The following is a 60,948-nucleotide window of genomic DNA, read 5'->3' as shown; positions in this document are numbered from 1 at the left end:
AGAGAACATTAAGGTGGGAGGAAGTCTGGTTTTGGCTATGGCTTTACCAGTCCAAATGTTGGAAAACCTGAGCTTGCCTTTTCTGGCTTGGTGTTGGATGTGGTGCTTGTAGCTGACAGCAATGGGGTTGGGTGGCCTTGATGGTTAACGGCTGCAAACAAGACAAGACAAGGCAATGTGGGATGAGGCTGGCATGTGCCAGCACTAAGTCTTAGTCACCCTGTTTCACTGATGACTGACTCTGTCTGAATGCAAAAGGACCAGATGTTTGAGTAGCATCTGAAGGCAGCAGCAGCATGGGCTGCTAGGGATCGAGGTGGTAGCGTGTGTGCTCTTGCATGTGTGCAAGAGAGCTGTGCTTATCCGGGCATGGGGGGCTGGATTAGACCCTCTCCGAGATGGGTTTTTGGTGTTATTTAGCTCTGAAATGAGCGTCTGTGTTTAAAGTAGCACAAGGAGGTGACCCATAACACATCCATGTCCTGCAGATACAGAGGACTGCAGCTACTGACCCTCTGGCCACCCTTGCCTTCACCCCAAACCCATGCTGGTGGCATCCCCATTAGCCACAACAGCAGAAAGACCTTGATTTTGCACAGCTGGCAGGTTTGGGAAGTGCTCTGGGCTCTGCCCATACTAACTTCCATGGGTCTTGGCACCTTCACGGGTGCAAACTGTAGCCCCTGGTGGCTTAATGCACAGGTCAGGAGACACAACCATCCTACAAAACACCACAAGCCCCTTCACCCAGCAGTGGGAATGAGATACCCATCGTTTATGTGCCTGAAACTATCCAAACCTGGATGGTAAAAGCACAACATGAAGCAAACGAACGTCACACCTTCAGCCTGAGCCTGGCTCTCTTTCTTTATTGGGAAGTTGGCAGGAGAGCCTGCCCGGGAGTTGGGTGCCTGTCATATCTCCTGTTTACTCAGGCCTGTCTCTAGCAGTTGTTTTAATAGCCTGAGCACTGGGTAAACAGCAAGGCTAGGAAATGTGAACCTTCCCTCTGACCTTACCATTGCCCCAGGCGTCAGCCCAGCAGGTGCAAGTAAGGAAGCACAGACCCACTGATGCAGTACAGAGTTGTACATGGGCATGGTGGGGATGAACACGTGGAGTGAGCCCGTTTCTCCTGGAGTCATTTGTTTGGTTTTCAAGCAGTGAGAAGCAAAACTTGAACCCTATCTGGGGCACTGAATTTGTGCTGGGATTCCTTGATGGCACAAATACCGAGACAGATGCAATGAAAGCGGTTTTCCCCCTTCTCCATCCTATTTAGTGGAGACAGCTCATGGTGAATGGAAACATGTGCTTTCACCAGTACCACCACCACAGAGAATCATAGAATGGTTTGGATTGGAAAGGGCCTTAAGATCATCCAGTTCCAACCCCCTGCCATGGGCAGGGACACCTCACACTAAACCATGGCACCCAAGGCTCTGTCCAACCTGGCCTTGAACACTGCCAGGGATGGAGCATTCACAGCTTCCTTGGACAACCCATTCCGGTGCCTCAGCACCCTCACAGTAAAGAATTTTTCCTTATATCCAATCTAAACTTCCCCTGTTTCAGTTTGAACCCATTACCCCTTGTCCTATCACTACAGTCCCTAATGAAGAGTCCCTCCCCAGCATCTTTGTAGGCCCCCTCCAATACATGGCTCTGGTTCTTAGCTCAAGGAATAGCCATTGTTTTGGGAGGAAAACGGGTCAGTTCCTATCTCTATGAAGCACAGCATCTTCCTTGTGATTCCTATCAAACTGCCAGGGGGATGCAGTTTGCATTCAGTGCTGGTTTGCAGCTGCATGTTAAACTCCAAGGCAGAAATCTAAACTTTAAGGTGAACTTTTTCATATCCTATTTCTTTTCCAACGACTTGTTAGCAACTTGTCACTGTGGGTTGGAAAATCTAAATGCATTGGAGAAAATACATTGGCAGGAAGCTCTCCATATTATTTCATCTTGTCCCGAAATTGCAGAGAGATTTCCCGTTAATATTTTCTCATGTCTGATGGGAAATATCAGTGAACGAAGGAATTCTGGAGATATTTTTGGATAATTTTAGCCTTTTTTTTTTTTTTATTTTTCCCCAGCCAGGTCTCCATGGCATAGAAAAGAGTAAATGAAATGCATGAATTAAAAACATCTGCTAGGAATTAGATAAGTGAAAATCTTTGCCCGATAAGTAGGAAAAGAAATAGGAAAACCCTGATAAGGGAATGTAGTTATTTAACTTCTGCATTCCAACAACCTGTGTGATCTGATTCCAGTGATTTGGCTCCAGAATTGGGAGGGTTGTTAGGAAACCAGATAGCTGAAAGGTTACCTGGGGGAAGCTTTGACTGTAGAGAGCTCCAGCAAAAGAGATGGAAGATCAGAGTATTCTCAATTTAAATCTATTGACCATACACTGACACCCAACGTGGGGCACCCCCTATATTTTCATATTGGAATTGAAGAAGTTGAAACGTGTAACACTGAAGAAAGTGGAGCATGGAGCCGCAGGGATGTTGGCTGGATTCAATCCGGCTGGACCAGGATTGGGAGGTAGATGCCTTGGATTGGAGCCTTGAGCCCAGAAGACACTGCACAGTGCAAATAAGGCGAGCAGCCAATGGGTCTGGAAGAGGATTGGGATGAGTAACCAATCAAGCAAAGAAGAAACGGCCACTCTTAAGCTCTTCCAACATACCCTGTCTGTGAGAGGGATAGAGTATGATGATTATCTGTTAAAAAGACTATTGCTCTGGAGTAAAGAAAAAGACCTGATCCAGGGGTTAATGAAGCTTTTGAGCTTGAGACTTGGGAAAAAATAGGGGCACACCTGTGGGATGGAGTTGCTTGTGAGTCTAAAGAAGCGAAGTCTCTCTCTGCCCCGTGGCAACTGCTGAAAGAGACTCTAACTGTGATGAAGGCTGAAAAACGGGTGGCAAAGTCAGCTTTTACAGCTTTCTCTGACTTGCCTTCACAACAGCAGTGGGCTGACTACTTATGGAGTAGGGTTACGACTAACACAGGCTCTTGAAGCTCCCAGATGGATATTGGTGGCTTTGTGGGGATCGGAAGGCTAAAAAGCAACTGCCAAGAAAATGGACAGGACAGTGTACTATGGGAATGTTAGCTCCTCCGCTAAAACTGTATAATCATAGTGACTTTCATGGCATAGTATGAGGTCTATGAGGATCTAACCAAAAGAAAAGAGGTGTCAACAACCTGCTGTATTAAGACAATAACTGGCTGTATTAAGATTGGATACATATTCAATAGCTTGCTGTATTAGTGGATAAATATCCAATGTAGCACACAGCAAGTAGTATACAATTGGTTAAATTAAGCATATGGGAACCTAGCCTTTAAAACTTGCTAACAGTTCACTATTGTATCTTAGCACATTCCAGTTTCTTCTTATCTTGCTTGCACTGTTACTTTTGCTTCATTATCCATGGCTTTCTTCATCCTCGGTTCATGTCAAGCTCCACATAGGCACTTGCTGACTTGGGAATGTGGCCATTCTTTGTTAAAAATCCATCTACATCTCCCCCTTTTCCTTGTGGCACAAGCAAACACACTTCGTGGCATTTATAACCATGTGTTGGATACATTGAAAAACACACGGCCACAAAACCAAAACTGTTAGAATGACAATAAACACCATTAGTCCACCTTTGACTAAAGAAACCAGCCAGCCTTGCAATCCCCAGTCACCAAGAAGCTTGTCCATCCTGGTACACCATGTGTAGGATATGCTTCCATATTTTGTTCACACTCCGCAACACCTTCCCTGATTGGTCTATATAGCTACAACATGGGCTGTGAAAATGTCTAGAGCTCTTCTATTCTGAAACACTATCTGTTTTAATGAATCTATCTCCTTTTGTATGCCAAAAAGAGCTTCTGCAGTCCAATTTGCAATAAAGTCCATTTCTCCTGATGTTAGCTATTGCTCTTTCCAGTTGTGCTACTCCCAAGGCAGGTATTAAGGCTCTCACAAAACTGTGGCAGACAGTTGTTGTGTATGTATCCAATTATAATACACAAGCTACTGTAAGCAGATGCAGACAACAGTATAAAAAGGATGGATGCTGTGTAATAAATGGCTTTGGTCTGATCACATTGATCTCTGACTGAGTCCATTTTCCTGCGGCAATACACTTTCTCTCTTAGTTGTCTTGAAGCAGTTTCTGCAGGTCTCAGGTTTAAAAGCACATGATAACAGTCATTTAGACCTCACCTCTCAATGCCTTGTGGTTTTCCATCCATTGAATGGAGAGGTGAACCCTTGGGGAGTCTGATTCAAGGAACAGCTCAGCATGAGGAGTGGTGTTGGTCTCAAGAGAGGTTCTTCTTGGCCAGAGCTGAGGTGTGTAGGACTCTGTGGGACAACCATCACCTGCCATTGCCTGTATCATTCCAGACCTGTGAGGAAGCAGGGTTAAGCAGGTTGTTGATATGGCAGATGTGCCTGTGAGGGTGTAGGTGGAAGGATCCTCAGCACGTATGTGGTTTCAAAATGCATCTCCTCACCAAAGCTTTACTCTTCTTCCCTACATGGGACTCTGGGCTGAACAAGGATCTGTGCTTTGTGTCACCTCATGCTGGAGCACACTGAGGTGTGTGTAGGGTGGCTTTGGATGCAGAGAACACTGAGGTCTCCCTTTGTGCTAAAAACATCTCTAGGACACATCTCATCCTGGTTTACAATCAACATCCACAGCAGGGCAAGTGTGTTGCTCTGGGAGTGCTCATTTCTCTCTGCAGATGGTAGAAGACAAAGGTGACCAGTTCCTTGTAAACACCCAAAATGACATGAATCAGGGTGGAGGCAGACACAGCAGGAGCCCTGCAGGCCTGGAACATCTCCTTGCTGCTCAGCATCCCTCGAGAAACATTTCCATTTGAGCCTTCCAAGCAGGTCATATACTCCTATGATGCTGCTTCCTGGGGTGGCATTTCATCACCCCTTGATCAGAAGTCCCTGTATCAGAAGCCAGTATTAGCAGGGAATGACAGCAGGGATAAAAAACTACCCTTTTTCCAAGTCTGATGAATCCAGTACATGCTGCTCCTACAAGCACCTCCTCCTCAACCAACAGGAATACAAACCACCACTTTTCTTCCTAAAAGCTTTCATATTGTAGCTTTCTGCATTACTTTGAAGAGATTCCCCAGCATCTCCTGGGTATCTGGCTTTATGCCATCATTGCCTACATCTCTTTAGAAGCCTCTTGGTTACCATAGTGATGCTGAGGTTGCCACTGGCCTGGGCTTGTTGCATCAGGAGGTGAGTCAGCCACAGCCTTTGCCATTGTTTGATTTAATAACCTGCAACGATGAGATAACGATCCAGGCTGTTAATGAAAGGTGGGTGTTAATAAGACGTTAGGAAATAGTTGAATAGCAAAGTCCATGGGATAATGACAGGATGTGATTTTCAGATGGTGACCATTTTCAGCTCTAACTGAGTTGAATATCTTATCCACAGGGACATTCATATCTGTCCTTGAGGCCCTTCAGGCAAGAGAGCTGCATCCTGAACCTTAGAATCACTGAAAGGTTTGTGTTGGAAGGGACCTTAAAGCTCCTCCAGCTCCAACCCCTGCCACAGGCAGGAACCCCTTCCACTGGAGCAGCTGCTCCAAGCCCCTGTGTCCAACCTGGCCTTGAGCACTGCCAGGGATGGGGCAGCCACAGCTTCTCTGGGCACCCTGTGCTTCTTCCTTATATATAATCTAAATCCACCTTCTGGCAGCTAAAAGCCATTCTCCTCATCCTCTCCCTACAGGCCCTTGTCCCAAGCCCCTCTCCAGCTTTCCTGCAGCCCCTTTAGGCACTGGAGCTGCTCTGGGGTCTCCCCTTCAGGAGCCTTCTCTTGTCCAGGCTGCCCCAGCCCAGCTCTCTCAGCCTGGCTCCAGAGCAGAGCTGCTCCAGCCCTCGCAGCATCTCCATGGCCTCCTCTGCACTCGCTCCAACAGCTCCACATCCCTCTTGTGCTGCTGCCCCAGAGCAACTCCATGGCATTGGTTCCTATAACAATCCATGCTTAGAGGAGGGCTGTGATTTTTAGCTCCTTCCTGCTGGATCTCCAACTTGCTGCATGACTTTGCAGCACTGTGCTAGTTTGGGCTGGGCTAGAGTTAATGTTCTTCACAGTAGCTGGTATGGGGCTGTGTTTTGGATGTGTGCTGTGTGTTTGTGCTGATTTATCTGGAAAAGGCTCTATGGTGATGCATGCCAGGTTTATGCTGGCGGCAGCAGGACAGGTAATATCTGATCTGGCAGCTGGGATAGAGTAACCCTGTAAACACACTTGTTGGATTTCTGTGCTGGATCAGTGCCTTGTCAAAGGTTGTTGTGGCTTCTTAGGGACGAGGTGATCTAAAGTCAAGTAGATTTACACACAGGACAATCAGTTTGGAATTTTGCACCCTTAACATCACAGGGAAAATGGGGAGTGCCATGCACATAATACCTAGGAATAGGAGGTACAACCCAGTGTCAGGCTAATGTGAATATTGGCCACTCAGAGCCACTGACTAAAGCCTGAACTGTGGCTCTCTGATCCTCACACTTTCTTTTGGGATCAAGCCTGAAATCTGGCAGACAGGTTTTATTTCAAGGAGAAGCAGTATCAGATTCCCGAGACTGGAATATCCCAACCTCTTACCATGTAATTACCCTCTAACCACTCTTTAAACCCGCATATTTCATGGAATCCCAGCCTGGTTTGTGTTGGAAGGGACCTCAAAGCTCCTCCAGCTCTAACCCCTGCCACAGGCAGGGACCCCTTCCACTGGAGCAGCTGCTCCAAGCCCCTGTGTCCAACCTGGCCTCGAGCACTGCCAGGGATGGGGCAGCCACAGCTTCTCTGGGCACCCTGTGCCAGCGCCTCAGCACCCTCACAGGGAACAGCTTCTGCCTTACCTCATCTAAATCTCCCGTCTCCACAACCCATGGAGTCAATTATGTTTATGGTTTAGCCCTGTTTATAAACCCTGTTTATGGGGTAAGTTTTGTTTTGCACTCCTTTTGTAAGGTCAGGAACTTTCACAGGAGGTTGCTCAATCCTCTTGGACCTGTTTCTGAGCACATCTGCCAACGTTGGGAAATGTCCCTTCTCCAATGGATGTTGTGGGTTCAAAATGTTATTTCCAAGCTTATTCTTTTATAGAATGCAGTTTTCAGGAATTATAGATGAAATCTCTTCCCTGTGATTTTAAATACCATTGATTTTGGAGGCTCCTTTGGGATCATCAATCCTGGCTACTCAACACCCATTTTACACCTCCCCATCTTTAGCTTCCAGCTTTCCTGGGTGTTTTCCCTGCTCATGACAGGGGGCTGGAACTGGATGATCTTAAGGTCCTTTCCAGCCCAACCCATTCTGTAATTCTATCATTCTGTGATTCTTTGACTCCATGATTCCCAGGGACCTTTCAAACCTGAGCACACCTGGGGACACCCACCTCTCTCTGGGGATAATGGAGGGATCCTTGAGTGATTTTGCTTCTAATTGGATGAATTGAGATTAAATCCAGGCTCTCATCCTTCCTTCTTTTCCATATTCATTATGTCCAGCAATGCATTTGCAACTCTCCCATTTCCTTTCCCATCTACCTTTAGCTCACCCAATTATAACCAAATGCCTTTAGCTAGTGCACGAATATACAGCTCAAAAGAAACAAGGTTTAAATCCTCATCCTCCTGCTTGAAGGGCTCCTAAATGAAAAGGGATTTATAAGAAACAAATTGGTTTTGGTGGTTCTGATGGCAGAGGATGACAAAGGGTTGACTTCAGGCAGAATTTACTGTCCCTAGAAGAGTTTATGTGTTGCACAGATGGTGACAGTGCCAGCATTCAGGGGAGCTCAGAGCAGTGGCAAACAGGTCCTGAGACTTGAATTGGTTGAAAAAGCACTTAAAGAATATAGTGAATATATTCTTATATATCATATATATTATAGAATGTATATATTATAGAATATAAGGAATAGAGCCCCTTTATTGCCAGTGGACAGTGAAACAGTGGGTTTTGTCCTAGCCCATCATTGTAAGCCAGATCACATGCATGAGAGCTGATTCTTGCTTCTTATTGCGGAAGCATTGGGAGCTGCAGCCCCGTATGTTTCTGCAGTCATTCCATGGTTTTTCCTGCCTCTCTTGCCATGAAGGGCAGGATCAGCTCCTGCTGTGGTGTTTGACTGGTGCTGATACAGCAGGGTTGAGCCTCTGTGGGGTTTTCCCTCTCTCGTGCTCAGTTTCCCAGTGTCTGAAACTGAACCCCTGGGAATTTCCCCCTTCTCTGCTTGCAGCTATCTGTAAGCAAAGGCATGTGAGTGGCAGCCCCAAGTGCGTGCTCGGATGGCATCTCAGACCTCGACTGTTAGTTCCTTATAGCTGGGGAAGGAAGGCGTTTGATGAGCACATAAAGTACAGTTAGAGTGTAATAGCTGCAAAACTGGACGGCTTGTCCCCATACAGGGAAATGGGTGCTTGCATCAGTGGGTGAAGGGAGGGATGGCTCAGGGGAGCACACAGTGTGCCTTGCTCTGCTCCCAGTTTCAAGCATGAGAGGTGTCAAACCAAGGCTCTCCTCTGATTTCAGGGTAGGGGACTGCAAGTGTAGGGTATCCCATGATCACTGCAGGAAACCCTGAATTGAAATGATACTGTGAATAAGTTATTTTGCCTGATCATTGTTGCTCTTTGGCCAGCAGTGGTGTCCGTGCTGCAGGTTTGATGTTGTTGAGGAGGAAAAGGAGTGTGAGATTGCAAGGGCAGGGGGGGAAAGGGCAAGAAATGAGGAAGGAAAAATGTCAGGTCAAGAGAATCCCAGACTGGTTTGGGTTGGAAGGGACCTTAAAGCTCACCCAGTTCCAACCCCTGCCATGGGCAGGGACACCTTCCACTGGAGCAGCTGCTCCAAGCCCCTGTGTCCAACCTGGCCTTGAGCACTGCCAGGGATGGGGCAGCCACAGCTTCTCTGGGCACCCTGTGCCAGCGCCTCAGCATCCTCACAGCAAAACCTCTTTTCCATGACAGAAGGGGCTGATGCAGGAGCTCATCATGGTCCCACCAGCAGCAGGCAGAGGGAGAGGGTGGGATGAGGAGTGGGAGCAGTGGTACCTCAGTGATGCAGGTGCAGGTCACACTTCACTCCTCGTTTATGTATTCCTGAAATTGAAATGCTGTGATGAGCAGTGGGGAGGTGCAGACACGAAGGACCAAGATCTCCATCTTCCTGTCCAAGCCCACTTGTACCAGCCTTTGCAAAACCCTCCCCACCCCAAGCCTGACCCTCAACAGCTTTGCAGACTCCAAGTCCATGCAAAGAAGGGCCATTAGCAGCAAAACCAGCTCAGCATCCAGTGGCTAAGAGGGCCAACCACTTGGTTTCTTCCTTGACTCTTTTGAAAGCCCTTGATTCTCCTAATACATTACAGCCAATTTTCTCGGCTTCTCCAGGATCCCACTGATGGGTTTTTGGATGTTTATCAGTTGGTTTCTCTTCCTTTTTCCAAGTAAGTGTATAAATACCCCTCATCAGCCCAGAGGAATGATCTTCTCTGTTGCAGAAGGTGTTGTTGATGCACTAACAAGAATTCGGGCACCTGCTGCCTGACTTTTGCAGCCTTCCTCCTAGGGTAGGGAGAACTGTTTACATCTGTGTAAACTGAGGCTGTCCTGGAAACCACTGCCCTGCAATGGAGTGCATGTATGGCTGCATCTGTATGAGAGTTAAGGCCATACCTCAAATCCTGTGTTCAGTTCTGGGCCCCTCACTGCAAGAGAGACCTTGAGGTGCTGGATGGGGCCAGAGAAGGGCAATGGAGCTGGTGCAGAGCCTGGAGCACAAGAGATGGGGAACGGCTGAGGGACCTGGGGGGTTCAGATGGAGAAGAGAAGGCTCAGGGGGGACCTGATGGCTCCCTCCAAGTGCCTGCAGGAGGATGGAGCCAGGAGGGGCTGGGCTCTGCTCCCAAGGAACAAGGGATGGGACAAGAGGAAACGGCCTCAAGCTGCACCAGGGCAGCTTTAGATGGAGCTGAGGAACAATTCCTGCCCCACAGGGTGCTCAGGCATTGGAACAGGCTGCCCAGGGCAGGGCTGCAGGCACCGGCCCTGCAAGTGTTCACACAGCGTGGAGACGAGGCCTCAGTGCCATGGGTTAGGGGTGGCCTTGGCAGGGCTGGGAATGGTTGGGCTGGATGAGCTTAAAGGGCTTTTCCAACCCAATTGGTTCTATGATGCTCTATGGTGATGTACACATGGCTCCCAGCCAATGCCTCCAAACTGCGCCAGGTGCAGGGCTGGACCACGCAACTCTGATCCCATCAGGAATCACACACCGCTTCCCCAATGTGACACATCCTGAGCAGATGGTTCGTGTCGCACTGAGCGTAGACATGAACGTGACTTCTCCTTTGCTTCCAAGTTTGCTTTAGAAGGGGAAAAAAAATCAAAGAAATAAAAAGGAGGATGAATCACAGCTTAGTCAGAGTTGGGGCTGCCAGAGAATCACTGCTGCTGCCTGGAATTTGGTGCCAAAGGAAGGGTGCTGGGGGAAGTTGGCCCCTTGGTTTTGGTAGGTTCTCCAAAGGGGATGGGGAATTTAGTCTGGGATTGTGATTTTGGGATGCATTCAGAGCCCAGTTCCCCCATTGAGGATGCATTGCTGTTTGGTGGTTGAGCAGCAGGGGAAAAAGAAAGGAATTGAGGGGTTTGGGCTGTGGTGCTTTGGAGAAGTGCACAATCTGCAAACTCCATAAGAAACTCATGTCCCATTCTGACAGAAACAGGGTTTTTCACTGTTTTCTCCCAGACCCCCATCCTTTGTGATGCCTTTCCCTCTGCACCTCACTGCACCTCTGCATCCTTGGGATGCTCAAGGTAATTTTTTTCCCTGTCTACCACCAAGACCCTCAGTTTTCAAGCCCTGGTGTTTAGAGAAGGACATGTTACAGGGGTGTGTAGTGATAGGACAAGGGAGGGGTGTCTTTAAGGTGAAAAATGTAGATTTGGCCCAAATATAAGGCAGAAGCTGTTCCCTGTGAGGGTGCTGAGGCGCTGGCACAGGGTGCCCAGAGAAGCTGTGGCTGCCCCATCCCTGGCAGTGTTCAAGGCCAGGTTGGACACAGGGGCTTGGAGCAGCTGCTCCAGTGGAAGGGATTGGAGCTGGATGAGCTTTAAGGTCCCTTCCAACACAGACCATTCTATGGTTCTATGATGACATTTCTACCTTCATCCCTCTGCATGTATTAAATCCTTGCATGTTCCCGTGATGGGGTAGGTAACCCTCACTCCATGTCTTACCTACTGCTGCCGTGAGCACCACCCTTTTCATCATTACTTATAAATAGTAAGGATGCTCCTTCCAGCTGACCTCGCTTGGAGCAGCTGGGTGTTCGTGCCTTTGAAAACCAGGCCATGTATTTTGGAGTCATAGCTTTCCGCTCCAGTTATCTGGGAGGTTTTTAAGCCAAGCATTACGAGGTGGATCTAATCTGAAGTGACGGTGATCTTCATTCAGGCAGAGTTTTGCTTTCGGGCTCCTTTCCATGTAGTGGGGGTTGTGGTTTCCACAGTGAAATCCTGCAGGGGGAAGGAGGATGCCCAACCTCTGCAGCACTGCATTGGTTTTATTCCTTCTGCTCATGTTTTAGCTGGAACTGATTTCTTGTTGCCCGCCATGGAAAAAATGTATGGGATTTTGGGATAACAAACCCTGTCCTTTCCCAGGCCAGATTGGACAGGCCTTGGAGCAACCTGGTCTAGTGGAAGGTGTCCCTGCCCATGGAAGCAGGCTGGAAATGGGTGAGGTTTAAGGTCCTTTCCAACCCAAACCAGTCTATGATTCCCAAGGATGGATTTTGTCCAGGCAGCACCTCTTTGTGACCCCCCATCCCCACCTCTGCCAGCCAGAGCATCGCTGCTGATCCCCATCTTCCTGCTTCAATCCCAAATCTCTGTCTCCCTCATAGCAGTTAATTCATTATGGTCTTTTTGCCTGTGAATACTCTTTCCCTGCGTAGGAAGGATTGTGCATCTTTTTTACTCCATCCATCTTGGCTCCATGTAAGGAGAAGGCCAAAAATATGTTCTTTCTACAGCTGGTATAAAAATATAAGCCCTATATAATGCAAAAAGGCAACAACGGGAGACTTTAAGGAGCTGAGATGTTACTCATCAAGATTTAAACTTAGAGGCAGGCTTTGCTTTATTAACACTGGTGCTTCAGGTGGTGTCACTGTGGGGCTGACAGTGGCAGCCTGATTTAAGGGGGGAACATGACTGGGGGCAATTTGGCCATGGGAACAGTGATAATTAGGCTAATAAAGTAATGAAAAGAATTAAAAGAAGAATAAAAGTAATAAAGAAGTAAGGGAATAATAAAAGGAATAACTAACAAAATAATACAATAGGAATAAGAACTTAATAAAAATTGTAATTACTAATATATACATAAGATTAAAATAATAAAACAAAGCAATAAGATAATATAAATAGTAAACATCAGAATAACATGTATTTTATTGTTATGTATCATTTTAGAAGTGATAAAAGCAAGAAATAATATAATAGGAAAATATAATAAAAGAAAGAATGATAAATAATAAAAATAGCAAATAAGGTAATAATAAAATGTAAGTAATGAGAGAAATTAATAATTTCATAAAATACAAGTGATTAAATAATAGAAATGGTAATAGTAAAATAATAACACTGTTAAAGGACAAGTAATAAAGTAATCAAAGCATTAAATAGCAAAATAATTAAATGTAGTGAAATCCTATGGATAGTAGGTAATAAAATAATAAAAATAAGAGACAGGCAATAAAATTCTGAAAATAATAACTATTAATAGTAGATAATGTAATAGAAATAAAAAATAATTAAAATAAATATCAAGATAACAAGATGTATTTAAATATAATAATGATAGTAATAAATATAACAGAATAACACAATATAATTAATAAGGCAATAACCCAATAACACCATTATTAAGGAGACCCCAGCGCAGCCAATAACCAGTAGACCCCGTTCATTGACCCGCCTGGGGGGGCGGGGCCAGGCGAGCAGGGGGCGGGGCCTGTGGAACCGCGACGTGAGCGACGTGCGGCGCGCGGAGACCAGGGCGCTGCGGCGTGGGGGGGGGGGGGGGGGTACCGCAGCATCCACCGAGGCAATGGTGCCGCTCGGGGGGGTTGCGTTTTGTGGTCCCTTCGTTGAGTTGATGTGATTTAAGCCCTGGGTTTGCTTGCTTCTTATTTCTGTTTTAATTATTTACTTTATTTAAAAAAATATTGTTAATTTTACCTTTATTTTTATTTTGTGTTTCATTGTTATTTATCCAACTTTACCATTCTTTTATTTTACTTTTATTTTTATTATATATTATTTACTTGATTTTACCTTTTTTTTCCTTATTTAATTTTCATTGGTTTTATTTATTTAATTTTAACTTTTTTTGTTTCATTTTATGTTATTTATTTTTAACTTTTGCTTTATTTTTATATTTTTGTTTTATTTTTATTATTGATTTTATTTCACCATTTGCTTTTATTGGATTTTTTCCTATACTTTTTCTTTTTTCCTTTATCTTTTTCTTTTCCCTCTTCCTTTTTTTTTTGCAGTTTCCATTTCTTTTCCTTTCCCATTCAATTCCATCCTTCCCATTTTATTCCACTTCCATCACTCCATCACACCGATTTTGACTTCCCCCCCTTTATTTCCACCACCCTTCACCCATCTCCATCCCTTCCAGCACCGTTCCCGTATCCCTGCATCTTCCCCTCCCCATAGCCACAAAGCCTCCCCGGCGCCTCCTTTGTCCCCGTTGCAGTGCGGGGGGCCGGCGGCAGGCGGCAGCGCTGGACGGAACCAGCCCGGTCGAGGCCCCCCCTTTCCCTTCCTCCTCCTCCTCCTCCTCCTCGTCCCTCCGCCCCGAGGGTGGGAGCGCCGGCCCGGCCTGCCGGCATACAAATAGAAGCCGCCGCAGCCGCCGCTCACTCGTGAGTGGAGCCGGGAAGCGGAGCAGCAGCAGGAGCCGGCAGGCCCAGCCCTCCCCCGTCTGCTCACGCTGAGATTTTTCTTTTTCCCCTTTTTTAATTTATTTTGATTTTTTTTTCAAAAATTTAAGGGGAATTAATTTATTTTTTGTATTTTTAATTATTCCTTTTTTTTTCGCATCCAGACCACGAGCACCGGCCGGATTCGCCCTCGCTCCCCCCGCGGTGCGCGCACCACCGTTCCTGCCGGCTTTGTGCGCTGAAACCCCGTCCCTCCTCTTCCTCCTCCTCTTTCTACCCCTCCTCCTCCGCCGTGCAGCCTTAACGCGACTCCGAGGAGCATCCGAAAGCGCAGCAGCGGCTGGTCCAGCCCTCCCCGCAACAAAAACCCTTTCGTTTTTGCTTTCACTCCGCGTTTTTGACCCTTTCCGCACTCGCACCACGCGGAGCGCCCGCTGCCTCCGTGTTAACCATGCCCATGGAGCTGACTCAAAGCCGCATCCAGAAGATCTGGCTCCCCAATGACAACCGCCCGGCGCTGCCCCGCCGCTGTGAGTACGGCACCGAGGGATGGAGGGATACGGGGGGATGTTGGGAGCAGCCGCTCCGGGAGGCCTCGATGCAATGCCCTCTTTTTCGCTTTCCCAAAATACCCCCTCCACCTCCTCCAGCATCATCCCCTTGTCCGCATCCCACCCGCTGCCAGCCCGTGACTCACTTCCAGCACGAGGAGATGGAGGTGCAGGGATCGGGCCGCTGCTTCCCGGGAGCGGAAGGCGTTGAGAGACGCGTGTCCCAATTTCCTTGCCTCTCTATGTCCCACGTCCATCGTCACCCCCTCTCCTTTCAATCCCTGGGAGGATGGACCACCAGGATAGCACCTCTGCTGGGATTCCCAGTGTTTGGCATCTTGCTATGTGATTTATTAATTTAGAGGGGAAAGCAGGATAAAGTTAATGAATTGAGGGTAAGAAAAAGCCCAGTAGCTGCTTTGCTTCACCACTTTACCCTGTGCTGTGTTTGGGATGAGATGGGGAGACTTGGAATCATAGAGTCATGGAGTGATTTGAGTTGTAAGGGTCCTTAAACATCATTTAGTTCCACCCTCCCTGCTGTGGCAATGGGGGAATGTGATAGGAGGTTTAGGATGAGATAGGAGGCAAGTGGAGGGGAGGGCTAAAATGCTGGAACCTGTGCAGTGGTTTCCCATCTTTTCAAAGCTTGGGAAGCACCTGAAGTGATCAAAACAACCTTTGCGCTTAAAATGATAGTAAATAGTAATCAATGCTTCTGCATCCCGGTGTTACTAGAAACCAACTCATGAATCATAATCCAGTGCTAAAGCTGAGGAGACGGCTCTTTTAACTCGCCCAGCAGCCAAACTGACAGCCTGCCAGTTGTGCAACTCCAAGCAGCAATCCGCAGAGCTGCGGGAGCAAGGTGGCACTTTGCAGCCTGGCGAAGCATGGAAGTGGCTCGGGCGGTTGGGTGAATCAGTCTTTCCGATGCTGCTTTTTCCCGAGGCAGGCGTTTGAAACAAAGCCGCTTCAGCCGTTTATTTCCCTTGGCCCGAGAGTTCCCGGATCCCCCTTTTTAAGATGTAATAATAATTAAAACTAAATATCCCCGTGGCTGTAGGTCGGGCACGCAGCGATGCTCGCACATGCCGAGGGAGCAACAGGCTGAACATCTGGATTGCCACGGGGCTTTGGTTTTAGCGAGGGGAAATGTCTCCTGGCTTAATGCTTTGCAGATGGAGAGGGTTGGTTTGATTTTTCCCGAGGAGTGACACCTCTAAAAGGAATCCTTTCTATATGCAGAGCCCTATTGTTTTGGGGTTTTCTTGCCACTTTATTCACCTGGTTTCTCGGAGCTCCGAGGGAATTCCCTCATGGTGGAGGAGAAAACTCATGCTTTAATGTATTAAAGCATCACGGGGTTTATTAGTGCTATAATGTGCCTTATACTTTCTCGGGGTGAGAGCAAGCCATGCCGGGCACTGTTCAATGGGAGCATTGTGGGCTTTTTTAGGGTGGTTATTTTTGGACTCGAAGTAGCTATTTTAAACTCGAGGTGCTGTTAATTCCTTACAAAGCCCGATAGGAATAGGAGCTATAACGGAGATGCGAGGTCAGCGTGGTCGGCCGGGTGGGGTGGAAGAGGAAGGAGTGGGAGCATCCCTGTGAGCATCCTCAGCAAGCTTCCGCTTGGCTGTTCCCTGCGTGGGGAATAATTAGTCCGATTGTCCGCTTCCTCATCAACGGGAGGCTGGAATGGATGGGGAGCGATGCCTTCATGTGGCCTTTTGACGGCGATCCATTAAATTGCTGTCAAGCTGCACGTCTCTCACGTAGGGGCTGGGAAAGTCAAGTCGTCGCAAGCGGCTGGATGGGCAGGTCCAGGGGAGCGGAGGGGGTCGGGATGGGGGATGCTGAGCAGGAAAGGGGCTCCCGGAGCCTTTTTCCTTCCCATCGCTCCAGCTCCATGAGGGTAGGAGAAAATACATCAGCAAAGCCACAGCTCGCAGGTCTGGTACCAATTAACACACGCGTGTTTGCGATGGGAGTGCAGAAACGGGTGCGCTGTGCATCCGCGAAGGTGTTCAATGGGAAGAAGGTGGAAAAGGGGGATAAGAGGATGTGGTGTGCGCTTGTGGGAGCGGGAGGTGCGGGGAACTCTTCTTAGAAGGAGACAGTAAAAATACCTGGAATAAGGAGGTGGATGTTTTATCCAGCCTTTTATAGAAGAGAATTTCCTTCCCTTTTGTGTTTTGCATTCACCCCGGTGAAGCGCATCAGTGCTGATTTTCTAGCCGATAAAAGGCACAAGTGTCTGAGCTACTTCTAAATATCCCCATTGAGCCTTTCAAAAGCCATCCCTGACCTTGACTTACCTGGATAGAGGTCGATAACGAGTAATGAATGTGCATTGAAATCCCTGATAGCTTTCCACCAGTGGTGGAAAGAAATGATGAATTGGGTCTTTGTGAAGCGCTGAGAGCAAAACACTGGTTTCTCTTTCATCCCTGATGCAAAGTTTCCTGGAGGCTTTTGTGTTTTAACTGGGTTTAGGCTCAGATTCCCGATAAAAAGTGGCATGCTCCATGCCCTGGTGTTTTGGGAGCTGCTTCCTGGGTCTGTAAACAGATGCTGTTGCACGGTCCTAGGGGAACCTGCATCTTTTGTCAGCAAACCGAGTTGAGGGGGAGATTCCTCAAATACAGGTGTTTAACCCTCTGGAGATAGGATGTGTGCACAGCTGTCTGGAGTTAAAGGGACATGAACAGTACCTGGCAATATCCCTATTGTCCTGGAATGCTGTTATTTTAATGGCCCCAAATCCTCTTGGCCCTGTTCCTTGAGATCCTTTGTCTGTGGGCAGGTAGGGAAAGGAGGAGTGTCTGTATTCAGGTATTATTCCTTCCCCCTCCCTTTACCTAATAAGTGGTTGTTTTGTCATGCGGACTTGTATCCATAGGTTGGTTGATGATGTGAGGCTGTTAGAGAGGAAAACAGTGTTTTTCTGGATACACTGCACATGTATCTGGATACATGTTACATGGTCCATGGGGTGTGTGATCTAGATCCATCCCTTGATACCCCAGTACCAAGAGAAATCACTGCTTGCTGCTGGAAGCAGTAGGAGCTGGCTTGGGCTTTTGAAATATGGCATTGGAGAGGCAGGTCACACAAAGGGAGCAGATGTGAGGGCAGCTCCAACCTGAGGAATGTGGAATATTTAGGGGGAAAATAAAGTATCTTGTCCGATGGTTTTCTCATCTCTTACTTTCAGTATCTGCTTTGGTGACCTAATGATGGGTGGCTCTGCTCTGCCCTGCTGGGTACCAGTGCCAAACCTGTGACCTTGGTTTCTTTAGCTGTTGGATTATGTTTTTTCTTGGAAGGGGAGGGAAATTCCATGTGTTTTGCATACTCCCTGGTTACCTCTTAATTTGTTTGCCCTTCCCAGGTCTACACTGAGACTAATATACCCCATCTCCACCCATGGGGAGCCCCTTGCATCCCCAAATCACTGTCTCTCCTGGTCTCACCTGCGGGAAGCTGGGACAAGGCAGGCAGAGCGCTCTACCCAGACCGTAATTAAGCTGCATTTTATGGCTCTGCCACCAGCCACTCACTCCCTGCATTCCTTTCCCATGAGGTCTCCAGGCTCACCGGGTGGATTGAAGAGTGGCTGAGAAATGCCCTGAGGGTCTCGTCTATCCCGCCTTTGCTGGGAGGGCTCTTGGCGTGTCAGTCGGCATGAAAGGCGGCTGGCTAATCCGAATTCCATTAGGCATCCTTGAGATCTTCCTTTCCCCCTATTTAAAGTGCTTGGCTTTGTGCCTTGGCCTTTCCTGGGTGCAGCACCGTGTGAGAAGCAATTCTGCAGGGCAAACCCTGGAGAGGAGCAGGGATGCTGCCACATGTTTATGTGGTCCATGGGGTGTGTGGTCCAGATACATCCCATGGCTCTGGGAGCTGGCTGTGGGGGGCTAAAATAAATTCCCAAACTGCATTCCTAGTCCTGTAACCTCAGCAAATATCTCTAAAGTGAACCAAGAATTTATTTGTTAAAGGATTTAGAGAGGGAGCAGTTTACCTGGGCATCCTGGCAGCTGATCTGTCTGCATGTTGGTTCATGCCGTTCAGGTGAATTGGAGAGGAGCTGCTTTTCACTTGCCAGGTCATCACCAGGTGATGCTTCTGGATTTGTTTCCAGCTGTTTGACATGGGCGTTCTTTACAATAAGAACAAAACCTCTGCTAGCTTAAAATGGGCTTGTGAGGAAAAGGGAATAAAAGGGGATAAAAGGAAAAGGGGATGGATACCTTTAAGTGCTGGTGGTTTTGTAGTCCTCATGCCATGCTCTTAGTCAGAAACATTTGGTTGCATTTGCATGTGGATCAGCTGAAGAGCCAGCAAAAGTCTCTGGAAGGTGTTTTCTGGTGAGATCTTGGTGCAGACCTGGCATTTCAGCATGGCAGCTGTGTCTGAAGTGGGCTGCTACAGAGACTGGACCAAAGTCCTTGACCATCCTTTAGCTTTTTACAGAGTTAGCCAAACTACAGGCATGAGAGGCTTGCTTTGTTTTTGCAAATGAGGAAACTGAGGCACAGAGGTTCTGCAGGGAGTTTAGGGCTGTTGCTGGTTCCTTTCCCACTTTGCAGCTATCAGGATGCTCTCTGTGTTGTGGTTGTCAGGATGTGACTCCTGTCGCTTTCGTTGTGTGCCTCCAGGGTCAGTCTGGGTCAGCATAGCTTAGCTGGGGTAGTTGTGTCCCACTGTTAGGCAGCTGTGGAGCAGTCTGCCATGCTCTGACATATGCTCCTTCAGCAGATCCCATTGCAGAAATGAGTCAATGGATTCACCTACTCAAGGTTTTGGCTGTCCAGATGTGTGAGAGGGATGCACAGGATATACTGTACAGATGATGTGTATGGGGAGCAGAGAGTTTGGATTTTCTATAGCTGCTGAAGGTCTTGGGGGAAGGCTGGGTCAAGAGCAAGTGCTTTATAGGCATGATACAAAATGAGCTGGAGGATTAGTGGATGCTCATGTTCCTCTTTCTCTCTTCTTTGTAGCCTGTGGGCCACAGCTTGCCAATTCCCCCACTGTGATAGTGATGGTTGGCTTGCCAGCCCGTGGGAAGACCTACATCTCCAAGAAGCTGACTCGCTACCTCAACTGGATTGGTGTTCCAACCAAAGGTGAGGCTTGCACTGGAAAGCATGAGCTCTGGCCCTCAAGAGTTGCTCTAGGAGCTCAGTGCCTTAAAGAGTGTGAGGTAGTGGGAGCTCTTTCCAAGATCCCATGAACCTAATATCCATCCCGGTCAGGTTCTCCTTCAATTTGAAGACCAAGGGATGTCCTTCAGCTTCTTGCTGTAAGGATCCCCCTTAGGTGGGATCTAAGGGTGCCCATAACTAGAAAGTGTTGTCTGCAGGAACTGCACAGCTGAGTGAAGCTATGCTGATTGCCTGCTCCTGGTATTGATGGTTTCTGCCTTTTCCATGCAGTTTTCAACGTGGGGGAATATCGCCGTGAGGCAGTGAAGCATTACAGCTCCTATGACTTCTTCCGCCCTGACAATGAGGAAGCCATGAAAGTCAGGAGGTAAGTGGACACTGCGTGCATGCTCATACTTGGGTCCCAAATGGGTGGCAAAGCACATGTTTACCTGGCTTGTTTGATGAGTGATGAAGAGAAAGGCTGGGCTTTAGCTTCAGTTTTCTCTGTCTGCCCAAGGAGGCCAGGACCTGAAAACAGAAGCTATATGGGCTTGGTATCTTCAGGGTCACCAGTGCATCCTCCATCAGTGGTACCCTAAATCTGCCTTCAGGCTCAGTGGTGCAGGATGTGAGGTTTGGCTTTTGCTGCTTCATCTACCATTGCCTCTGCTATGAAGACCAGCACACTGCTCAGCACACGTCTCTTGTGGGGTTTTTAAGCCCAGTGTGTCTTTCCTAAATGTCCCTGGGGATGGGGAGGTGAGGAGGAGCTTCAGAGCCTGCCCTTGTTTGTGGAAGTCTATGCAACTGGCTACCGCAAGTGTCTCTGGGAACATCAGGATCATGTGTCTCCTCTTTTGCAGGCAATGTGCCCTGGCTGCTTTGAGGGATGTCAAGCTGTACCTAACAGAGGAGGCTGGCCAGATCGCGGTAAGCTCAGATGTGCTCCATGGGGTTTGACAGCAGTCCTCATCCTGAAGGCGCTGTGCCCTGAGGGAGGACTCAGTGGGAAATGAGGTGCCCTTGGTGCTAATCAAATCTTTGCTTTTAAAGGTTTTTGATGCCACCAATACCACGCGGGAGAGAAGAGGGATGATCCTAAACTTTGCCAAAGAAAATGGGTTCAAGGTTGGTACCACCAGGCTGCTGTTTGTGTTGCATAGTCCATGTTAGTGTATGGTTGGAGTATCTCCTTTTGCTAATGTATTGTACTCACAATGCTCCTGTGTAAGGGAGATTTCATTGTTTGGTTTGATTGCAAACGTTAAACTCTTCCTTCATTCCCATTACTGAGCTCTGCAGAAGGAAAGGATGGGAATGGGGCAGAGGGAGAGCCCTTTGGTCAAACGGGGGAGTTTGGATTGAGGAAGGAGGTAGTTGAATGTTACAAATGTTATTGCTGGCTTTCAGCTGAGCTTTGCTTTGCTTCACAGGTGTTCTTCATTGAATCTGTCTGCAATGATCCCACTGTAGTTGCCAGCAATGTTAGGGTAAGTGTGGAAGTGTCTTTGTTTTGCCTCTCTCTATATAAGAGCAACGTCACATTTACAATCCCTGTTCCTCGTGGGGGAATTCACCCACCCATTATCTGTTGAAGGGACAGCACAGCAGGGCACAAGCATCCCAGGAGGTTCCTGGAATGCACTGAGGATAAATTCCTTCCTTGAGTGACAGAGGAGCCAACAAGGAGATGTGCTATGCTGGACCTTGTTACCAACAAGGAGTAGCTGACTGGTGGGGAATATGAAGCTCAAGCACAGCCTTGGCTGCAGTGACCATGAAGTGGTGGAGTACAAGATCCTTAGAGTGGTTAAAAGGGCATGCAGCAAACTCATTACCCTGGAGCTGTTGGGGAGCAGGCTTTCAAGGGTCACCTCTTGAAAGCTCAGGAGTGATGCATCCCAACAAAGAGGATGTCAGGCAAAAATGCCAGGAGGCCTGCATGGCTAAACAAGCTGTTCCTTGGGATTGAGAGTGCCCTTAGCAAGTTTGCTAACACCACCAAGCTGTGTGGTGTGGTTGACATGCTAAAGGGAAGGGATGGGATCCCAGGGGACCTGCACAAGCTGTGTAAGTGAGGCTGTGCAAACCTCATGAAGTTCAACAGTGCCAAGTGCAAGGTCCTGCTCCTGGGCTGGAACAATCCCAAACACAAGCACAGGCTGGACATAGACTGGATTGAGAGCAGCCCTGAGGAGAAGGACTTAGAGGTGTTGGTTGATGAGAAGCTCAACATGACCCAGCAGTGTGCACTTGCAGCCTGGAAAGCCAGCCCTATGCTGGTGCCTCCCTAATATGGTTAGGTGTCTAAATCACATTGAAGAGGTGTCAGATTTGGTGTCTTCACCCACATGCAGCTTCCCAAAATCTACTGGAGTCTGCTTTGAGAAGAATATCAGATCATCTTACCTAAAATCTTGGAGACTACAGTGTAAAACATTGCTTCCTGGCTCCTTTGGGAGCTGTTGGATCTTTGAATTTCCACCAGCGGAACCCCTTTGCCCACTAGGCTTGGCTAGGGCAGGTAGACTTTGATTGGTCTACCTGGGCATGATTAAGTTGTATGAAAGCATCCTTTCCTCCACTGGGCTGTGCTCCAGCCTTATCTCCAGTTGCACATCTGAACTTTGTGAGCCATATTATGGTGTCTGGGAATGCACCTCAAGATACTGAAAGTATGTGAGAAGAGTTTGTCCTGCCTCTGGGATGGGCTCCACAAGGGGTGCTGGGTTAGGGCTGGAGTATGGCTTTTGGTCTTGCTTGGAGCTGGTGTCCCATGATGCTCTTAGTGCTGAGATTGGTGTGGAAAATACGCTATCAGCACTGTGTGTCACTTGGTTGGGTTACCCTGTTAGCTTCAGAAGTGCTTATGAGGTTTCTGATGTGTAATGCTGCTGCTCAAACCCAAATCTTCAGGAAGAATAACCTGTTAAGAGTACTTCAGCCATAACTTAGTCCATGAAAGTTCTGAATATTCATTCATGTTGCCAATTTCTAGCCTCTTTCTAGCAATTAATGCACAGGAAGGGGTTGAATGTTATGTTGCTGTCTAAGGTGATGGACATCCAGGTTAACCTCTAAGACCCAGGATAAGCATCTTGTCTAAACACATGCACTTTTAATTCCCAGCTTCAACTGTTTAAACCTGATGCTTTCATTTAGCCATAAGAAAGTTCCGTTTTCCCACTGTATCAGGTGGTGAGGCCCTACCCCAGTTCTTGGGGAGAACATGAGTGGACTGATCTGCATCTATACTGGTCATACAATGGTTTATACCAGGCCTTCTCAATGTGTGCTTAGAGTTTTGGGTCTAGTCTGCTTCTTTTCTCTCTTCTGATAAGCAATGACTGTAAAGTGGCTCAGCTGATAGCTGGATCTTGGCAGGACTTTGAAATTGGAGATTAGCATGGTCTGACCTTGAGAGTTTCCTAACCTCTGTCTTCTTACCTTACTGCAGGAAGTAAAATTGTCCAGCCCTGATTATCGGGACTGTAATTCAACCGATGCCATGGAGGATTTCATGAAGAGGATCAACTGTTACCAGGCCAGCTACCAGCCACTCGACCCTGATGACTATGACCGGTAAGAGATTCTCAATTCTGAACTGGCTTGAATGCCTTTGTTCTACTGGGAGAGGACTAATGAATTATGGAGCTGTATTTCACTTTGTGTTCAATGTATTTCACTCTGTCTTCAAATACATGGCTGCACTAGAATAATATATGGCCAAGCCTCACTAGGAATTCAGGATTCTTCATTGAAAATGCTGTTTTTTCCCAGCCCTGTGCTGGGGAGTTGGGTGCTGAAGCTTTCTCAGGCTCTTCTGGCCTCAAACATGCTGTTTTCAACCATGTTCTAACAGTCTAAATACAAAGGGTTTGGAAAAACCTCTGGGTTTGAGTGTTTCTGAGGTGCTTTTTTTCACTGTCCACCTTAAAGGAAGGACTGCTTGGGCAGGCTCAAACCACAGGGTTGAGCAAACCCTGTGGTTTCCTCCTAGTTGTATGCCCTGGGAGGACCTTTGCTGTCCCACATGCCCATGCAGGCACTTTTTCCCTGCTCACAAATACATCTGTATGCCCTGAGTGGATTACCCCAGTGCTGTTGAGCCCTGTTCTGGGGAGGAACATGCTTCCTGCTGTTTGTGTTTAATCCTCTTTACTGCTGCAAGGAAGGAATGGTGATTATACCAGTGTTACTTAGCTCTCCATGAATGGCTGTTACTTGTTGCCTTCCAGTTGAAAATAGCCTGCAGGAAATCCTTTTAGCTGAGTGATTATGTTGACTGAGATACCTCAAAGGCTGTTTGTCCAAGATGGTGTTTCTTTCTTCCCGTTTTCCTTACTGGCATCTGCTCATCCTCACTGTGCTTTCCCTAGGGAGCTTTCTCTCATCAAAGTCATCGACGTTGGCCGGCGGTTCCTGGTTAACAGAGTTCAGGATCACATCCAGAGCAGGATCGTTTACTATCTAATGAACATCCATGTCCAGCCCCGCACCATTTATCTCTGTCGGCATGGTGAAAGCGAGTTCAACCTCAAGGGGAAGATTGGAGGTGACTCAGGCCTCTCCAATAGGGGCAAGAAGGTGAGAAAGAGAAGGGAATATTGCTCTATGGCTTCTAGGAGTGATTTGGGTGCTGATGCTGTGCATTGGGTTAAGCGACCTATCTATAGAGCTGGTTAAATTCAGGTTCAGGTGCAACCTCAAAACAAGACATTCCAGCCACCAATGTTGCGTGTAGTTAGGGGTTAACAGAAATCTCTAGGAGAAAAGGGTATGAGTGTCTTCATTGAACTTCTTCAGACCTCACACAGTCAGGGCAGGATGCAGAAGGACTGCTGCCACCCTTTGGTAGGGATAGCCAGCCTAAGGGTGCTTTCAGATTGCTCACTACTTGATTCTTCAAAGGCATGGTCAAGTGCTTCTAGGATAGTTAATAGCTACCTTGGCTTACGGGACCATTTTGAAGCCCAAATGGAGTCATTGAGGTGTGACTGTATAAGGAGGTATCAATTTAGCTCTATGATAAATAAGCAGGGCTGTAGTAAAGGGTAAGCAGGCATCTAAGGTGCCCCATTGGGAAGCTGTGGATCAGGAATCAACCTCTTGTTTTATGTCCCACAGTTTGCGCGGGCACTGAACAAGTTTGTTGAGGAGCAGAACATGAAGGACCTCAAAGTCTGGACCAGCCAGCTAAAGAGGACAATCCAAACAGCAGAAGCTCTTCAATTGCCCTATGAGCAGTGGAAGGCACTCAATGAAATTGATGCTGTAAGTATCTTTGCATTAGGATCATGCTGGTTGCTGCTTGGCAGAGCGATAGCATCAGCCTTTTCACTTTTGCCTATATCTTGCTTTTTGTGGGGAGATTTTTCCTTTCTATTGGAAACTGTGGTACTTCTGCTGCAGTACTTGCAACTTGTTGTCTTATCTTCGCTCTACCTTGTGTAGATGCTTCAAGATTAGCTTGAATGAGCAGATTAGAATGGTTTTTGCTTGGAGCTGCTCTGTAGCTGACCACTCAGGGGGCTGTAGATGTTGCTTTGGAGAAAGCTTTGCATGTTGGTGTGCTGATGTTTAACATGTCCTTTACGTCATGGATGTCCTGTTCTGGCAGGGGGTGTGTGAAGAAATGACGTATGAAGAAATCAGGGAGCAGCATCCAGAGGAATTCGCTTTACGTGATCAGGATAAATACTACTACCGCTATCCTTCTGGGGAGGTAGGTCTGCAAGGAGGCCTTCAGAGATATGACTCTTTATCTTACTTTAAACCTGGCCTTCTTGTCCTCATGCTGCCTTCTACAGTCAGAGCAAGGGAGCAGCAAGTATTCCAAGAAACTAGAATCAAGAAAGGTCAGGGCACCTTTTGCGTTGAGCTCTTGTGAAGTCATGGTATGTGAACATCTCATTGAGACACATACCATTTAACAAGTAGCCTCTATGAGTTTAGTAGTGGAGGGAGACTCTGGAGGTTTCTGAAGTCCAACTTCCTCCATTACATCCACTCAAAGTGTTGCACTGCCCCTTTTTCATTTCCAAAGAAGCAATTTCTACCTCTTCTCTCAGTATAATTCCCTAAGGGTTGATGCTGATACCTCTGTTTCCTGGCAATCTGTGTTCAGGGTGTGACACAATGAGGTGGGAATTGGCAAACTGGATGATAATTCAGGTTGTGAATGGGGCTTTTTATCCCCATATTAAAGGTGACACCCACAGGCATTTGGGAAAGGGTTTTGGAGATATCACGGCAGCCTGTCTAAAAGGAGAATGTTTAGGTGTCTGTGGTTCCTTCTGGCTGCCTTTCAGGTTCTTCATGTAGTCCTTCAAAATCCTGATTTTTTTTTTTAACGTTGCTTCAGACTTTTCAGAGCTTAAAAAACCTGTAGAAAACCAGATTTCGATACAATAGACACTGCTCAAAGCCCCTGTGCAGTTGTTGCTTACCTTAGTTACAGTCCTAGAGAGTTTAGTAAGATGTGAATGGCTTTCTCCTCTGGCCCATAGAAGTGGTCATGTTCCAAAGTAGCCTGAGGAAGAGGATTTGTGGAACTCTGCTTGTTTTTAGGAGTAATTATGTTGGTTTGGTCAGAAGCATGATATCAATAGATGTACCAAGACAAGGACCATTGATTCTTGATTCTATGCCATATCTCCCTTCCTTTCTTCTGCCTTAGTCCTACCAAGATCTGGTGCAGCGCCTAGAGCCGGTCATCATGGAGCTGGAGAGACAAGAGAACGTCCTTGTGATCTGTCACCAAGCTGTCATGCGCTGTCTCCTGGCATACTTCCTTGATAAGAGTGCAGGTGAACTTCCTGTCCTTGGGAAGAGGATTGGTCTTTCTGGAGGAGGGATGGTAGATAGATGGAGCTCTTAGGAGATAAGAGATGCCTTCAGGGCCTGAAGCATGCTTCTCTTGGTTTTGGGTGGCCTTAGCTATTGATGAATTCTAAGCCTGCTTTTGGAGAGGGGATGGGATAACCCTCCTGCTTTGCTTTCTCTGCAGATGAAATGCCCTACCTGAAGTGTCCCCTTCACACAGTGTTGAAGCTGACCCCGGTGGCCTATGGTAAGAGGGGCTTTATTAATGTGCCAAGGGGTTCAACTTTTCCCTCTTCCTGAATCCAAGCTACCTCTGGGAGAAGAGATGGGGTTGGGGATGGAGACATCCTGTGCCTGATGGGTTTGCTGATGGCCTCTTTGTTTCCTTGTGCTCCTTTCTGCAGGCTGCCGGGTAGAATCCATCTCACTGAACATTGAAGCTGTCAACACCCACAGGGATCGGCCAGAGGTGAGTGTGGCTTTTCCTCAGAGCCATCCCTTGATGTCCCTGTCCTTTCCCCTACAGTGAGCAGCAAAGATGCCCAGGGTGGGCAGAGGGAGGTTGCTCAGCTGGGTGCTAGGGAGTGCTGCTCTAGGACCAGAGCATCAGATGGGTTCTTGTTCTGCAAAGATGTGGCCTGTTGAGGGTTTTCCAAGGGAAAATGACTATTGCATGTGTCTGCTTCCTGGTGTGTTTGCTCAGATTAAAGCTGGCCCAGGGAAAGCTCCTCCCTGGTCTTTGACTTTCACCTGTGCCGTCATCCACTCACCTGAGCAGGGAATGGAGCCATGGATGGAGAAGGTGACTTCTCCCAGGTCTCCCAGCTGGCTGGCAGAGCTTGGGCTCAACACCTTGCCCAATATCTCCTGCCTTCATGGGTTTTTTAACTGGCATGCCCACAGCTCTATGGGATTATGTAGAGTACAGTGGTAGTGCTGAGCTGGGGATGGTGTAAAGAGGGGAGACCCTTCATATGTAGGAAAGTAAGGTCAGGTCCGTCTGCCATGTGTTCCACCAGGAGCTCAAAGGCCAGAGCAGGGGGATGCAAGCTCAGTGTTAGGACTGGGCAATAATCCGAAAGGGACCCCATGTCCCCTGGTGTAATGCCCATGTCCCAGCTGCTGGGACCTCTCCAACTTGTGCTTAGTGGTAGTGGATCCCAACTGGATGTTGTGTGGTTGGAGCCATCCCTTTTTGGCACACATCTCCTTTCCTTCACTGCCCAACCTTGGCAGGCACCATAGGTGGGGAAGCCAGTCCTTCCCCTGCCATTGATGTCCTCCACCACCCTTGTTGGGGATGGCAGGAAGGATGTGGGTAGGATGGAGTGGGACACACGTTGAAGCGCTTGACTCCCCCTGCTCGGCTGCGCCTCCATTCCACCTTGCTTGAATTGGAGCTTGGCGTGGTGCTGACCATTGCTGGCTGCTCTGCCCTCACTTCCCCATCTTCCTTATCAGCCCAGGCTGGCTTGTCCTGCCTCTTCTTGCTTTCACACCTCTCCCTGGGTTGGAGGATGAGCTTTGAGGAGGAGACAGATGGGCACCTCTCTGTCATGCTAAGTCATGCTTTTTTGGCAGTCTGTATTTACTTTTTTTTAGGAGAAAGCCTATCTCATTTCTCAGTTTAGGGCCTCTCATTTATTTCCCCTTCCTTTCTTGGGCAATCATGCTGCATTCTTGAACAAGTTGTGTCCAGAGCCTTTCGCTGCATCCTGTGTACATTGACAGTGATTTGTTGGGAAAAGCAGAGGCTGCTTTAAACACACACACACCAACCTGCTTTATTTTTTTTTCCTTTATAACTGTCGCCTTCTTACCTTTTATTTTATTTTATTTTATTTTTATTTACTTTCATTTTCTTTGTCTCACTTTAATTTAGGAAGGAAAGAAGGGACCTAACCCGCTCATGAGACGTAATAGCGTTACCCCTCTAGCAAGCCCAGAGCCCACCAAAAAACCTCGCATCAACAGCTTTGAGGAGCATGTGGCTGTTCCTTCCGCCCTGCCAGGCTGTGTTCCTCAGGAAGTGCCCTCGCAGCTGCCGGGACAAGTTAGTTGAACTCTTTTGGTTTGCTTTGTTTTGTTGCTATTCTCGTTGTTTTGTTGTTTGTTGTCCTCCTGTCGCTCCTGAAGCTGGGGACCGGCTTGCACTTGTCGCAACCTGTGCTGATGCATCTTTCTCCCATGGCTGCTGTCCCTCCCTGCCTTGTGTTGGTGCAGGAACATCCGGTTACTGTTGATTCTCTTTGGTTTTGAGAGTGTTATAAACCACCCCCAAAGCTCCAGGCTGCGTTAATTTGGTGCCTTCGTTATCTGACGTTTGTGGTGTCAACCTCCTGAGGAGCTGTATCTTCAGAGTGGGGCTCGTGCCTTCCCCCTGGATGCATTTGGCTTTGCTGTAGACCTGGGCATTGCAATAAAGCAGATGTTCTTGTACTCCTCAAGAAGGAGCTGACAAAACTCATCCTTGGCTGAAGAGGTCTCTTCCTTTCTGGAATGATGGGCAAAATGGACCAGAAATGAATAGGAGCCTCTTGGCTTAGTGAACTTGGTTGCTTTCTGCAGCCTTGGGTTAACCCCATGGCTAGCTCCCATGATGCTCATGTGTCCTTTCCTCTTTCACCCGCCCATGAAGGGATGTAGAAAGAGATACCTCACTTGCTTCACACTTCTCCAGGAACAAACCCCCCTCCCTGTGTTCAGTAAGGAGCTGGGTTGGTACCAGAGAAGCCCATATATATATATATATACACACATATATGCATATACATATATACACATAGGACCCCCTTTGCCATGCTGCCCTTTCTGCCAGCTGCCTGTTGGATCTCACTGTCTCACCCAGCCCCTCTTTGCATTATCTGTATTGTCTGGTGTCCTCTTGGCTAGATCCAGGGTAGGTTAGGAAGGTTGCTGAGTTCCTCCAACCACTCTGCTTGGTGCCCGCTTTGCATGAGCCTTCCAACCCCAAGCACCAAGAGAGGCAGCTCCATCTTTCTCTTGGCTTTAAGGCTTTGCTTGGGCTGGTTGAGTCTTGCACCAAACCCTTTGCCAGCTTTGGGTTTGGAAGCTTTTGCTGTTGGTATGCCCCTTGCTCTGTCTGGTGTCATCTGCCTGGTCTCTGGCGCGGCGTTACTGACACCTCTCTCTCTGTTCTGTCTCTCTGCAGCCTTTACTAGGGAAGGCATGCCTGTAAGTACCTTCTTGCATCTTATTCCCCCTTTTACCCCTTTTTCCATGTCTCTTGCCATCCCACCGCTTGTTTTGTTGTTGCTGTGAAACCTGGCCAAGGCGTGGGCTTCTTGAAGTTGGTATTTCTCTGTGTGGGATTTGTATGCATCTTAGGAAAGATAAAGAGGGAGATGATGGGTGCTGCTTTGTCCAGCCCCTAGGTATTCTAGCTTGATTAAATGTCTTAATTTTGTTGAGGAAATAAAGCAAATTATCATTTGCCCTTTATTGATAATGTCTAAATTCCTTACCTCCTCCTTGGATAGTCACAGGATGGGAGATGCTGTTGGGTTTTCCTGGAGTTCTCGCCTATGTGATAGCATGATGTACTGTAGGTGAGAGAATCATTGGGAAGGACAGGCCTCCTGGGTTTAAGTTGTGCCTATGAATGGTCTGTCAAGGTTCTGACCTTAGCCCTCAACAGAGTTTTATCACTGGTATGGGAGTGTGCTTTCTGAAGCTGGACTGATCCTGGGTCCTGGCATCTGCAGTTCTGCAAGCCTGGATTTTGGGAACAGTGAGTGTGGATGCCTTAGACAGAGTAGATGCAAGAATATTGTTGTCTTCTATCTCTTAAGAAAGCAAGATGCCTGGAGCTTTTAATGTGCTAATTATGAACAATTAAGGCTTTGACAGTTTGACTTAGTGCTGTTAGGCCTTTGTGTAATAGGGATAGATTTGAAGCCTTTGGACTTCATTAATTCTATGTGATCAGGCTGAGAACAGAAGTTATTGAGTTGTGCTCAACCAGGGAGACTTTGGTGATGAGCTGAAGCTGGGGCAGTGCCCAGGGATCTTTTTGCTCTCTATAGATCAGTTCAAATCAGCCTATGGGCGTCCCTGTCCTGGTTCATTTTGTGGGCTGAAGATAGAGGGGTCTGCTACAACATGGCCAGCACAGAACTTAGCCCTGTTCACACATAATAACTGGTGAACCTCATGTTTCTTCCTCTTTTGGAGTAAACAGTTATCCAGAGCAGGATGTTAGAAAGCTCACACTTGGTTAATGGGTTGGGGAAGGTCATCATGCTCATAATCCTGGGCAAATGTAGAGGTTGAGTTGCTCAGCATGGCCTGCATTCCTATGCTCCTTCCATTGCTGCTCATGGGCACAAAAGCCTGTGATGAAGTGTCTGGTTGTGGGTTGTTTTGAAAGCATTTTTGTTTCCTTATCCATCCCTCCACCCACCCTTTTCCCATCCATATTGTAATGAATAGCAGTGCATGCCTCAGTGCTGGCTGGGACACTGAAAACACACTCCAGTGCTGAGTCTGGGAGATGGCTGCATCAGGGTTTGCTAGACCAGGAGCTCTGCTGGAGCAGGCAGAGATGGTTGCCTCCATCTGCTAGTGTGTGACTCACAGGCTGCCACTGAGGGGCTCATGAAGACACCCTAAGCTAAGGGCTTGGTGGCATTCACGCTGCTGATACTGCTTGGAGGCTGTTGTCTTGTACACATGACCATCCCTCACTGTGTCCCACCACAGCGTGTATTGGGTCAGGGGAGGTGGAAGGTACTTCCTTCCCATTTTGTACCATAGGACTTGGTTGGCAGTGGGTGCTTTGTATCATCCCTCACTGTTGGGGTCTTGACCCCCATCCAGGAGAGGCTGGGGACATGGCTGTGTACCTCAGAGTCCTCCTGCCTGGGGGATTGAGCTGATTTGGGGCCATGGGACTACTTGGCATGATGACCTCTGTTCCTTTTGCTTGGTTTGTGATCCAAAGTGCACTTTTTGACAATGAGCTGATCCCCTCCCTTCTTCTTCCCTTCACTTTTCATGCTTAAAGAAGACCCGTTTGTCACTTTCTCAAAGTTTTCTCTTTACTAATATTTCCAAGGTAAATGGCTGTGGTGCATGTGGCTTCTCCCAACCTTCCTCCTGTCTCCTTAGATAACATCTCAGCCTGCTCTGCCTCATAGCCTGGTTATATTCCTGGTGCTTGCAAGAGGCAGTTTAGGTAGTAAAAGCAAAAGAAGTTGAGAAACCTTCCTAGCTGCTTCCTAGTCCTTTTCTTCCTGCCCTGTTTCATGTAGTTGTGTGAACTGGGAAGTGTCCTTGTTGTGACCGTCTCCCCTTGGGATTTTCCTCCAGCCACTGCCCTGGGGGCTGGTCCTGCTTGTGTTTAGTTGGTTGTCTCTGGTTTTGTGGTCCCCACCGCATGCTGGTGGGTGCCAACTGTCACCACCCTGCACCAGGGTTGTGTCCAGAGCAGCTCTGGGGCCTGTGAGAGCTCATGGAGTATCATTGGGTGCTGCTGCCATAGTGGTGTCTGGTCCCCATGCTGGCTGCTCAGTAAGGTTGGTGGGAGCAGCCTCTTCTTGACAGTGGCAAGGATGGATAAATGGTAACCTCCACCTTGGCAGGCAGAGGGTTGACACTGCCCACCCTCAATGGGAGCAAGAGAGATGTTTAATTGGGCTCCTTAACACTGGTGGTCTCCACCTTGCCTTGCATGATCTAAAGAGCAGCTTCAAAAGTGCAGACCAGATAATGTGGGAGGGTTGCCTGGGGTTTTAGCTCAGTTTTTAGGGATATCTCTGTCGAACTCCCACCATGTAGTTAAACTCAAATGACGCTTGAGGGGTGTGGGTAGCAAGTCAGTGCATCCCCCCATCTCTCCTTCGGTGGACAATGTCCTCTCTTCTGTGATGGATGCTTTCGTAGCGACCTGTGCCGTGGCTTTGTTTCTCCCCTTTGTCCCCTTGTTGATATCTATGTAGAAGATGTGTCTGACCCAAGCACCACCCCAACCACTGTTCTTCCCTTCTTGTTTCAGAACATGAACACCTCGCAGAAGCTGTCGTGACTCCGTTGGCGCTGTGACAATGCCACTGGCGATGCCACCAGCTTCCCATCCCATTGCCATTTCCAAAGCTTGCTTATAAACCAGTCTCCTCCACCTGCAGCGAGGTCGACCCTCGTCTGTTTCTACCCGTGCCTGTTCATCTGCAAACCGCTCTGCTGAAGGAGGGGAGAGATGCAGGAGAGCGGAGGAGAGGAGCTGAGCATCCCGGAGTCACCACCAGATCTTTAGGCTACAGCATTTGCTCTCCTCTCCAGCATCCTGTTAGATCCTAGCAAGCTGTAAAGTGCTTCCTAGCGCACAGGACTTTAATTTCCTTCTGCAAGCAGTTTTGATCTTCTTTTGTAGAGATGACTGGTACCCATCCTTCTAGTGGTGGGGTGTGTGTATATATGTGAATGGTGCGGGGTTAGTAGAGAGATGGGGGGAAGGGGAGGGAATAAATGGGTTTTGCAGTTTATGATTATTATTATAATTATGATTAATTCATTTTCAAGATGTTGTTTAGCCAAGCTACAGCCTGTCACACACCAAGCCTGCCTCACCCAGGCCTGCAAGCACTAGAAAGGCAGTTGTGTGAAGTCCTTCACAGTGAAAACTTTGGGGTTTAACAAGGAAAGAAGACCCCAAAACATCTTTTGTTTTACTCAATACACCTTAAAAGGGTTTGCAGAGAATGTAGATCTGCTTCTAAAACTGGTTGTGAGCCGCCAGTAGCATAGGGGAAGATGCACCAGTGGTGATTTGGATGATGCTTTCATCTTGGGGAGCACTATGGAATGGTCTGAGTTTAAGCATGTGTTGATATGAGCACTAGTTGAGGTGCTGTGCTGGTACTTCATCTCCTCTTTGCTCTTCCTTAGAAGAAAGCAGAGATTTGGGGCTGTTTAAGGGTCAATCCCTGTGTTATTGCAGGTGGACAGGCTGAGCTAGATGCATTTTGCAGACACACAGATCTTATGGAGGTGGCCAGAGGTCTGGCTGGGATGCAGAAAGCCACGAGAAGGGACAGTTTTGTCTGTGTTCTCTCTTAATTTTACATATATACATGCACACACATGTGTACATGTAGAAACCGCTTGGGGTTTGCACTTTATTTGTGGCCAGAGCATAACTGTTTTAGGTTTTGTCTTATAATGCCCCTTAACAGGGGAAGCCTGGATACAGGCAGCTTCTTTATTTGCATGCTGGAAAGCTGGGACTACAAAACTAGTTTCAGCATTAGAGGTGTGTGTGTGTTTGGGGGCGAGGTCATAACTTGGACTCCATCAGCCAACTCCCAGTGGTTTGATATGCAAGATCTCTTCTTGGCAGCCTGTCCCAGGCTGTGAGACAGCAGTTATATGGCAATTAACCACTATTGCTTTGTGCAAAATCTGTGGATTTTGAATATTAACTTCTTTTTTTGGGGGGGGGGGGTGGGTTTTGGGTTTTTTCCTCACTGCTGTATGTACCATCCTCATCCTCATCGTGCTTGTTGGCTGTACCGCTGAGTTGGAAATGGGAGGTGAGGGCAGCCAAGTCTTCCTGCAGTTCCCATAGCTTTCCTCAGCCCTTTATGTAGGAAACAACATCCCTACAGCCAGGAGCAGAGAGGTCTGGGGAGAAATGATGTATTTTTTTGGGGTGTGTATGTGTTTTGGGGGGAGTTTGGTCTGTTCTTCTTTGGGAAAAGGTGAACCACAGTGCCTAGAGCTTCAGCCTCATGCTTGAAGCAGCACCAACAGCGGGAGGGGACCAGGACCATGCTCAGTCTGTATCCCACTGGAGGAGATGGTCTCCAGTGCCCTGCCCGTGTGAGCTTGTGCATATGTGTATTATATTCCTGTACAGATGAAACAAAGAACACTTCCTCCCACCTTGCCCTTTTTAGTTTAACAGTCACATTAAAAGCAGCCATCTCCCTGTGTGAGCAATTGACATCTGGCCTTTTGGTTTCTCTGCCTTTGAGAGAGAGAGAGAAATGAAGGCAAAATTGGAAGGCAAATTGCTTATTTTCAGCCTCCTTCCTCAGGAGTCTTATCTTTCTCCTCCTGCTATGAAAAGATAAGCCGGCAAATGCAAACATGACGTCTGGCTGCCCTGTGATCAATCCTGTACACATGTAATTCTGCAGATGTTTTGGTGTGTATTTGTGTGTATATTTATATATATATAAATATATATATATATATAAAGAAACAGCAAAAAAACACTGACCTTAAACTTTCTCCCTTTGGGAATAATAGAAGTCTCCATAGGTCTACAAAAAGATGAAATTTCACTTGGGTGTTTTTTTCCATCAAGGGGAAAAATTGGTCTTTGAGCAGCAGAAAAGTCCCTTCATACTGGAGGGGTTGGTGGGATGGTGTCAGCCCCATCCCATCGCACTGCCCCCAGAAACTCACTGCCCATTGCTTTTGGTTGATGGAGCCAAGGACCAGGCAGCGATGGTGGATGGGGAGAGAAGGGACTTGTCAAACCACACAGAGGATTTCTTTCCCCCCCCCCACACTTGATTTTTTTGTTTCTTGGTTTTATTTTTCCTTTGTGATACTTGAATTTATTTTTGTAACTTTTGTTTTTTTTGATAGCAAAGCACTCTTTATTTATTTAATGTATACTGCAAAGCTTGGAGAGAAGCAGGTAGTTCCTTGGGGGGGTTTGATTTGTGGTATGTTAACAGTTCTGTATATATGTCTGGAATAATTGCCTGATATAAAGCTGTGCCACCTTAAAAACAGGGTATGCCTTTCAGAAATTTGTATATTTTGCAGTTGCTGGACCAATAAAGTATCTTGTTGAAATACAGACGTGACCTGGTTCTTCCTTGTGTTAGGAATTACACTCTCAGGCCTATCTTGTTTATAGCTTGTGCCATCCGGTCATGCCTCACACGTATGTTCCTGTGCCACATAACCCAGAGTGGTTATCCATTTGGATTCCATTGCTTGATCCTTGTTACAGTAGTTTTAAGGTTTTTGTTCTGGTGAATGAGAAGTTCATCTGTTAAGGCTGTCATTCCTCCCACCAGTTATTAATGCCTACTTAGCAAATACTCAAGCTCTACTCACTACAGCAGGGTTGAGTACACAAGTGATATACCCTGCCTAGATCTTCATCTAGGCAACAAATTAGATAAGAACAGCCATTTATTCAGATCTAGCACAGTTCCTAAAACCAAATACCTGCTAAATGAAGCCTAAGGGCTGGACAAGAGCTGAGATCAGGGCTGTCTTTGCCCTGAAGGCAGGAAAACAGATGCCTCCTGCAAGCAACATTAAAATTCCCTGCAAAGTTGGTTGTTGCCCTTTTTATTTCCTGGGTTCAGAGAGAAAAGAGGGAGGAATAGGGAAAAGTGTGACATAGTAATGATGCTCCATAGCACAGCATGGAGCCCATGCAGTAGGATGCTCATCCCCCTCAAGCAGTTGTGCATCTGAAAGCCTGTTGGGAACAAAAGGGGCAAAGAGGCGTGGACCACTGTGCACTGAAGCTCATCTCTGTGCTTAACCACCGCTGGCTGATGTACAACCCTTGCTCTCATCTTCCCTGGGCTTTCTGAGCAGGTTGAACCTTGCTGTGGTGCAGCCGGGATGCTCAGGGACCATCTGCCTTCTGTCTCCTGAGAGGGGAGGTGTCTGATTTTAACCTGGAGGCATCTGCACTAAATTCACATGCAGACAGGGGAGACTTCAGGGCAATGCCCATTCCTGCAAGCACCCTGAGGGTAGGGAGGGCCTGTGCTATAGAAACCACAAGATTACTACTGTTTTTCAATAGTTTTTCTTTTCAATCTCCAGCAACCTGTCCATCTCCTTGACCTAAACCTTATTTTAGGGCATGGAGCATAGCCTTGCATTCACAGAGTATATCACAAGGGTGCCACCAGGCACAGTGGGCTGAGATTTCATGTAGCCATAACAGCAGCATTGCTCCTCTGTCTTCTCTGGGCTGTTCTGAGGCCGTAATAACCTTGTCCTTGTCAAGGAAGCACAAGAGCATGGCTGTGGGCAATGCTTCCAAGGCTGCTCTGTGGGAGAACAGCCCCTTCAAAAAGCCTTTATTCCCTTTGAATCCTGTGCTCAGTTCTGGGCCCCTCAATACAGGAGAGACCTTGAGGGGCTGGAGCGGGGCCAGAGAAGGGCAATGGAGCTGGTGCAGGGCCTGGAGCACAAGAGAGATGGGGAACGGCTGAGGGACCTGGGGGTTCAGATGGAGAAGAGAAGGCTCAGGGGGGACCCGATGGCTCCCTCCAAGTGCCTGCCAGGAGGATGGAGCCAGGAGGGGCTGGGCTCTGCTCCCAAGGAACAAGGGATGGGACAAGAGGAAACGGCCTCAAGCTGCACCAGGGCAGGTTGAGATGGAGCTGAGGAACAATTCCTGCCCCAGAGGGTGCTCAGGCATTGGAACAGGCTGCCCAGGGCAGGGCTGCAGGCACCGGCCCTGCAAGTGCTCACACAGCGTGGAGACGAGGCCTCAGTGCCATGGGTTAGGGGTGGCCTTGGGCAGGGCTGGGAATGGTTGGACTGGATGAGCTTAAAGGGCTTTTCCAACCTGATTGATTCTTTCTGCATGTGCAGCCGTGATGGGGCTTGTACCATGCCATTCATGCAGGAGATCCATGCAAAGGAAGAGATCCATACAAACATTCCTAGGCCAGTTCCATCCCAGGCAGCATTATTTTCTTTCATGTGAAGCATCACACCCGTAGCATCACATTTATAGCATCACAGAGAGATGTTCCTCTAGATAGGGTGGCTGTAAAGGTTATGCTTGACAACGGACACATTTCCCTGCTCCTAGTCAAGTTCCATGCTTATTTTAGAAGGATAAATAATCCCCCACCTCACTGCCAGCAAACCAGACCAGAGAACGTGTGATTGCTAAAAACCAGCAAAAGACAGACCAGTCACACTGGCTGACTCAGCTCTGATTGATGGCTCAGGAATGTGACTGATATGTGCAAGTGCTGGGGATTAAATAAAGCATGGGCAAACCTTTCCAATGCAACGTGTTGGATGAAGAGCAGCTCACCTGCCTCTGGCTGGGGTTAGGGTTAGGGTTAGGGTTAGGGACTGCCATCACGCTATGGGATTGCAGGGGGGGGTCTTTAGTTTTTCTTTATATGTTTTCCACTTATGAGAAACAATACAAAGAAATGGGTATTTTGGGGGTTGCATTGCAAGGGGGAGCATCTTACTGGTTGTGGCTCTAATGGGAATTCTGAGGATAAAGCTCTCCCCTGTGAGGGTGCTGAGGCGCTGGCACAGGGTGCCCAGAGAAGCTGTGGCTGCCCCATCCCTGGCAGTGTTCAAGGCCAGGTTGGACACAGGGTCTTGGAGCAGCTGCTCCAGTGGAAGGGGTCCCTGTCTGTGGCAGGGGTTGGAGCTGGAGGAGCTTTAAGGTCCCTTCCAACACAAACCAGTTTGGGATTTGCAACAGCTCCATGTATCTAAATGCATGTGTGCAGTTTTCCTACAAATATGTCCCAGGAAGGCATTTACGTCTACTGAAATATGGAAAATCTGTTTTGCAGCTGTGCACAGACCTGTGTAAATCACCATCTCGCTGCTCCACACCTAAACTTTGCAAAGTGTCAGGTCACTTTACCATCCCCACAGTAGGCTCAGAGCTTTGTTTGTGGGTAAGGGAAGGCTCCATGGACATGAATGTTTGGCCCTTGCATTTGCCTTGCTTGTGTGTGCATCCCTATCTTCTCCCCAGGGTGTGAAACAGCCTGTTCCCATAAGTGGTCAGGCTCAGTGTGGGTTTGGGGATGCAGACTTGCTCCCAGCACGTTCTGCCTCCAATAAGGCCCTCCTTCTGCAGAGCCTTCTCCTCCCACCTCACCCCTTCCCATTGGAGGGTCCCCTTGCCCTGGCACCACTCACCTCTGCCAGCCTCCCCTTTCAAGTAGACAAGGGTCCAACACTGGTCCCATCTTTCAAGGCCATACCTCAAATCCTGTGTTCAGTTCTGGGCCCTGTGTTCAATACCAGAGATATTGAGTTGTCTTTAAAGGAGTCACCACTAGCTGCTGGCTCCCCTTCTTCCCACCTGCCCTTAATGGCATTGAGAGCCTCTTCTAGCCCTGGCCATGCATGCCTTGGCTTAGATGGAAAATCCTACCAGGCTGAAGTCCTGCTGTTTCCTCAAACCACACAGACTTAGAGTAGCTTGTGAAAACCTCTCTGAATTTAAAAGAGCTCATGTAAAAGGGGGTTCATCTAGAAGAAAAGAACACCTAGAAGGTAAGAACAGCGGCCACACCACCAGCAACAGCCATCCAGTCCTTAGATGGAACTGCTCAGATGCTCCTAAGCCCTGTGAGTTGGTCCTGCTGGAGAACCTTCCATCTATAGCCCCACTGTTACCCTCTTGATGTTGCAGAGCATCCTCCCAGTCCTGCTCCCACCCTGTGCAGCAATGAGGAGCAGCCATCAGAGCTGTTTAGAAACACTTCTGCCCTTGAGCTTAGAAATAGCTGGGGCAGTGGCTTATACCTTGTGACAGCTCCTTGCAACTTCCTGGCTATATACAGAGGGTTTTCTTTCACTCAACAGGTCACTTGAGAAATCAGATCATGTCATTTTCCCAGCCATGTGCTCTTCCTTTCTAGTATCTTTTCTCCTGGAGTATGACCTGCTCCCTGTGGACAATCTGGCCTCTGATTGCCCAGCTGCTGTTCTATGCAGCCATGGAAGCACTCGGGAGAGACCTCAAAGGTTTGGTCACTTGGCTTCTGTGACTGTGACCACACAGGAGTGGTTCTGGGAAGCAGCTGGTTAGAAAAACTGAATTGAAACTGAATCTAGTCAGTAGTGCAAGAAGGAATTACATTATGATGAAGGAAGAATAGTGATGAGTTGACACTCCCCTGGAATTCATGTAGTGTCTACATCCATAAAGTTGGCTTCATGTCTCATGTTCCCCCTGAAAGTGCCCCACTGCATCTTGTTGATGCTCTGTCCTGCTCTGTGGTCCAGCCCCAGGACCTGTCATAGGAGAAACCAGTCCTTACTGCCACTGGGGCCAGGCTGGGCTCTGTGCCCTGGGAAACCTTCACTGTAAGGTTTGCTCCATGCTTTCCTTGTGGTCTGATGGACCAGTCAACATGTGTCATCATGAGACAGAGCACCAGAGCACAAAGGAATCTGTTAATGGTGTACTGAGTGTTGCCAGGCCTCAGATCTCCTGGTAGGCTCTTCCCTCATGAGCCACCACTTGAGGTCCCAGCAGCTCCAACCCAACTAATGATGGGCTAAATACCTTGAGAAGACTCCTTGAATGTTATCTCCCATAGGCCTGAGGAAAATCTAATTTGGAATGTGGTAAGACCATGAACAAAGCAAACGTTGTTCGGTCTCTACTGCTACAAGAGGCATCTGAGTGCTCTTTGTACTGAAATCAGTGCTGGCAAAACTTTGTACCAGTTGGTGGCCTGGTGCATAGAGAAGTGGGTGGCAGCAGAGGTTGTGACCAAAAAGCACGGCTGAATTGGAGCTAAGAAGAGAAACAGTAATTAAGACCTAACGAATAATTACCATGGTGGAGGGCAACTCAAGGATGAGCACAGCTCCAAATCCAGAGATATCTAGCTGCAGCTCAAACCCCACAATTAAGCTGTGATTTTGGTCATTATGAGGAGGTATTTCCAGAGCTGGGTCTTGCCTTTTGCTGTCTTTATCCACCAGCTGCATAAAGACAACTGACACAGCATCAGCAGAAAGAAAACCCAGCATTTTGGTAAATGTCATCCAAACCAGACTTGCCTACATTGGATGCCTCCACCAAAGCTGGATGCCAACCTGTGGGCAGAGCTGCCTTTTCATGATGAAGAGAGAAGAATGCTTTCTGGCTAGTGAGTGATTTAGGAGAGGTAGGGGGTACCTAAATATACTGATCACCATAGCATCACAGAATGGTTTGGGTTGGAAAGGACCTTAAAGCATCTCCAACCCCTGCCATGGGCAGGGACCCCTTCCACTGGAGCAGCTGCTCCAAGCCCCTGTGTCCAACCTGGTCTTGAACACTGCCAGGAATGAGGCATGTCCTTTCTTGGGAGCAGGATTCCCACCATATGGCAGCGTGGAGAAACAAATGTCACCATGCATCTCTGGTTCTTGGTTCACCTCTACCCACTCCAAGGCACTGATACACTTGTAAGAAAGGAGGGGAAGGAAGCTGCAGCTCTCATATGAATAGGTGGTCACCCCATCCACTCTGTGCTGCAAGCATGCTGTCCTCAGACATGTGTCTACAGGCAGATCACACCATTGACCTAGATTTCAAGGTGCTGGCACAAGTGTTAATATCTGGTTTCCTTCCTGTCTTTCCCACTGGTGATACTGCCAGGACTATGACCTTGTTCCATGGCTGCTCTTTTCCCTTCCAGAAAGTATTAATGTCACCTGCTCGGATGGGTGACACCACCCTCCCAACCAAGCACCCTTACTCACTCTTCCTTCTGCCCAGCTTTTACTCAGCTGTGACAAGTGGCAGACGTGCTCTCTTGCCATGCATCCACCTTACTCTTCCCAATTGCTTCATCCTCCAGCATTCACTAGGCATTGGCAAATGTGCCAGGTCTCCCTGCCCAGTATATTCCATGCTATGTGTAGGCATCTCCAAGCCTGTCCTCCTTGCAGTACCCCAAGGCCATCTTTAATCCTTTGACAGACTACAGACACCCTGCTCATTAACCCACTCTAATTGCTCAGCCACCACCAGCAGCTCCCTATGCACAGTTTCCTCTGTATGGGTACAAGATGTCAGGGTTTTGGGTCTGCACTGGTGCCTTTACCTACTGGAGAAAGGTGAGAGAAAAGACCTGAGAGTAATCCTCAGGACAGGCTCCTGGAGGAGGAGGTTGCCCTTTCTATCTGAGATGAACCCATCTATGGTGTCAGAGTCGTTGCCATAAAATCCCAAAGCCTTTCCAGCCACCACTTTATCTTTTTACTGTTTTCTCCATGCTTTCCCTAAGAGGGTATAATCCATTTGGGCACATTCTCCATGACAGTTTTGCACCATTACAGGCCCCAATGGTATGGGTAAACCCACTTTTAGAAGCTACTTGGGGCAGGGAAATGATTTGCTTATTTGACTATAAATTACTCAGCGGTGACTGAGTGCTGTATAAACATGGCATAATAAAATAATGAAGCACTAATATTCACCATAATAAATGTGTAATAAGGACAGAGATACATTTTCAGGCTTGCTAAACCAGTGTGCAGGTTTATAAGGAGTATTTTTATGTGTGGCCATTGCACAGAGACTTCTTCTGGCACAGTTTTGTGCGTGTCTGGATCTGTTGAGGAGGTGAGAGTGGTCTATCTGCACACCACACATAAAATCACTTCCAAGAGTCAGCAAACCTTAAGAGAGATAGGACAGGGAAGCAAGTGAATTTAAGTCAGAAGAGTTGTAATACAGTGTTTGCAAGATTCATGGTTAAAGCTGGCTGAAAACCAAAGCTTTTGGTTCACCAGAGATATTCTCTTCTAAACGTAAATGAAAATGAAAGCATCTTCCTGTCCAAATGAGATGTAAAACCGATATTTTTCTGAATTTCCAAAGCTCCTTTTGACCCCATGAACAGACATGTAATTTGTCCTGTTTTGCTGAAGGCTTTTTAAGCAAAGTGTTGGCTTTTTTTGACAAAGCATTCCTTTGTTATAGAACACTACTAGATTGGCCTGTAGTAATGCTGCAGGAAGAAGCACTGATGGGAGACTGGGGGATGGCCCTTCACCATTCAAGAAATGGGGTTTTCATTGCTTAGTCTTGCACAGGGCTGGATGCCCACCTCATCCACAAAACAGGGCACGTTCAGGCACCTCCTGGAAGACACAGCAGAGAGCAGCTATGGGCTCAGGGATGCAGACAGGACTCAGTGTGGTGTCTCTGGCATCTCACTGTCATCCCTTGTAATGGTCATGGAGCTGCATGGCCAGCAATGCCTCGGACAGGGATCAAGATTGGAGGGCCAGGCTCAGACAAAAAGCCCACCTGCCTGTCCTTGGTGGTTTTAATGCAGGTATTAATCATCTTCCTATCTCCTAAGCTGCTCTGAGCAGCTTAGCATGGGCTGACACCATGGTGTTGGGCAGCGAGGCTTCTGCTCCTGGGCTGCTGTTGCAATAGCTTGGTTGTGTGTCTGACCTTGTAATGTGAGTTTTGCAGCTTCCTTGGGAGCTTTTTATGGGTTTATTTATCCCACACATGTCAGTGCCATGCATGGCACAACATTTCCCTTTCTGGGTGCACTGGTGGGGTTTTGTGCTGGTCTGGGAAAGATGATTTGGCTTCATGGCTTGTATTTGGCACAGACATGGGTGTTGCAAAGCATGATGTTTGTCAAGAACAGGCAGGACCCCACACAACCCTAATGTCCAGCCCATCCACTAGGATGTGAGCTATCCGTGTGAGATAACAGTTCTTATGTCTATGCATCTTAAGGTCCTCTCTGACCCTAATTATTCTATGGTCTCTTGTAGGTTATGGATCAAAGTCATGGAATTATAGAACTGCAGAATATCTCAAGTTGGAAGGGACCCAGAAGGATCATGAAATTCAATTCTCTGGTCCCCTCTGAACTACCTAAAACTAAATCATCACTGCAAAAATAACAACAATAGATAAATACTGTCCAGGAAGTCAGCATTTAGAGTGCAAACAAGCACAAGTAAATTGGCCATCTGCTTCAAACAGGGAGGCATTTGCCCCTGTGCAAAGGTCAGATGAAATACTAAGCAGCTGCCACATCCCTCTATTGTTTCGGAGCAGTGATTGGAGATAAGCAGCTGCAGGACCCATTGCTAGAAGGGGTCTGAGTCCAGTTTCATAGGAGGATGTTCAAAGCCAGGCTGCGTGGGAGATCCATTCTGCTTCACAACCACCTTGCATGCTTCAGTACACAAATGCCAGACATCAAGATACCTCTGGATGAGCAAACGTTTGCTGCAATGACTTAGGAATAAACCCACTGAAGGAAACGTGACTAATAGCTATTGCAGAATCAGGCCTGCTCCCCAGCTATGTTTTAGGCAGATCCCATTAGCTGCAGCATCGCCACTTCTGGTTATCATCACCTCCTCTTGCAGCACATGAGACAAAGCACAACACTGAAGCCTCCGGTTGCAAAACAGATCTATTCAAGGGTGGAAATCCAGTAGCATCTTCACTCAAATAATTAACCAATGGACCAAAGCAAATGTGCATGAAGAACAAATTAAATCATTGCGGATTGGTCATGCCAGCAAGAGAATAAAACTGTCAAGGAGGTAGTTTCCTATGCTGAATGGGATTCTTTATAGCTGTGCTCTCTGTAGAGCTTATTTGACCAGGCATGGAGCATGACAGGGGTTGTGGTTACTGGGGGAAATCAGCAGTGTTTAAGTAGGGCTGGGAACACAGGGAGCCAGGCAGGATTCTTATGGGTGAGCTTTTTTCCTAGCTGAAAGCATTGGTTTGTCAGAAATTGAAGCTTTCTGCAGCAACATGCAAGGCTGTGTTTGCATTTGCAAACCAACAGGGTCAGGGCAAGGGCTGTGACTGTCAGTGGTATTTTGGTGTATTCCCTGGTGTGGTGCTGGCCTTGGCTAACTGGGGCTGTGGCTGATGGGTGCAGGGGACAGCATGGCTCAGATATGGCTCCTGGGTCATAGAAAAGCATGACACCATTAATATATTATCATAGAATCATAGAATCCCAGACTGGTTTGGGTTGGAGGGACCTTAAGGCTCATCCAATTCCAACCCCTGCCACAGACAGGGACCCCTTCCACTGGAGCAGCTGCTCCAAGCCCCTGTGTCCAACCTGGCCTTGAACACTGCCAGGGATGGGGCAGCCACAGCTTCTCTGGGCACCCTGTGCCAGCGCCTCAGCACCCTCACAGGGAACAGCTTCTGCCTAAGAGCTCAGCTCAGTCTCCCCTCTCTTGGGCAGGTTCAAGCCATTCCCCTTGGCCTGTCCCTACAGGCCCTTGTCCCAAGCCCCTCTCCAGCTTTCCTGCAGCCCCTTTAGGCACTGGAGCTGCTCTGGGGTCTCCCCTTCAGGAGCCTTCTCTTGTCCAGGCTGCCCCAGCCCAGCTCTCTCAGCCTGGCTCCAGAGCAGAGCTGCTCCAGCCCTCGCAGCAGCTCCATGGCCTCCTGTGGATGCAGCCACTCTATACCCACTGCCCAGCTTAGGTACGTGCATAAGCTGGGGAAGCAGAATTCTACTTTCCCAAGGGACTCTTCTACAATAAATCAGAGAGCTCAAATTAGCTCCTTATTTGAGGCACACTGAGCAAAACCTTGACTGCAGATGCAGTCTGTGGACTGCAAGGTTATGTGGTTTATACATAATAGGATCTGTGAACACAGCTGAGGGCAGCAGCCTCTTGTCAAGAGGCCAATGTCCCTCCATGATGGATGAAATGGGTAAGACTGGGAGCAGCTGGGTGAGAAGCAGAGAGGGGGCCATGTGAGTGTGATGCACACACATGGCTGTCCAATCTCCATTCTCCAAAAGCAGCCCCAAAAGGCACAATTGAGGGCATTGTACTGCTGGAGGTTGGCTGTTGTGTTTGAACCTGTATGTGTATAAATCACCCCAAAGCAGGTCTGCCCCTCGATGGATGGAAAAGTTGTATTATCATATGAATCATTACTGCCATTATCGTTGTCTTTGTTACTATTAATATTATTATGCCTGGGAGTGGTGCATGCTCATCTGTGTATATTGGGTGAGAGAAGGATCCAGGCTGCACAGTGCACTCAGTATTGCCCTGCTGAAGCCCAAACCCTGCATTTGGTTTCTTTGGCCAGGAGGGGTCTGGGAAAACAAGAGGTAGATCACCTCCTTTCTCATGCTCTGCAATCCCCAGGCATCCTTCACTGTCCCATGGAGAAATGCATTTCTGTTATTGCCTTTAGCATGTGTCCCATACCTGCCTGGATCTCCAGTAGTCTGGGTGACCAATGAATCTGTATGGAGAAGACATCAAAACTCAGGGTTTAGATTATGAAGCCCATTCTTTTTTGAAACCTCTGCCAAAAGAAAGCCAAGGTGGAAACACATCCTATCTGATGCTAACATCCTCGTTTTACTCCCATGGTCCCAGTTATGGATTTCCTGCAATCCTGAGAACTGGCATTAATCAATCCTGAGCAAACAGCATTCCCACAAGGCACATCAGCCTCATGCTCTCAACCTCACTTCGGTCACTACTTTCTAGTTTAGGATCAGTTGGGGCTGGGGAATTGAAGCAGAGGTGACGTCTAATAAGGCAGTCAATGGATCAGTGGAGTCATAAAACACAGGAAAACCTGTAACTGGTTTCCAAACTGGATATTTACTCTGTCTTTAGCTTCCTAACATTTCATTTATTAGTTCTGATGCTATGATTTACAACCTGTGCCTTGTCTGACTGGTGCTGCAGCTGGTAAAAGTTTACAGCTTAATTGCTGCATTGCCTAATTCTCCACCAGGTTGGAAGCCTGATGCACTAAGCAGTGAGATTGTTGGATTTCAGGTGCATTTTGTCTATTTTTTCCTATTAAAGCCTGTAGAAAGCATGCAGGTTTGGCTCCTTCCTTGCAGGAAAAACTCTGGGGGCAGACAGAGGCTTTGAGTACAGTAGTATTTAAAGCTGTGGGTAGTTAGTTTCTGCCAGTAAATGCAGTCTTTGCACATGTGGTTGAGTGGAAGAAGTGACTGAGATTTGCATCTTTGCCTGGCTTGGCGGCGAGAAGCAGCACAGCTGCACAAACTGTGAGCATGGGGTAAGAGGGGAGGCAATGGGAGGATGTCACCACATATCACAGATAGACATTTCTAGTAACCAGTGCTTGCTGCATGGCTTAGGAAAAGCCCATGCCTAATTTGCCACCAGACAGATGTTGGATAGCTCACCTGTTGCTTGGTCACAGGGCTTGAAGTCTCCTTTTACCTCTTCACTGTTGCCCAAACAGAAGCAACCAGAAGCATTGATCTTATGATCTGTCTCTATGGGTGATCTCCTGGAGAGGTTTCTTACAGTTAATTCACTTAAACTGATGGTCTGGCTGAACTTCTCTCTTGGCCCTGTATGTCTGAGCACCTGGATTTGGTCCTACCAGTGCCCCACATCTAAATTGCATGAGATGCTTTGAGTTACCTGCAACAGGACTCCTGGTACAGCTTCTTCTGGCTTTGCTCAGCAGATGGATGTCCAGAGGTGCCAAACAGGCTGATGTTCCCAGCATCCCCAAAGACACCAGTGCCTTTGGAAACTCAAGTCCTCAAGTCAGTAAATTACAGACCCATTAAACCATGAACACAATACCTAGAGGCTGACCAAGGCGCAACCATTATTGCACATGGCCTTGCGTGGATATGGAGCTGCAGATAGGCCTTTGCCATGCTGAATTAACAATCCAGATGGGTTTATGCAGAGCCCAGAGGCTGTGCTCTGGGAAACAGTGTGGGTGGAAGAGGAGGAGATGAGACACCAAACCATACCCACTGTTTAGGGGCATCGATCTAACGAATTCCTTGTTAGCTAGTGTTTGCTTTAGAACATGCTGGTGTTCATTAGTTATGTAAAGCTGCTTGATTATGAAAATCATGTCTCAGATCAGCCAAACTAACCTGTCATGAAGTCCACAAACAAACAAACAAGTGTTTAGAGGTTTAGAGAGATGCAAAACCCACCCTCTGCTTAGAGCGCCTGAGCTGGGAGAAAGGGCATGGTTGCTAGTCCAGGACTGCGCATCAAGCCCTATCTGATCTCCCAGACAACACACTGGCTCCTTGCCTCCTCCTTCTCTTGCCCAAGGGATGTTTTTCGACTCCAGCACTGCGCAAAGAGAAAGGCATATGTGACCTAAATCAGGTTTTACTTCTGCTCACATCCCTCCAGCCTGAGTAAACAGCAGAGGATGTGACTGAGAGCACATACAGTTGGTGCCTCATCAACGCCTCTTCTCTGCTCCAGGTTTTCTTCTCCCTTCCCCAGAGGTGAGCTTGACTCACTCTGTATTTAGAGAGATGCTTCCCCTTTCCCCACACTGCTCCTTGAACCTCCCTGAGCAGCCCATCCCCACCGCTGCAGCTTTGCTTGCTCACCAGGTAGCTTTGTCTGAACCTTCCTCCCAAGCCAAACCCCACCGGTGGGCTGTGAAAGGATGGGAAGAGCCCCGAATTCTGACAAAGCAAACACAAAAGAGGGCTCACTTGATCAGCCTGAGTGCCAGCCCCACCCTGGGGTGTGGAATAAACACTGGCAACTATTTATTCATCACTCAGCATCCAAATATTTGTTTCTCTTTGTCACAAGGGCACACGCTCATATTCATGCTTGTCAGGTGCTTTCCTTCACAGTGAACCTGGGCACACTTCTGTCTGCTAAGGCAGGGGAGAAAAGAGATTGTGACTGCTTTATATGTTATAAATACACTAGGATTCCTAGAAATTTGATGTCTAGATCCACCAGGATACTTAGTTTTGATATTCCAACTAAGCACTCTTCATCACCTCACATTCATCTATCCATTTATATTCATGCACTTCCAAATGTTTGCATAAATATATGTGTGTAGCACATGTATCTGCTGGAAATGATAATCTGGATGCCTTGGCATTAATAATGCATAAGGCTGATGTTTGCAGGAGTGAAGATGGGGCACATGATGCCATTTAAATCTTTGCATGCAAACATCTTTTCTCCATCTGTCTAGTTATGAACATGCCGGTATATAGGTGTGCTTAAAACCAATGTTTTTATATGAGAATGCGAATGAATTAAGTTAGCACACAGTCATAGTAAACATCATCAGAACCATTTAATTCAAAGTCATATGCCTGTTGTATTTAAATCCATACGAATCTGATGCACACACCAGTTTTGGGCACCTTGATGCACCTACCAAGAGGAGAATGAAAGGTCCTTTTATGACTAAGGAGAAGTTCCTGGTTGACCCTATGACCACTAAAGTGCTTCACCCACTGACAGACTGAATGAGGTTGCAGGTAAAATGTGGAGCTGTGTCACCTAGGAGGAAAGCTTTCAGTAATGATGAGCACACACAACATGTGATAACTACCCTTTGATCTGTCCCAGCCTTATGGGCATTAGGGGAAATGTCTTTAGGGCATGTGAGTTTGAAATGGTGACCATGGCGATTAGATAAGGGTGTTTAGTAAGAAGCTTGGTTTCCTGCCTAAAATGGCCATGACAACCTGCGATGTGATGAATAAGAACAAATGGGCTGCAAAAGGTTGGGGGAAAAGCCCCAGAGGAAGGATTTTTTTCAGTATCTTTAAAGGTTTAAAAGGGAGGGGATTTTTTGGCTAATCTGAGTAGTTTATGGAGCTGGCAGTTCATCCAAAAGTGATTCTCCATTGCCCTGGTGAGAATTTGAACTGGCAACTTGAAGCATTAAAACAACACAGGGATTCTTGATCTGCCCCAAGTCTGGCTGCCCCTGTGCTCACAGGTAATTAAGGACATGTTTTATCTTTATCAGTGACAATCTACTTTTATAGTCTTTGTGACAGTAATTTGCTAAGTAGACACAGACTTTACTGAGATGTCACTGCAGCACCTGCAATATGCTTCAGTGCCCACATTGCAGCTTAACTGCAAGAGAAAGGTAGGTAGGTGATGCTCAGCTCGAGCGAAAGCAGGGCCTTTAGACACCAGTGACAAAGTGTCCATGTGCTGTTGACTCATTGACTGGAAAGGGAGCTGGGGTCAAGCAGCTCTGGAGATCTTCTCTGCTTTCTGTGTTTTAAGATGGATAGAAGGCACAACTCATCTTAGTCACACCGGAAAGTGGTTTAATATAACACAGAGAATCATAGAATTGTTTAGGTTGGAACAGACCTTGATGATCTTACAGTCCAACTGTTAACCCAGCACTGCCAAGTCCAGCACTAAACCATGTCTCTAAGGGCCTAATCTGCATGTCTTTTAAATCCTTCCACGGATGATGCCTCAACCACTTTCCTGGGGAGTCTGTTCCAGTGCTTGACAACCCTTTTGATGAAGGAATTTTTCCTAATATCCAATCTAAACCTCCCCTGGAGCAGCTTGAGGTCCACTTGAAGTAATCTTTTTACTGTTTATTGCTGTGGGCTCTTAATGTGCTCTTCCTCCACAGGCATACTTACCCATCAGTAAAATAGACATAGTCTTTGAATCATACAGTAGTTAGGGTTGGAAAGAACCTTAAGAACGTCCAGTTCCAACACCCCTACCATGGGCAGGGACACCTCACACTAAACCATATCACCCAAGGCTTCATCCAACCTGGCCTTGAACACTGCCAGGGATGGAGCTTTTACCACTTCTTTGGGCACCCTGTGCCAGAACCTCACCATTCTCACAGGGAGGAACTTCCTTATATCTAACCTGAACTTCCCCTGTTTCAGTTTGAACCCATCACCCCTTGTCCTAACACATGAATTTGCATTTTCCAGCCAAGAAACCTTTGTGGTCGCAGACCAAATCCATCACAGGGTATGGTGCTCCTCCAGCCATATGGCGTGTACATCACCAGTCACACAGCAGGCCAAAAGAACACCTTCCTCTCCCCTTTTCCTGAAACCATCAGAACAATCAAGGAAGTCTGGGAGGTCAAAGTAGGTTTTTCAGCCAGGTGTGTCAAGTTCCACTGAAGATATGGTGTGTTTTATCAGATAACAGGAGGTATGATGGCTCCTGACCTGAAATCCCATGGCACACACAGGCTGTCACAAGTTCCAAGAGGTCTCAAGGTAACAGTGTCAGTCAGTGTGCTGGAGCTGACCTGCAGCACTTCTATAATTGGAGACACACCTCTGAAGCTATAAATGTAATTGCCTCTTGAGAGATTACTGAGATCAGAGAAAGAAGGCCATCCGCTGCTTGTGACTGCGCTCAAACCTCGAAATAGACTGGTAATGACGTCTATTGAGAAGACATTACATGTGGCTCTTGTCCAAAAACTGGGTTCTTCTGTAGTCCATAGATTACTGCTCCTTAACCATCAATCAGACCCTCTTACCATCACCCCACTCTGATAAAGGTATCTCTGAACTTAGCATAAGTCAATACCTGTGCTGCACTGAAAGGCGGACGGCTTTCAGTGACAAAGTCCTCCGGTGTTCTTCTGTGGTGTTTTTGCTGTAGGAGCAGAACAGAGGGGGGCAAGTCTTTTTGGGACCCCCTATAACATGGCTGGGGGTTGACCAAAGCTCTTGGATAGGCTTTAAGGTCTTCAGCGCCATCTACTGCCACGCTAAGTCTTGGCTCCCTTGTCATCCATCCCTCCAGGAATGTGTTTAGAGGATACTTTCGGGCTTATGGGATGGGGATAATTAGTAGCTGTATCTCTTGCCCTGCTGTTCCTATGGGCTGAGTACAAGTTGCAAGTCATGCTAGTGTCTGGAAACAAAAAGAAGGGATGCTATTTTCCTTACAAATCCATGCAAAGGCCAAGAAAAAACCTGTTATATGGCAGCAAGCAAAAGCCAGGCAAGAAACAATAACAGGGAGCTACAGTGCTGTTCTTTCTGATCAGCTTCTGCCTATAGGACTTTCTCCACTGTCAGCATAAAGTGAAAGTTAAGTAGACCATTCAGTGAAGGTCAGAGGGAAGAGAGATAAAGTGGTTATCATTATGGGTTCATTGACTTGCCAGTGGTCAGATACAAAACATCTCTCACGTGAAGCATCAAAGAAATGTTAGGTGAACCTGTGATAGGAAAGGTATGGCTGAATCAATGGATCTGTCTCTGTGCTGGAGTGGGGCCAGAGAAGGGCAATGGAGCTGGTGCAGGGCCTGGAGCACAAGAGATGGGGAATGGCTGAGGGACCTGGGGGGTTCAGATGGAGAAGAGAAGGCTCAGGGGGGACCTGATGGCTCCCTCCAAGTGCCTGCCAGGAGGATGGAGCCAGGAGGGGCTGGGCTCTGCTCCCAAGGAACAAGGGATGGGACAAGAGGAAACGGCCTCAAGCTGCACCAGGGCAGGTTTAGATGGAGCTGAGGAACAATTGCTGCCCCACAGGGTGCTCAGGCATTGGAACAGGCTGCCCAGGGCAGGGCTGCAGGCACCAGCCCTGCAAGTGTTCACACAGCGTGGAGACGAGACCTCAGTGCCATGGGTTAGGGGTGGCCTTGGCAGGGCTGGGAATGGTTGGACTGGATGAGCTTAAAGGGCTTTTCCAACTTGGTTGATTCTATGATTCTGTGGTTCTGTGTCATGTTCTAATTTCAAGCAACTTGAAGCAAATCAGCTGAAATCAGTTAAGTTGCACTGAATCTGCAGTCCCTGTATTAAGCGCAAAACTTGGTTCTTTGTGCTTTTCCCAGGTACAAGAACATCAAGTCTAAATAGCTCTTCCAGGCTTAGGAAAGATCTAACCTATGGAGCAGGACAGCAAGTAATCTCTGATGTGTCTCAGGAGTTCATCTATATGAGAAAAGCCTTGACAACCAGCCACAAAACCACCTCATCCACTATTTAGGAGCTGGTATCACTACAGCATTTTATGGGGCATATTCCTCCCTCTCAGGTGTTAGGAGTGGTTCAAAAGACACAAGCTTCTCTCTACCTGTTCAGGAACTATTAACTTTACAAAATGAAGACCCAAAAGTGAGTCTGTTCAACTTTGCTTCGTCTCTGGATGCAGCCAAAGGCTATGCAGAAGCTTCAGCTTTTGAGGAACTTTAAACCTGAAAGCAGGGGAGATTTTGGATGAGGAACTGAAAGCTGGAGATTGAGCCTATTAAAAACCAGTTTGCTTAGTATTCAATTAAGAGTGTGTGTGGTCTGCAAGTTAAATACAACCTCAGGACCTCTTGCCTGTTCTCCTGGTGAGGGTTTGATCAGCCTGATTCATCAGGAAAGCAGTAGATATTAGAAACAATTGGGAGGTTCCCATTAACGAAGGTTTAGAACGCAGCCTAGCATAATTGCAACCTGAATGCTTCTGCTAAGCTCCATCTGGTGTTGATTCATCACCAGCCTTCTGCTGCAGATGGCTGGGTAAGTTAGGAGTCCTGTGTATAGCAACCTGTATGCTTTTTCCAAGAAAAACAAACAAAAAACCTCACTGTGGTTTCTGCAGGAATGAGCCTCACTTGGAACATTGGCTTTGTTCCTCTACTGAAAGGCAGTCCCATTGACCATGTCTACAAAGAGCACAAATAATACAGACTTCTCTTGACCAAAGGTACTCTCCTAAAACCTATGATTTCCACCAAATGCTTAGCAACATCCCTTCTAGCTGATATGCTTGTGCTCCTCCTCTTGGCATGCTGGATGGCAGGAGAAGGGTACATTTGTGCAAACACCCCCAAATTCCTAGTGGGCATCACCCAGGTCTGGAAATTTGACATGCAAAATGTGACCCTGATAGAATCATAGAACTGTTTAGGTTGGACAAGACCTTAAAGATCCTCAAGTCCAACTGTTAGTCCAGCACTGCCAAGGCCACCACTAAACCATGTCCCTGAGTGACACATCTACACTTCTTTTAAACACCTCCAGAGATGGTGCCTGCAGCCCTGCCCTGGGCAGCCTGTTCCAATGCCTGAGCACCCTGTGGGGCAGGAATTGTTCCTCAGCTCCATCTAAACCTGCCCTGGTGCAGCTTGAGGCCATTTCCTCTTGTCCCATCCCTTGTTCCTTGGGAGCAGAGACCAGCTTCCTCTTTCTTCCATCCTCCTGTCAGGAAGTTGTAAGGAGTGATAAGGTTCCCACTTATCTCAAGGCTGAACCACCCCAGTTCTCTCAGGTATTCCTTATACAGCTTGCTCTTTAGACACTTCACCATCTCCATTGCCCTTCTTTGGACAGGTTTCAAAGTGTTTGATCACCTGCTGAATACCTGAGGGATGACGTGTTGCAATCAACCTTCATGGGATGGCTTGTAGGCATGTGATAAGCCTAACACGTGTTCTCACTCACCTTTGGTGTCCTGGTGTACATCTCTCTTTGGCACTCCTGCACCTTGGCATGCAGAGAGCTGTGTTTCAAGAGTACATTGGTACCCTTACGGGGTGTCTCTGAGCCTGGATATATCTATGACTGAATAGGACAGGCCTGGGATTGTATGATTTTGATTTCCCAGCACTTTAATTTACCTAGATGCAAAATGGTGATAAGGAGTTCTTGGAGAAATCTGTAAACTGTGTCATGCCTTGCTTATGTAGGAGTTAATTATCCTAATTATTATATCCTTTTTACTACCAGTGATTTAGCACAAAGGAATCTACCCGAGGTGATGGGATAAGAAACGTTTTCTAGTGCTCAATCAGCAGGACTTGGAGAGGAGATGGCTGAGCTCTGTTCCTCAATCTGTGACTGTGACTCCTCTAAGACCTTGGCCAGGACCCTTAAACATCTCTGTGGCTCCATTACACGTATATAAAACAGGATAATACTGAGCACTCTGCAGAAAGGATGGTTTCCTCACTGTAAGATGACTACAGAAGCCTTGAGTGCCAGGGAATGCAAAATTGCTTATAATTTTCCTCTCTGTGGCTTCAGTTTGTGGTCTCACATCCATGCTGTGCTCTGGAGCGGCCTGTGACAGCATGTTTATTTGGCTTATGACAACCAACATGAATAAAGGCATCCATGCCTCTGGTAGAACATGCTCCAAAATGAGGTGAGAAAAAACATGGGCAACTTTGCCCTTTTCTAAACACAGTGAAGGAGATGCTTAAAGCTCCACACACTGATAGGCTCTAATTTACTAGACAACTGACTCTTTCTGTATGAGGAGACATAGCACTCCGGTTCAGCTGACGTGGTCTCCTGGTCTGAGCTAAGAGTGCCTGTCATGTTGACTCTACCCATGGGTGGTTTCCACAGGGCTTTTCTCCCCTTAGGAGTTGCTTCTCTTTAACACATCTTGAGTTTGTCAGACTGCAGCTTCTGCCCACCTTCCCAGAGATACTGCTATTTTCAGACTTATGGAGATAAGCATTTCCAAGTAATTAGTTAAAAACAGCTAAAATTCCCCTATGGGAGAAAGGGGACATGATTAATCCATTCTCATTCACCACAGGTTCATCTCTTATACCTGCCCTTCATCCTCTGCTGTCAGTGGTGCTTTAGCAATTTATCTATTTACCTACCTATCATCTATGTATCTGCCTATCATCTATCTATCTATCTATCTATCTATCTATCTATCTATCTATCTATCTATCCATCTATCTACCTACCTATTATCTATCATCTATCATCTATCTATCTATCTATCTATCTATCTACCTATCTATCTATCTATATCTATCTATCTATCTATCATATTCGTTTCTATTTTCTTTTTTCAGGTTCTTGCGTGTGTTTAGAAGAACTATAAAAGTAACAAAAGAGCCTGCAGGACATGACTTTGACTCAGTTTGCCATGTTTCATTCACCCTGGCTTCAATGATGAGTAGAAGCAGGCTTGCCTTTTCATCCCCACTTAAACAGGGATCCTACAAAGACATGATCATTTGCAGCACTGTGAGGAATGCCATTGAAATCACAGGGAATAACAACAAATCAAAAGCATGAAATAAAGTCATCAAAAGCAGGGAGTTTCCATTTTCTCACCACTCACCGTAATGTGGTGATGCTTGAAACAATAGTGAACAAAAACAACTCAAGGAGAGGTGTGATGTTTAACTTGGCCAGAGCCTCCCAGAATTTCTAAAGCACCTTAAACTCCTTGGATGAAATATATTGTAAGGGCAAGAATATAATTACTATCAGTTTAAATTCTTTCCAGGCATGTGAAGTAGCAAGATCTTAAGGTTAGGACAAAAGAGAGCTGCATGCCACATGCAGCAGTAGAATTTGATCCTCAGTGCTGGGTGATCTGTTCATTAGAGGGGGGACTTAGTACTGCCTTTGACAGCCCTTCTAGTCATAAGTGGCTTAAAATAATTGAAAATGGAGTTTTTAAGCAAGAAGATAATTTGTCAGCCTGGGATGGAAAAACTGAGATTTCATTTCAAGCAGTTCTCAAAGACAAAAGGCACAAGAACACTGTTCTCAGTGAACTAATATTCTGGTATGCAAAATGTACTCAGTCCTGATTCATGCTCTAGTGTGAGGTGTCCCTACACATGGCAGGGGGTTAGAACCAGATGATCTTAAGGTCCTTTCCAACCCAAGCCACTCTATGATCTATGATCAAGGAGGAAAGGTTCAGTGTGGGTTGCATGTGAGAGCTCATTGCATGGTCTTGAGGACTACTGGAGCATTGATTTAGGGGTGCCGTTAGCCATGAATTGCTCCAGTCCCACACTGCAGTTTCTTTTGCCTGCAGCAAAGTTATAATTAATAAATGACATAATAAATAATATACTATAAAATATATAAATAATAACTAAATAAAATAATAACAGATAAAAAAGCTACTTTATTTTGGCAAGAAGCACCACAGGGTCCTTTCCAGCAGTTGCAGTGGGGCATTTCCAAACCTATATTCACCTGCTAAATGAAGCCCAGGGCATCCAGGCACTGGTCACTGCCCCAAACCAGTTCTGCACACTGAGCACTGTGGAGAGCGCTGGGAGGGCTGGTGTGAGCAATTACTGCACAATGGTCAGTGCAACATTCCCAGGAGAAGCAGAAAGAAGAAAGGCAGTCCCTGCTTACAGCAAGTCTTTCTTGAACCCTCATTCACAAGACTCATCAGAACCATTGACTCTTTTATTATTTTATTTAGTTATTATTTATATATTTTATAGAATATTATTTATTATGTTATTTATTAATTATAACTTTGCTGCAGGCAAAGGAATCTGCAGTGTGGGACTGGAGCAATTCATGGCTAACAGCACCCCTAAATCAATGCTCCAGTAGTCCTCAAGCCCATGCAATGAGCTCTGAACCTTTCCTCCTTGACCATAGATCATAGAATGGCTTGGGTTGGAAAGGACCTTAAGATCATCTGGTTCCAACCCCCTGCCATGTGCAGGGATACCTCACACTAGAGCATGAATCAGGACTGAGTACATTTTGCTTCTTGTTTGTCAGATGCAGTTTTACTCTGGTTTTATTTCTGTAAGTTCCCAGCATGGATGGATATGTAAAAGGCAAAACCAAACAGAGCCACCAAAAAAAAGGGGGGGGGAAGAAAAAAACCCCTCAAAATAGTAATTTGCTACTTAATCTTCAGTAGGAATGGTGCTATGAAATGAAATGGCTGTTTGCTCTGGCTCTTTCCCTTGAGCATTGAACAAGACCCTACAGATGAATATAAGGTTGTTTGGGCACAGGCACCTCCCTGGTGAATGCACTGTCAACCTGAGCTGAAAAGTGAGAGGCTGCAAAGCCCAAAGCTCCCTTCTTCTCTACATTGACCTCCATGGAGTTGGTCCAGCTCCCCATGCTTTGTGAAACCTCCCGGGGTTGAAGTTCAAGATAGTAGGAAGAGAGAACTCCTCCCCTGGAGATAGCCAGCACATGGAAGGATAACCCCTCTACCTTGATCTTGTGCACCTTGTGTCTGCTACAAGAAGTCTTGTGTGAGAAGATTTAGTATGGATTATCCCTGCCCATGGCAGGGGGTTGGAACTAGACGATCGTAAGGTCCTTTCCATCCCTAACTATTCTATGATTCTTTGAAAACCCTGGTGTGCCTGTACAGCAACATCAAGATGTTTCTCCCATGGACCTGCTGTTCCCCTGAGCCCAATCCCAGGAATACCATGGGAAGAAGTAGGTTCTTGGCATTTACAGACTAGTTTTGCTGGCTCCAGAGAGAGGAGAGCACCCTCAGGGACACTGATGAGTCTTTGCTTTTCTTCTGCATGGAAGGCAAAAAAGGTTCCCCTGCAGGATTATTGCAGTGAGGTGGTATGAGAGGACCCATTGTGCTATGGCAGGCTTTGTTCAAGTAACAGCTTGGCTGAGAACAAGATATTCATCACACAGGTGTGCAGTGTTCATATTTCCCTTGTAGTGGGACCTGAACCAAACCTTGACATTGCTGTTCAGAGAGTGCCCTGACAATTTCAGTCATTTTAATGTAGTTTTTAAGGTTTAAAGAAGAGAAATCTGATTGCTGATCATGTCATATTAAGCAGGTAAGAAAAATCACCCTCCTCAAGATTTTTTTCAACCCTGTAAACTCCAAAATGATTTGGGTGTCTATAAAGGCTCCAACTTCTTTTTCCAAGAGAAACACCCACATTGAGGCCTCTCTTCTGCAGCCAAACACTGAATAACCAACACACCCAGCAGCAAAATGACATCTGTCCCTGAGGACATGCAATAGGGATAGGACTACTTTTGAGGACACAAAGAGTTTCTTATCCAGCACATCAAACAGCTTGATTCACCCTATGCTGTTCCATGCAGAACTGGCTTTAGAGTTGCTCCATATAGCACAGCTCAGGCAAAACCCTATTTACTTGACAGCAGTGGTTCCATTAGTGATCCCCAGATAACCCACATCTGACTATAGAAAAGGCATAGTTTAAACATCCAAGGGTTTCCTACTCTGTGTGTTGCTGTCCTGGTTCCCTGTGACCTTCACCCTTATGCTGGGAGAATGCTGCTGTTGGAGCTGCAGCAACTTTGACTCAGTCTCTTTAAAGCAAAGCTGTGTGTATCCGCGGTTATCCTCCATTGCCAGGGACATATTTTCCATCACCAAACATGCCATGGACAGAGTCCTGCTGCTTTCAGGGTTTTGAAAGTTATTTGGACAAATGCACTGGGAGATCATTCAGGAAAAATGTGGCTGTGTGTTTATCTTGTCATATTTTCCCTTAGGTCCCAGCTGTCAGCCATAATACTGGGCTACATGGCTGTGGTGTAGGAATTTCTATGTTGTTTTGTACAAAAATACAATGCATGTGTTTGCATTCTCTGGTTCTAGACTACAGTGCACAAGATGAACACGAGAGTGGGATGAGATGGGGTCAACCCAATGCCATCCCTGAAATTAAGGGAGACAAATGTATATGAACATGATGAGCATGAAAGCAGGATCAGACTGATGGTCCCCATTGAGCATCATTGACCATCCCTAACCCATCCAGCAGTGACTGTGCAGAACATCATAGATAACAGACTGGTTTGGGTTGGAAAGGACCTTAAAGCTCATCCAGTTTCAACCCCCTGCCACAGGCAGGGACACCCTCCACTAGAGCAGCTGCTCCAAGCCCTGACCAACTTGGACCTGAACACTGCCAGGGATGGAGCAATTCATAGGGACCTGCAGTATGATAAACTATTGGAGTTGAGGGAGTTGCATCCACATTAGGCACTGGGAAGGATAAATCAGGAGAGCTGAGAGCTTGGGACAGAGAGCAGGTTTCCCTTAGCATGCACCGAAGAGGTATTTCTTTTGCCTTCAAGAAAGGTGGTGAGCACCGAAGTGATGAATTCTAACCTGCATCCATGAGCAGAACAGCATCGCCTTATGACAGACAATGCGTATCTCCAACCCATGGCCAGACCTGGTCAATAAACCCGCCCAGAGCAGCACCAGCCCTGGAGGAAAAGTCAGCAAACTCCCTGCTCTGGAAGCTTAATATCAACCAGAATCTCCCATCCAAACACTGGGCAAGATTTCCTCCCTTGGACCTGCCTGCTTTGATCCCTCAACCCTAAATTCCCCTTTAAAAACCAAGAAAAAGCTAAATATTAAGAAAGTGACCCTTTGTGTTTGCATGAGAGCAATATTTCTACATTTTATGAGCAGGGTGGCAGTTTTCACAGGGAAATAACTGGACAGAGCTATTAAAAGATTAAAAAACACACCCAGAAAGGGAAAAAAAGGACACCCAGGCTGAAAAAACAAATATCCTTACCACAACTTGGGTGTTTCTCATAACATCTTGCTTATGTTATGAAGTCTTTTTAAAAGGATGAGGTGACTCAGTTACTTAGTTGAAATTCATATGACCTGCTGATAAACCAGATGAGAAGTCCCCTGCCATAGGGCTGTATAGCACTGCATGAATCTCTGCAGCTCTGTAATGTAGGTCCCTGTACTGATGGGAGTGGCATTGGTTTGCTTGTGTTCTCAATGGGCTTGTGCCTTGTTCTCGTGACAGCTCATAATTCACCCTCCGTGTGAGTGTGAGAGTGTGTTGCCTGTGGTATGGCAGGTAATGGGTCTTGTGATTCCCAGTGGTGCTGTGTCATGGCCCCAGACAGTGCTTGCAATAGGCAGGTGATCACCTCGTACTGGAAAGAGAAGGTGATGGGGATACAAGTGGCTCTATTGAAATCTGGCTGAAAAAGTGAGATTTCAGGGTAATGAGGCTGAAAACCATAGGAATTAAAATAAATCAATACATAAACATCTTTAAAACTGCAGAAAACTATGATTTCAAGTGAATCTCAGTGGAAACTTCCCATATCTGAAGAGGGTATACAAGGATGCTGGAGAGGGACTCTTCATCAGGGACTGTAGTGATAGGACAAGGGGTGATGGGTTCAAACTGAAACCAGGGAGATTTAGGTTAGATCTAAGGCAGAAGCTGTTCCCTGTGAGGGTGCTGAGGCGCTGGCACAGGGTGCCCAGAGAAGCTGTGGCTGCCCCATCCCTGGCAGTGTTCAAGGCCAGGTTGGACACAGGGGCTTGGAGCAGCTGCTCCAGTGGAATGTGTCCCTTCCTGTGGCAGGGGTTGGAACTGGAGGAGCTTTAAGGTCCCTCCAACACAAACCAGTCTGGGATTCTGTGATTCTGTGTGACTGACAATCTGCAAAAGGATGGAGGATTTTAGACAACCTGTCTTTGGGCTGGTGCAAGTTTGCTGTGCCACGACCTGCCGTAAACAGCATCGATACTAACATATTGCATCAGTGCTGGCTTCACCTTACTTCTATGGGATGAGAGAAATGCTTCTTTTTAGAGGAAGAAGTGAACAACATCAAGCAGGGCAAGCAGATGTGTTTATACAGTTACTAATGCTTGCCTGAGCCTGCAGATACTAGGCAAGTCTCAAATACCTTTACTGTTTCTTTTAGTTCTTTTTACATAAGTCATGGAGCCTAACGGAGATGAATTCACTTTCAGAGGTGACTTCAGGACAGGAAATAACCACGGAGCTCTGCTGGACTTTAGCCTTATGTCTGTACCAGGTGTTTTCACAGCACTGTTTATACATTCTTACTGTCTCTTTAGATACCCACAGCAAAACAAACCATGATGTTTTACTTTCTCTCCTTTGGTCATTAAACTCATACCTGTTCCTTATAGCAAATGTGCTGCAGCTCAGGTCCAAATATGGATTTAGAGGAAACTCAACATCCTTGCTCTAAAATAAGCCAAGTCACCCTCCCCTCCTTCCCTGTAATTACAGTTGGACATGATGACTGAGTGTTATTTATTCATTTCAGTGCTCGGAGCTGATGTCAGGGTCTGGGAAATCAC

The 60,948-nt window shown here is 47.1% G+C and overlaps 1 protein-coding gene across 4 annotated transcripts; it reads left to right on the top strand.

Annotated features, from left to right (window-relative positions):
* Positions 1–14,028: 14,028 nt before the first annotated feature.
* On the top strand, positions 14,029–35,401 carry PFKFB3 (6-phosphofructo-2-kinase/fructose-2,6-biphosphatase 3). Of its 4 annotated transcripts, none has more exons than XM_034062851.1 (16): positions 14,029–14,563; positions 19,597–19,722; positions 20,032–20,128; positions 20,607–20,673; positions 20,797–20,871; positions 21,177–21,233; positions 23,201–23,325; positions 24,123–24,330; positions 24,871–25,017; positions 25,364–25,468; positions 26,423–26,552; positions 26,753–26,815; positions 26,973–27,037; positions 28,451–28,621; positions 29,741–29,763; positions 32,585–35,401. In XM_034062851.1, exons 1-16 carry the CDS (start codon positions 14,485–14,487, stop codon positions 32,589–32,591), a joined length of 1,545 nt encoding a protein of 514 aa, XP_033918742.1. In that variant the 5' UTR covers positions 14,029–14,484; the 3' UTR covers positions 32,592–35,401. The 4 variants fall into 4 exon arrangements, with proteins under 4 accessions (XP_033918742.1, XP_033918744.1, XP_033918741.1 ...); XM_034062853.1 differs by lacking the exon at positions 32,585–35,401 and adding an exon at positions 31,595–31,973; XM_034062850.1 differs by lacking the exon at positions 29,741–29,763.
* The last annotated feature ends 25,547 nt before the right edge of the window (positions 35,402–60,948 follow it).

This window comes from Melopsittacus undulatus, chromosome 5, assembly GCF_012275295.1.
Source record: "Melopsittacus undulatus isolate bMelUnd1 chromosome 5, bMelUnd1.mat.Z, whole genome shotgun sequence".
NCBI lineage: Eukaryota > Metazoa > Chordata > Aves > Psittaciformes > Psittaculidae > Melopsittacus > Melopsittacus undulatus.
This window is presented reverse-complemented; position numbering and strand designations above follow the sequence as displayed.

Bases quoted from the DNA above. Each gene is read 5' to 3' on its own strand.
- PFKFB3 (XM_034062853.1), top strand. From the start codon at position 14,485: ATGCCCATGGAGCTGACTCAAAGCCGCATCCAGAAGATCTGGCTCCCC. The intron at 20,674-20,796 runs GTAAGCTCAGAT...TTGCTTTTAAAG, and splicing joins AGGAGGCTGGCCAGATCGCG to GTTTTTGATGCCACCAATAC. The intron at 28,622-29,740 runs GTTAGTTGAACT...GTCTCTCTGCAG, and splicing joins CCTCGCAGCTGCCGGGACAA to CCTTTACTAGGGAAGGCATG.